Source organism: Humulus lupulus, chromosome 2 (assembly GCF_963169125.1).
Source record: "Humulus lupulus chromosome 2, drHumLupu1.1, whole genome shotgun sequence".
Taxonomy (NCBI): domain Eukaryota; kingdom Viridiplantae; phylum Streptophyta; class Magnoliopsida; order Rosales; family Cannabaceae; genus Humulus; species Humulus lupulus.
The window spans coordinates 274,522,512-274,594,600 of NC_084794.1; the positions used below are offsets into that span (position 1 = coordinate 274,522,512).

At 37.4% G+C, this 72,089-nt stretch overlaps 2 protein-coding genes and 2 long non-coding RNA genes across 4 annotated transcripts; 2 read left to right on the forward strand and 2 right to left on the reverse strand.

The window, feature by feature from the left end:
- Positions 1-21,013: 21,013 nt before the first annotated feature.
- LOC133819456 (uncharacterized) lies at positions 21,014-22,659 on the reverse strand. The gene is made up of 3 exons (XM_062252720.1): positions 22,428-22,659; positions 22,053-22,312; positions 21,014-21,592 (listed from the first exon to the last, which is right to left on the reverse strand). The coding sequence occupies exons 1-3, from the start codon at positions 22,584-22,586 to the stop codon at positions 21,199-21,201; spliced, it is 813 nt and encodes a 270-aa protein (XP_062108704.1). The 5' UTR covers positions 22,587-22,659; the 3' UTR covers positions 21,014-21,198.
- A 5,068-nt stretch (positions 22,660-27,727) lies between these two features.
- On the forward strand, positions 27,728-28,511 carry LOC133819457 (uncharacterized). Its single transcript, XR_009886342.1, has 2 exons — positions 27,728-28,243; positions 28,325-28,511. It is a non-coding gene; the product is annotated as an uncharacterized LOC133819457 (long non-coding RNA).
- A 538-nt stretch (positions 28,512-29,049) lies between these two features.
- LOC133819458 (protein FAR1-RELATED SEQUENCE 11-like) lies at positions 29,050-32,640 on the reverse strand. Its single transcript, XM_062252721.1, has 3 exons — positions 31,005-32,640; positions 30,307-30,750; positions 29,050-30,210 (listed from the first exon to the last, which is right to left on the reverse strand). The coding sequence occupies exons 1-3, from the start codon at positions 31,974-31,976 to the stop codon at positions 29,359-29,361; spliced, it is 2,268 nt and encodes a 755-aa protein (XP_062108705.1). The 5' UTR covers positions 31,977-32,640; the 3' UTR covers positions 29,050-29,358.
- Positions 32,641-36,176: 3,536 nt separating this feature from the next.
- LOC133816695 (uncharacterized) lies at positions 36,177-38,384 on the forward strand. The gene is made up of 3 exons (XR_009885417.1): positions 36,177-36,785; positions 37,371-37,440; positions 38,044-38,384. It is a non-coding gene; the product is annotated as an uncharacterized LOC133816695 (long non-coding RNA).
- The last annotated feature ends 33,705 nt before the right edge of the window (positions 38,385-72,089 follow it).

The window sequence follows — 72,089 nt, forward strand, 5'->3', positions numbered from 1 at the left end:
ATGGGAGGTTGCGACATATGAGTCTTTAAGGTCTGGAATGCTTGCTCGCAGTCTTCCGTCCATTCAAACTTCTTATTTCCCCTGAGTAGATTGAAGAATGGAACGCACTTGTCAATTGATTTTGAGATGAATCTACTCAGGGCAGCGATCCTTCCGGTTAGGCTTTGTACATCCTTGATTTTCTTCGGCGACTTCATGTCGATCAGGGCTTTTATCTTGTCGGGGTTGGCCTCGATTCCTCTTGAATTTACTATAAACCCCAAAAACTTCCCTGATCCGACTCCAAAGGAACATTTGAGGGGGTTTAATTTCATCTGATACTTGTTCAGCACGTCAAAGCATTTCTGCAAATCCCTCACATGTCCTTCTGCTCTTTTGGACTTTACGAGCATGTCATCCACATATACCTCCATGCTTATCCCAATTAGCTCTTTGAACATGTGGTTGACCAGTCGTTGGTAAGTCGCACCTGCGTTTTTCAGTCCGAAGGGCATTACTCTGTAACAATACAAGCCCGTATCGGTCCGAAAGCTGGTGTGATCCTCGTCAGGGGGGTGCATGCTGATTTGGTTGTAACCCGAATACGCATCCATGAACGAGAGGATCTCATGTCCTGCAGTTGCATCGACTAGCTGGTCGATCCTCGGGAGTGGGAAGCAGTCTTTTGGGCAGGCTTTATTGAGGTTTGTAAAATCCACACAGGTCCGCCACTTGCCGTTTGGCTTGGGGACCAGCACCGGATTTGAGACCCACGACGGATAAAACGCTACCCTGATGAACCCATTTTCTTTAAGTCTTTCGACTTCTTCTTTTAAGGCCTTTGATCTATCTTTATCGAGCAGCCTTATTTTCTGTTGCACCGGTGGAAAGGCTTTGTTTATGTTCAGGACATGGCTGATTACTGCAGGGTCTATCCCAACCATGTCTTTATGCGACCAGGCGAAAACTTCTTGGTTCTCTTGCAAGAATCTTACCAGTGCCTGCTTTGTGGTAGGTTCTAAATTCTTCCCAACCCTTACGACTCTGGTTGGGTCTTTTTCATCGAGTTGGACCTCTTCCAGGTCCTCGATGGGTCCTATATTTTCTTCAAAATCCCCAAAGCGAGGATCCAAATCTATATCCTCACTTTGGGCAACACCCTACTTGGTGACTTTACCACCTGATTGGGTTTGACTGTCTTCTGTCATCTGCAATCGTTCTGGGGTAGCGCTCCTCGACGCTCCACTTTTTGCCTTTGTGATTGAGGCGTTGTAGCACTCCCTGGCTTCCCTTTGGTTTCCCAAAACGCATCCTACCCCTGCGTCTGTTGGGAACTTCATGGCTAGATGCCACATGGAGATGATGGCCCTCAGCTCAACCAGTATGGGTCTTCCAATAACGGCGTTATACGCTGAAGGACAATCGACCACTACAAAAGTGGCGAGTAGTGTCCTTGAGGCAGGCGTTTTACCCGTTGTTACTGGGAGTTTGATCATTCCGGCTGGTGCGAGTCCTTCTCCAGAGAAGTCGTATATGGTTTGATTGCAGGGCTCCAAGTCCTTTACGGACAATTTCATGCGTTCCAGCGTTGATTTATACAAGATGTTCACTGAACTTCCTATATCGACCAGTACTCTTTTTACCATCATATTGGCCATCTGGATATCCATGACCAGCGGATCGGAATGTGGGAACCGGGCGTGTTGGGCATCGTCTTCAGAGAAGGTTATCCCGAACTCCTCTGAGCGAGCCTTTTTCGGCGCGCGGTCCTCCACAGTCATCATCTCGATGTCCTGGTCGTGGCGTAGAGTTCGAGCATATCGTTCTCTGGCCTTTCCGCTATTTCCCGCGAGGTGCGGGCCTCCACAGATGGTTAAGAGCGTTTCGGCTACGGGAGCAGGCTGTAATGGTGGCGAGCGCTGGCGTGTAGACGTCTGCTCGTTGCCACCTGGAGCTTCTCGTTGGGAAGTTCCCGAGGCCCGTACGTACCTTCTCAAGTGTCCTTGTCTTATAAGGAACTCGATTTCGTCTTTTAACTGGTTGCATTCATTAGTGTCATGTCCGTAGTCGTTATGGTAACGACAGAACTTGGTGGTGTCTCTTTTCGAAATGTCTTTTCGAATGGGCCCAGGTTTCTTGTAAGGCACACTAGAGCTCGTGGCCTGGTAAACCTCTCCTCGAGACTCGATGAGGGCAGTGTAGTTAGTGAACCTAGGTTCATAACGATTACCCTTGGCACGTTTATTGTCGGAGGTGGAGGGCTCGTTATATGGCCGTTTCCCACCATTTTTGCCATTACCGTTGCCGTTTTTATGGCCTTTGTCGTTGCCATTAGGTTTGGACCCATTGGCGGCTTTGGAAGGTTCGGCGGCCTTTTTACCCTTGTTCGAGGGTTTCCCATCGTCCGCAATGGCTTCCTCGAGCTTTATGTAACGATCGGCTCGATCCAAGAACTCTTGGGTCGTTTTAACTCCTTCCTTTCGGAGACTCTTCCAGAGGGGAGAGCAACGCTTTACCCCTGCGGTAATGGCCATCATCTTGCCTTCGTCCCCTACTGTTTTTGCTCCAGCCGCCGCCCTCATAAATCGTTGGACGTAGTCCTTCACTGACTCTCCGTCCTGCTGGCGGATCTCGACCAGTTGGTTTGCTTCGGTTGGGTGGACACGACCCGCGTAGAACTGTCCGTAGAACTCCCTTACGAACATTTCCCAGGAAACTATGCTTGTAGGCGGGAACTTAAAAAACCACTCCTGCGCGGCTTCAGAAAGTGTTGCAGGAAAGATCCTGCACCGAGCGTCTTCGGACACTTTCTGAATGTCCATCTGGATTTCAAACTTATTCACATGCGAGACGGGATCCCCATATCCATCAAAGTTCGGGAGCGTAGGCATCTTGAACTTGTTGGGAGTCTCTGCGTTGGCTATCCTTTGGACAAAAGGAGTGCCCTTTCTTCTATCGTGGTCGATGTAAGAGGTTCTTCCCCCGACCAGCTGTTGTACAGCCTGATTCAGTGCGTCTATCTGAGCTTGTAATGCAGTAGGAATAGCTGTGGTCTCTGCTGCTGGGGGGATGTTCTCACCATGCTTCTCTCGACGATCATTGAGTATGTCTCTTAGGTCTTCCTCTCTTCTTCGCTGCTCGCTACCTCCGAGTCGGTTGAAGACATTATTTTGCCTGGGTTGCCCCCCAGCATCTTGCCTATTTGGTTGGTCACCTTGAGGTATTTGGCTCCTGCTTTTACCTCTATTTCCGTTCCTCCCATCAGCATTGCCCTTGCCTGAGTCAGCCTCATTGTATCCGTGGCCATCTTTGAACCTTGATTGGCTGTGGTAAGATTGGCTGTTCCCTCTATTCCCATCTCTGGCAGAAACGCCCCGAGCGTTAGAGGGTGGCCTGCGCTGGTCGCGATGTCCCCGTGCATTATCATGCCGTGGGGGTCCACGGACCGCAGAGCCTAACTCTGAGTCCCTCCTGTTACCAGGAGGGTAGTGACCTCTGTTCGCTTGGTGTGGCCCATCATTCTCACGACGTCTAGGACTACGAGGCTGTCGCTCGGCCCTATTCTGCCTTTGCTGCGGGGGATTACCTCGAGCAGCTTGGGATGGTGGATTTGCCTCGGGGTCCAGTGGGACGTCGTCATGGGGCATCTGAGGCTGCTCGGGCCTTTGCGGACTTGAAGGATGGATTGGTGGGCTAGGATTGGGACCCTCCCGAGGTGGCCCATTCTCAGGTTGGTTAGGCTGCGAGGTAGGTGCGGCCCGATTTCTTGCCAATAGCAAGGCTGCTTCGAGGGCTGCCATGGCCTCAGTCTGGCGGTGATCCACCTCTGCTTGTCTCTCGCTCAACTCCGCCCGCTGACGATCAAGTTCCTGCTGCTGCCTTGCCATGGCTTCTGCGGCAGTCTCTTGATTGGCCCTCAGACTAGCCAATTCTTCTTGCAATGCGCCCAGGGTGCTCTTCAGCGTTGCATCGTCCATTTCCTCCTCTTCAAAATCTAGTTGCGGCTCATCTTCCGCCATGCTTGCGGGTGGAGGAGGAGGTGGTGGATTTGACGGTGCAGCGGCGACAGTTTGGCCAGCTTTCCTTCCTGCTTTCGCCATCAGTTTTCTTAACGGCAATGAATTGTCCTCTCAATGAAAGCACCAGAATGTTGACCCACGATTTGGCCAACTGACACAGAGTCAAAATATGAATGATATGGACAAATGTAAAGAAAATAATATAATGACGAAAGTAAAGAAAACACAGCAATTTATAGTGGTTCGGCCCCAGGATCTGGTAATGACCTACGTCCACTTAGAATTATATTGATATGAAATCAGAAGTGTGATCAGAGAACTTGGGTTCAATGAGTTTCAGCACTTCACTTAAAGCAATACAAGTGTTTTGGGAGACATTCTATCTCTCTCTATCGTTTTTTTTCAGTTCAAAAGAAAAGTCCCCTTCCCTTGAGCTATATCTTGCTATTTATAGGCTCAAAGAGGGTTACAGATTATTGTTGCAGATATTATACCCTGAATGGTTGGATATTCAAAAGATTGCATGAGATAAATTCGGGATTCACAAAGATCTTCCCACAAATGTTGTTCTGCTAGCGGAACCACCGACCAGACTGGTCGCGGCAAAGATAGGCCTCTCCTGCTTCAGGTGTGCCCCCTGGTCGATACTCTAGCAGATGCTTCCAGGTGTCAGCCACGTATCAAGAAATTATTTGCCACGTCACAAATGCTAATTTACCTGATAACAAACTATATCTTGTTCCTAGAGTACCATTGACTTTACTAGTGAAGGTTGTGTCACAACAAGTTTGCGACGTGAGCGCTCATAACCTTTTCAGTTCCAAAAGTCAACCCAATAGGGAACTGTTATTCAATCTATAAGAAGGTATAGATTCCATGTTTGTTATGTAGGATCTTGGAAATTAAATCTAGATGCATGCTTCCTATTATTTTTCCAAACACATAATAGAAACATAGAATAACATGACATACATATGAATATTAGATTCGTAAATTAACATAAACACAATGATGTAGAAACTTACGAATATGCAGTGGAACTGGAACAACTCCATCCTTCAATCTCTCTTACCCTTGATTCCTTTATGTAGCAGAGTATTATCAAGAGATTGAACAAGATCAGCAACACAGTCTTCCTCACCAAGCCTTTGATCAACCTAAAACTAGTGTGGGTTGGTTCTCAACACATGAGATAGAGATCTTGAAGAGAAGAAGAAGATAGTGTGGCTAAGAAAGGATTAGAGTGTCTAGGTTTTCACTTACCCAAATCAACTGAGTCTGACTTGCTTCCTAATGAAAACCCTAGATATCATATTCCTTATATAGGCAACTTAATGGGATTTATTTAAATTTAAATTAATTAAAAATAATAAACAAAAATAAAAGCCTTGGGCTGCCATAAATGGACTTGGGCCCAATCTCTTTGTTTTGAATTTAAATCCCAACTGGGCCTAAATTCAAAACATTTTATGTATTTATTTATTTTTAATTAATTAATTAAATCCTTATTCAAATTAATTAATTATAATTTGAAACTTGATTTAATATTATTTATTTATATTGATACCAATTTATCAATATTAATAAATTTACCCAAAGATTCTCTTTTATTCTCTAAATCTCATATCTCTATAAATTTTCCAAAATTGACCTAGTCAACTTTAAAAAATCCTAATTGATAATTAAATCAATTAATTGAGACATTCTAGATGATTTACTCAAAGGTGATGCGGGGACCATGGATCCATGAAATCAAGCTCCAATAAGTTACCGTGAATTTATTTACGAATAATTTCACTACCTTATTAATTCCTCGTGACTCCACTATAGACTCGGAATTGAACTCTTGAATTCATAGAACGTATTTTCAAAACCACAAATACGTTATCCATTGCTATAACCATTACAATCAGTCAATCTTTTATCGATGACTTACTAACGAGCTGGGTGCAAATTACCGTTTTACCCCTCATCAGTATTTTATCCTTAACTCCCACTATGTTCCTTATAAATGATATTTCTGTGAACTTAATCACAGAAATGACATCTCAATCATTTAACCTTTTGAACAAAGCAATTAAGGAAATCATCTTTTCACTTCTCATACAGAAGTTATAGATTCGTATCTATGAATAATACTCCCACTCAATTACACTAATAAATCTCCAAGATGCAAGTATGGGCTAGACCGTAGGGTAAGCTGGTAACGAACAAGTCAAAAGATTTAAATAATATAATTAGCAGAATATTATCACTCAGAATTAAGATCGACTTAATATATGGTCAACGTTGTGACATTGATTAGATTTGATAAAAACGATACTTATTTATCAATCAATAATCAATATCGATCCTAGTCCAATGTAACTAAATACATCCGATCTTATCTACTTGGTCGATGCCTTGGACAAGACATCACACCCTGAATGTGTAAGTAGATCATATCGTAGATTGCCTAATCAGTGAAAATCCAATGCACTGATCTAATCTTAGGACTCCTTCTTTTGAACATATAATTACAACTATAATCCACTGTGACCTAGTCACTATAATTGTAACTATCCATATGTTCGGGATTTTATAAATGTTTGTATTATTTCAATAATCATGTAATAAAACAAGCAAGCAACACAGTTGTCAAACTAAATGATTTCTACTACTTTTATTGATAATATGAAATCGTGCTACATGTCCGACATGGTTTTATAAGGGCATAAAACCCAACATGTTAAACTATGTCCCCAACCCTACATATCATTGAGTCCCCAAAATAATTGTTCTTAGCTTGATGATTCAGACAAACCTTAACGCATGAATCAAATGATCAGATGACATATATAGGAGTTCATAGTAACCTCAGGATTAAGATCATCGTATATATGATCATTGTTTTATGTGTTTAATTAATACTATAAAACGGTGTTTAAACAAGTATTAACAAATCACACCTGGTCCAGTTCTATACATCACTATATATAAAATACCTTCACTAAAGTGTCATACTACACTAGTGACCCGGATCTAGGTCACTTGTATTCATAACACTAGCGAACTGTACTAGCAGTAATTAATTTAAATATTCCATAACATTATTTTACTGCGAATTGTTTTAAGTTTATTATCTTAATCTCGATCCTCTCATACCAATATGAGATTAAGACCACATAGATAAACTTTAAAATTTTATAATATTTACTTAATATTATCAACATAATATCAGACATAGTCTATATATATAATAATTCAATTATTTATTTCATTGAAAACATTTGTCAACTACAATTGCTTTAAGGGCACTATTCCCAACATATGGTTATTACTGCTAGGCATCCTAATTATGATTATGTGATCTAATGATTTACTCCTTATGAGCATGATTATGTTTTCTTGCTAAGCCTTGGCTCATGGGTGCTAAATGGTGCAGGTAAAGGAAAAGAAAATCTAGACCAACTATGAGTTGGAGAGCTTCAGGGGCAAGGTGTACATATGGGGCCTGCTCGACCGCCACGACCAAGGGTATCAGTTGGAACTAGGGTTGGACCCTGATTTTGCCGCTTAGGTCGAATTTTGTATTCATTTTGAGTTTGTAACAGTTTTACACTCTATTGGGATCCCATGTATTGCACTCAAACTCTTTTACTGAAATTGTTGACTTTTGACCGAAATTTTTAGTACCTAAACCAGTGGTTAGTTTCAATTACACGTTTTAAGTCCAAATGACTCGTTTAGCGAGTTAATCACTATTCTATTACACAGTATAACGGTCCTGGATTAGGAGGATGTTACAAGTTTGACCCATATGTTTTGTTCGAATACTCGATCAACCTCTGTATTTTGTTAAATGATATTTCATACCCTGTGTTTTGCAAAACAAATGAAAATGATATCATGACCCTGATTTTGATCAAATAAATTTTAATATGACCAAAATACCCCTAGATTTTATTTAATGTTGAATTTTAAATTATTTTTTAATAAAATTTAAATATTAAAAATAAAATAAAATAATGTAAATTTAAATATAAAAATATATTAATTAATTAAAACTTAAATATAATTTAAACAAAATTAAAGAAAAAAAATCAAAATTAAAGATTAAGTCTATAAAACCAAGATTTATTCCAAATCAAAACATCTTAGATCCAACTTAAATAAACAAAAAATTGAGTTTGTGTTATTTAGTTCATCCTTGTTGAACCTATATTTGAAAAAAAAATCATCAATATCACAAATCAACATCCAAAACCCAATGATGGAAGCATTTTATTTCTTCCATACCAAATTTCATATACAAATCTGCACATCAACAAAATTCCAACAAAATATAAACAATGCCATGAACAAACAAAACAAAAACATGAACGAAAAAAATCAAGAACAAATTGACCATCAAACAGTTAGGAATAGTGTCCTTAAAGCAATTGTAATTGACAAATGTTTTAAATGAAATAAATAATTGAATTAAATTATTATATATATGGACTATGTCAGATATTATGTTGATAATATTAAGTAAATATCAGAAAATTCCAAAGTTTATCTATGTGGTCTTAATCTCATATTGGTATGAGAGGATCGAGATTAAGATAATAAACTTAAAACAATTCGTAGTAAAATAAAGCTATGAAATCTTTAGATTAATTACTGCTCGCACAGTTCGCTAGTATTATGAATACAAGTGACCTAGATCCGGGTCACTAGTGTAGTATGACACTTTAGTGATGGTACTTTATATATAGTGATGTATAGAACTGGACCAGATGTGATTTGTTAATACTTGTTTAAACACTGTTTCATAGTATTAATCAAACACATCAAACGATGATCATATATACGATGATCTTAATCCTGAGCTTACTATGAAGTCCTATATATGTCATATGATCATTTGGATCATGCATTAAGGTTTGTCAAAATGATCAGGCTAAGAAAAATTGTTTTGGGGACTCAATGATATATATGGCTGGAGACATAGTTTAACAGACATGGAATCTATATCTTCTTATAGATTGAATAATGGTTCCCTATTAAGTTGACTTTTGGAACTGAAAATGTTATGAGCGCTCACGTCGCAAACTTGTTGTGACACAACCTTCACTAGTAAAATCAATGGTACTCTAGAAACAAAATATAGTTAAAAGGGTAAAACGTTAATTTTATTCCCTTTTAATTATGAACCATTAATAGATGATTAACATTGTGTGTAATTATTATATCAATGGACACTTTATTCTTTAATAAAGTACTCTGTAAATATATGTCTATAATTATCAAGAGTTCAATCTCATATATATAGTGGAGTAATCATGAGATTAATAAATATGATTATTTAATCAAAGAGATTTGATTAGTAATCTAATATTTATTGGAGCTTGATATTATAAGTCCATAGGTTCCCAGGGTGACTCTATCAACACCATATCAATGTAAGAGTTGATACAAGGGTAAAACTGTAATTTGGAAATTTGAGAATTTTTTTATTCTTCGGGTCAAGTATAAAATTATATGATAATTGAGATTGAATAATTAATTTGGAATTAGTTATTAAAATATGTTTATTAATTAAATATATAATTTCAATATATATAAATAAATAAATAAAATTTGAAATTAATTATTTTATTTGAGTGGGAGAAAATAAAATTGGTAAGTCAAAAATAGATATTTGATTTATTGAATTTTAAAAAATGATGATAATGATGATCATCAATTTGAATTTTGAATTTAAAATTTAAATTTTGAAATATGGTTGTGATCTTTTTTCTTAAAAAGATAATACCATATTTTGTGGAAGGATTGATTTTAGTTAAATAAATAAATAAAAGAAAAATGCAATATCCTTGAAAAGGGAATACTGCTATTCACGCATGACACAATCCAGGGACGTGTAGCAGTGTACAGATAATGTATCTGTGTTGTTTTTATTTTATTTATTTTAATTAATTAATAATTTGATATATACGAAAAGACTCAATGACACTTGATAGGCTTCAAGTGGTAAATATTTTTGTTCTTGAATATTTGTGTATATGTGTATATGATATATATATAAATATGTGTATATTTATATATATGTTGCATGATTAATAATATTGTTTATTAATGTTTCTGTCTGGATGTTTTTCTTGAACATATAATTAGTTTATATGAGAAATGGAAAATTTTATGTTATACACACTGGGTCCACCATGCCCATTTCGCCGCGCACTCTAATTGTTTTTCCAACACAAAATTGCATTCCAAACCCAACAAAATCGATAATACCCAGCCATTGAGCCCCTAACCACCAAACACGCTTAACGACCCTTTAGATTGCCCCAGTCACACTAGATCCTTCCTCCCGTAGTCAAGCGCTACCTCGACCCCTAAGCTCTAAATAAGTGTCAATTTCCTCCACTAAGCTGTCGCTCACCCAAGTCCAACCACTTAGAAGGAAGAAGAAGAAGATGATGAAGAGAAGGATATTTATGTGTGCCCTATGTCGCTGCCTCTACGAGTCCTTCCCCAACGAGTAAGACCCGGAATCCATCCATCTTCTGCGACGAGACCTAGCTCTAAACAACCCTAACTTATCTTCATTCTCGACCTAGATCTGGAAACCCGTTCTTGTGCTAGATATGGCTGCCCATCCTTGGCTCTCGGAGCTACGACAACCTACAAACTCAGAGTGACAAAGAGAGAGGAAGAAGATAAGACGAAAGGATGGGGTGTTAGGTTTGAATTAATGTTAATTAGTTTTATTTATTTTTAATTAAATTTGATCATGTGTTTAAATTCTGCATTTAATTTAGTTTTATATGATTTAATTTAATTTTATATCTTGATTTTATTTTTAAAATTAAAATAGTTATTTTAATTAAGTAATATATTTTTTATTTTATAATAAATTTAAATATTTTCATTTTAAAATCTATTTTTTTGTTATTTAATTAATCATTAATTAAAAAATATGAGGGCATTTTGGTTATATTGAAAAATAATTTGACCAAAATCGGGTTTAGGGTCTGTATTGATCTGTTTTGCGAAACACAGGGTTTGAAATGACATTTAACAAAACACAGGGTTTGAAATGATATTTAACAAAACACAGGAGTTGATAAAGTATTTGGGCAAAACATAGGGGCCAAACTAGTATTTTTCCTTAAGTATTTATTATGGGTCTTTATTATAAAAGTTTACTATTGTGCCTTTTAAATAAATTAATATATTGCAATTAAAGTAGTATAACATTTAATGTAATATAATATAATGGGAAAATCTTTGGTACAATAAATGTTTTGTGCTGTACCTACACCCTAACAGTTGTTATCCGAGCATGTATAGTTAGAATTTCAATTTTTTTAATGACAATGTATATTGTAGTTATTTGCAATATCCTGCAACATTTTGAGAAATTTTGAATAATGTACAATGTCGAAAATAAAAATTTTAAATGAAGTATTTTTTATTCCGGATTTTAGTAGAAATTTAATTTCAGTTTCCATGATGTAATTAGAAAAATTTGTTATGACTATCACAAGTTCTAATATATCTATTTCATTCAATGGATCACAATTGTGTATTGCATGTTTGGAAAACGGGCTTTATATTCTGCGACCTAACGAACTCCTCACTCTTAACAATGATTTATTCAAAGTAGCTAAACCTAGGATCAATAAACGTCAAAAGACCGATAACAATAATATGATGTATTTATGGCACTTGAGACTAGGTCATATTGGCTATGATAGGATTCAAATACTTACAAAGGACAGACCTTTGAGGGAACTCACCTTAGGTGAATTACCTGTCTGTGAATCTTGTCTAGAAGGCAAACTGACCAAGCGTCCATTCTCTGCAAAGGGTGATAGGGCCAAAGAACCACTTGGACTTGTGCATTCAGATGTTTGTGGACCTTTGAATGTACAAGCCAGGGTGGTTTTGAGTATTTTGTCACTTTCATTGACGATTACTCTAGATACTCATGTCTTTACCTAATGCATAAGAAATTAGAAACATTTTCAAAGTTTAAGAAATTCCTAGCAATGGCTCAGAACCAATTAGGTAAAATGTTAAAGATCTTGCGATCTGATAAGGGTGGAGAATATTTGGATGTGCAGTTCCAAGATCATTTAACTAAACTTGGGATTTTATCACAATTTACTGCCTCGGGTACTCCACAACAAAATGGTGTAGCGGAACACCGAAACAAAACTTTATTGGAAATGGTTAGATGCATGCTTAGTTACTCAACTCTACCAACTTCGTTCTAGGGACATGCAACTGAAACCATGAACGACATTCTCAATGTCGTGTCATCCAAATCAATCCCCAAAATATCTTTAGAACACTGGAATGGTCGTGAACCTAGTTTATGCCACTATAGAATCTGGGGGTGTCCCGCCCACGTCCTGAGGAAAAAGGAAGGAAAGCTAGAACCGCAAACTGAAGTTTGCATGTTTGTTGACTATCCTAAAGGTACTTAGGGTGGACTTTTCTATAGTCATTCAGAAAAGAAAGTGTTTACTTCTAGGAATGCTACTTTTCTGGAAAATGACTATGTCCAAAACTTCAAACCACGCAACAAAGTAGTTTTAAAGGAGATGGTTAAAGAATTGACTCCAAACAATGTTCAATCATCATCAACACGAGTTGATGATGAAATTCCCACTCTTCGTGTCCAACTGACGCAAGTCAATTTAAATGAAGAAAGTACTACTGTTCCTGAACAAATAGTCACAGAGCCTTGTCATACTGGGAGGTTTTCTAGGAACCCAGTTCTCTAGGGTTTGGATAGTGAAACCAATATGGTTGTTGGTGACACTAGTGATGATGATCCCTTGTCTTTCAAACAGACAATGGAAAACCCTGAAAAGGAACTATGGCTAGAAGCCATGAAACAGGAATGGCGTCCATGTACTCAAATTTCGTTTGGGATCTTGTGCAAGCACCTAGTGACTTTAGGGCCATTGGGTGCAAGTGGATCTATAAAAAGAAACGAGGTGTTGATGGAAATATTGAGACTGATAAAGCTTGATTAGTGGAAAAGGGTTATACCCAAAGAGAATGCGTGGACTATGAGGAAACTTTTAGTCCGGTAGCCATGTTCAAGTCCATTTGCATCATCCTATCCATTGCAGCATCTCTCGACTATGAGATCTGGCAAATGGACGTCAAGATAATTTTTCTTAATGGAAAACTTGACGAAGCCATTTATATGGACCAGCCAGAAAGATTTAAAGTAGTTGAACAAGAAAGAAAAGTTTGCAAGTTGAATAGGTCCATTTATGGATTTAAGCAAGCTTCTCGTTCCTAGAATCTTAGGTTTGATGAAATAATCAAAACCTATGGCTTTGAACAAAATATTGACGAGCCTTGTGTTTACCAACTGAAGGCAAATCAAATAGTGACATTCCTGGTTCTTTATGTAGATGATATCTTACTCATTGGAAACAATGTTAAGAAATTTTTAAATGTGAAGAATTAGTTGAGCACTGAATTACAGATGAAGGATTTGGGTGAAGCAAGTTATGTTCTAGGTATCCTAATCATTAGGGATAGAAAGAATAGAATCTTAGCTCTATCTCAAGCAACTTACATTGATAAAGTGCTTGAACGTTTCTCAATGATAAATTCCAAGAAAGGACGTTTACCGTCCCGCCATGGAATTCATCTTTCAAAGAAGCAGTCTCCCCAGACTCATGAAGAGGAAGATGCAATGAGAAAAGTTCCTTAATCATCTGTAGTTGGAAGTCTAATGTATGCTATGTTGTGTACTAGACCAAATATCTGCTATGTAGTGGGAGTAGTGAGCAGGTATCAGTCAAAACCAGGACCGAAACATTGGATAACAGTTAAGCATATCCTGAAGTATTTAAGGCGGACTAGGGATTATATGTTAGTCTACAAGGGTGGTGTTATGAACTCTGTAGGCTACACCGATTCAGATTTTTCAGGCTGATGTCGATGACATGAAGTCTACTTATGGAATGGTGTTTATTCTTGGGGTGGAGCTATGATATGGAGAAGCATAAAGAAGTCTGCAATCTCAGATTCCACCATGGAGGCTGAGTACATAGCTGCGTCAGAAGCACCTAAGGAAATAGTCTGGCTAAAGAAGTTCTATTCGGATCTTGGTGTTATTCCAAAAATGGATCAACCACTTGTGTTACTTTGTGACAATATAGGAGCGATAGCCAATTCGAAAGAACCTCGTAGTCACAAGAGGAGTAAGCATATAGAAAGGAAGTATCACATTATCTGAGAATATGTGGCCAGGGGAGATGTGAAGGCTATGAAAATTGCATCTGAAGACAATCTTGTAGATCCGTTTACAAAGACGCTACCATAAGCTACATTTGATAAGCATGTCAAGGAAATAGGATTAGTAGAATTAAGGCATTAGTTTCAATTAGTGCAAGTGGGAGTTTGTTGGGGTTTTATGCCCTAATTAAAACTCAATTTCTTTGTAATCTCATTTATTATCAATAAAAGAATAGAAATCATTTTTTTGATTTGGTCAATCACTTTGCTCATGTGTTTTATTTTCATGATTATTTGTTTAATATAAACTTCTATTAAATTCAGAGCATATAGCTAATTGTATTTACAGTAACGTAATCCCAGTGGAATATAAATATGATTATATGTTCAAATATAAGTTAGTCATAAGATTAGTCAGTGCATAGGATTTACACTGACATGCCAATCTATGATATGATTTGCTTACACATCGTAGTGTTATGTTCTTTCCAGAACATTAGCAAAGTAGATTAAATCGAATGTATTTGTTACATCGGACTAGACCGATATTGACAGTTGATAGGATAAGTAAACATACTGTTATTATCTATTCTAGTCATATCATATAGTTGACCATAGGTCAATTCAATCTCAATTCTAAGTGGTTAATATTCTAACTGATTGTATTATTTGAGTTCTTTGACTTGTTCATTACCAGCTTACCCTACGGACTAGCCCATACTTACATCTTGGGAACTCGGTAGTATAATTGAGCGGGAGTGTTAATCATAGATATGAACATCTATAGCTTCTGATGAAGAAGTGAAATAGTGGTTTCCTTTTAGTTTGGTTCTAGGTGCTAAATGACAGGGAACTCATTTCAGTAATTAATATTAGTTTATTGAAATATCATTTAGAAGGAACTAAGTGTTTTAAGGATAAAATATAATGATGGGTAAAAAGATATTTTAGTCTCATCTCATTGTAGACTGTCTATAGATGATTGAGTAACAATTATGGTTGTAACAATGGATAATTAATAACGTATCTATATTGCTTATAGAGTGTTCTATGAATTCAAGAGTGCAATTCCAAGTCTTTAGTGGAGTCACGAGGAATTAATAAGTTAGTAAATTTATTTGTTAGATTTATGATAACTTATTGGAGCTTGATTTCATAGGTCCATGGTCCCCACTGTACCTTGAATAAAATTATCTAGATAGTCTCAACTAATTGATTTAATTATCAATTAGAATTATCAAAGTTGACCATGTCAATTTTGGATAATTTCACAGGGTTATATAATTTAGAGAAGAAACGAGAAATTAGGGAAGATTTATTAATTAAGATAAATTGGTATCTAAATTAATAAATAAGTTTAAATCAAGGTTCACATTATAAATAATTAATTTGATAAAGAATTTAAATAATTATTTAATTAATTAAATCAATAGAAATAACATAGGCCTTGATTTTAAGTCCAACTGGCTTATAATCAAATGAGAAATTTCACGGGCCTAAAGCCCGTGATAATTTCAACCTAGGGCTGTTAATTGACTATTATTTTATTGATTTTATAATTAAATAAATGACCTAATTGAATCTATAAAAGGAATGCCAAGAGAGAGTTGAAAACACAAGTTCAGATTTCTGAAACACAAGTTTCTGATAGGTTTTAGATTCTCTCTAAACATAAGTCATTTTTTAAGCCTTATTGTTCTTTTCTCTTCTTCTCTTTGTATCTATCTCATGTGTTGAGAATTGCTCACTCTAGTCTAGATGATTCTAAGGATACTTTGGAAGGTTGTGAAGAAAATTGAAGATCAGTTCAGTTTCTTGGTAATACTCTACGACAGAATGGATACAAGGGTTAGAGAAACTGAAGAAGGGACTCTATTATTCCGCTGCGTATAATGTAAGTATTCTTATCATTATTTCTCTTTGAATTCAATTTTAGAAACATGTTCTAGGTTTTCTCATATGAACTTGTTTAATATTATATCTACATGAAAATAAATAAAGATCCTATATAAGTTTTTCTAACACTTACTTCTTCTTCTTCTTCACAAAGAGGCGAGTGGGTTTCAGATCTATAGGTTTCGGGATTGCTGAGCATTGGGGTTGCTCGGAGACAAGGCGTAGGTTTGGGTGGGGTTGCAGAGTTCCAGCGAGATTCTGGGTTTGGTTTGTTGGCATTGTTGGGTATGGGGTTGATTTTGATTTTTAAGGGAAATTTAATTTAGGTTTGTTTTTATTTCTAATTTAGGGTAATATGATTTTGTTCTTAATTTTTGTAAGTTGTGAAATTATTAGTTGATTATGATTTAAATCTATGAAATTGGGGTTTTGTTCTTGATGATAATGGTGGTTTTGTTTTTGATGACGGTGGTACCATAATTTATGAATTTATTTGTGCTTCTGATTTGGAGTGAGATTTGTGTTAGTGAGATGAGTAAGATTTGTGTTATATTTGTTTGAGTTTAGTAGAATAAATTTGGTTCAGTATGTGTTTTACTGGGTTTTTTTAATAGAGTTTTAGAGCTTGAATAGTGAGGAAGAAGAAAGAACAAATATTAGGGAAGGAGAAGGAAAAAAATAATTTATTTAGATTTTGTAATTTTTATTATTTAAATTTTATTTTTTTATTATTTTTAAAATACGATAATAAGATTTTTTTTAAATTACGAGGTGGACGAATGATAGCGTTACACGTGTCATCCTGTAAACCACATCAGCAGTTAATGGGTCTGGTGGTGACAGATGCAAGAAAAACATAATATTGGGTGGTTTTACCATTTTTTTTTTGGGTATTTAAGTGTATAAACTCGACAGCATTAGATATTTATGCTGTAAATATCCCTTTTCATTTCTCAAGTTTGGCCACTATTCTCCCTGAGTAATTCATAGTATTTGCATTTGATCCCCCAACCTAACAATGAATTGCCAATAAACCTTTACTTTATTCTCATTCTTTCAAAATGCAAGGTATTCAAGATATTTTTTGAATGCATTTTTCTATAACTTATCAATTTTATTATATTTTTAAGCGGTTTTAATGTTTTATTGTCTAAATTTTTAGGTTATCTCTTTTTTATGTTAATCACATTTTTTTAGTGGCTCATGATTGACTTAACACTCTCTTGGATGGAATATATCTCTTCATCTCTTTCTTTATAATGATATAGTCACACCTACAAAATAATATATATTTAATTAAAATAAGTTATTTAAAAATAATTTAGTGCAAGGAAAAATTAATTTAAAAATAATAATTAAAAGATGTAAGGATTGAAAAAAAATGTGGTAATAGTCATGTTCTAGGTCTTTTTCAGATACACTTCCACGTCAGCTATTCCTAACACGTGGCCACATATATGGCGCATCTCCCGAGGAGTCCTCAAAAATGTATTGCCATGTCGGCTGCGTCCGAGGAGTCATCTGAATTTGAGTAACTATTTACTCAAGAAAGGAGCTCGGAGCCCTCTGTGAGTCCTCGTGGTATAACTCCTCGAGAAACCACCGAGGCCAAGCTCGAGTCTCGCTAACGGTACTGTAGATTTTCCAGAGACTTGGGGACCACAGAAGATATGCCCCGCACTGACTTCATTTTTGGATTGGTCCCAGACACCTTTCCATTAGGATTTTGGGGACCACCTCCTTTTCCAGCTTTGAAGGCCGCCCAATCAATCCTATCACCCAATGACACGTGCTGGGCATTTATTATGTAACAGATTATTCCCACTTATGGGCAAATCAATGTAAACATTTTTTTTATAGTAATTATTCATTACCTAATTCCCTCATGCTGCCTATAAATAGGGCATGAAGAGGTCATTTGAAAAGATTTGAAACCTTACTTTTTGGACTCCCATTTACCTTGGAGCAAGACAATCCTCTGCCCAAGCTGTAAGACGCTAAAAAACTTGTGATTCCGACAAGCTTTCCTCATTACAAGTGACTCGTGGACTAGGTCTCGTTAATGGCTAAACCACGTAAAAAATCGTTTGCTTTCTCTTAATTTTTTTCTACAAGCTATCTTCTATTTTTTATAGTTCACAAAATTTGGGTCAACAAGTCACAATATAACTTTGTAAATGGACATAAATATCTATATAGTCTATTAAATAATGTACTCTTATCTCAAACATATTTGACAAAACAATAATGTACGTTTAGCTCCAAATTTAGAAAGAAAATGTATTCGAATTTTAAGTGATTTTTTTTAAAAAAAATTAAGAATTACAAATATTTTGAGAGTAATATGAAATGTATGTTTGTTTAATTTTATTTAAAAAATGATTAATTATTTTTATTAAGTTTTTATGCTTGTCATACTTTTTGTACACACAACACCTGTATATAATGTATTTATATTGTTTGTTGTTATTTAATATGAATATATTTATATAAGTTTGATTAAGTTATAAAAAAAACATGTTTTGTTTTTAAATATAAATGATGATTTTTTCAATAAAAATTAAGATTATGTATTATATTTTATTATAATAATGATATTGTATAACATTTGGATTTATACTAATATAATTATTAAATATCATTATAATAATAATATTTCATAGTATTTTATTTTATATTAATATAATTACTAAATAGTTATTATACAAAAATATTATAAAAATTAGGATTATATATTATTATTATAATATTAATATTTTATAACATTTGAATTTTTATAAATATAATTAATAAATATCTAGTATTATATTATATATTATTTTAATAATGATATTTTATAACATTTAAATTTATATTAATAAAATTATTAAATATCTTTATTAACTATTATTAAAATAATGATATTTTATAGTATTTGAATTTTTATTAATATAATTAATGAATATATTTTTTTAATTGGTTTTAAATGAATATTACGTTAAATATTTGTAATATTTTGTTATAGTAAACAAAAGAACTGTTAAAACCAAGAAAACTGTTAAATACAGAATATATATTTTTCTAAATATTTTAGAATTTTGGTGTAATAAATAATAATAAAAAAATTAATCATAAGGTACACCTTTTTATTTTATTGGTAGGGCACGACACTGTTGTAGGCACGTAAAAATATTATGACCCCAAATTTTTGTTAATTTTTATGATATTGTTCATTGTATTCATAGTATGTCTCATGTAAATATTTGAATATTTTACAGTGCCGAAATCAGGATTCAAATAGTTTGTTGCACGCACGCGCGCACACATTTTTTTTTTCTTTCTATATATCAATGTAAACCAAATTGTTTAAACCCTGATTTTGACACCGTAAATTATCTTAAATTTCCCAAAAATTTGTATAAGGCCTGCAATAACTACAACTAACAATGTCTTAAAAAAATTGGTGTCATAATTTACATGCCTAAAATAGGGTTGTGCCCTACCAATTGTTAAGATTGGTTAAAATACAAAGTTAAAGTGGTATTACACAACTTAGGTGTAAATCTATTGGTTAGATTTAATGACGGTGCCTATATTATAAAAGGAGTCTTTCAGAGTTTTGAAATGATTGGTCACACCTTCAACTCTATCTCTAACATTTATTTAGCCTCCAAGATCACAAGTTTTCTCTAAGAAATTCACAAAAAAAGTGTTTGTCTTTGTGAATTTCAAGACTTGTTTAATCTCAATTATTCTCTTTCCTAGTAGAGAAATCCATAAGCATCCATGAAGGGCTAGAAAATAAAATTTGGACAATGATACATCTCATGTATAAATCTTGGTTTTGATTCTCCATCTTCAAAATGATTCAAGCGGTTCTCCATCTAGGGTTTGAAGCTTTCAAGAGTCTCAATGAGTTTGTTCTACAACTAGGATTTGCATCTCTTTAATCTTTTATTGGATTTTGTAAGTAGAATTGTGTATAGATTATTATTATATTGGTGTAATTTTACTTCCTCCCAATAAAGATTTGGAGGGAGAAATTAAAAGTAATATGAGTTTTTAAACCCGTATTAAGTTCAAATTATTAAAATGACCCTAATATTTTTGTCAAAGTGCAAAAAGTTTAAAACAAATTAATTAGTATATAATTTTCAAAACTAGAGAAAGACTAAAATGGGCCAAAAAGAACGTTATTTAAATTGTGTTGATTTTAAAATTTAGTGAATTGTTTGCTGAGTAGTTCTTTTATTTACTTTTTGTTAAATCAATTATCCTTATTTTTACTTTATTTTAACACTAATTTACACAAGCTAAATCGAACAAATATGCTATAAAATTACAATGTATGACATCTCTCTCTCTCTCTCTCTCTCTCTCTCTCTCTCTCTCTCTCTCTCTCTTTCATTTTTGTGGCTTGAAAAGTCATGGCATGTTTGATTGATCCTGAAAGCTCCCCTAACTTGTACTATCTCCTTCAATTTGAGCCTTTCAATTTTGTTTAATATTATCACCTATAGGTCCACATAGTACTCCCACCACAACGAAATCAATTATCTTAGTATATTTATTGACACTGTTTTCTTTTACACGCCCTATTTATTTATATATTGCTAAGTACATATTTCTCATCAGCACACATTTTCATTGATCATTAGTGTTTATTTCTTGTCTCACTCTTTAAAAAAAAACTAAATATTGGTTCTTTTAAAAGGTGTAAGTCGTAGACTTTAAACACTTCCCTCTTTTATGTTTATGCAATTATGGTTGTCATATAACCATCCATTGAAATGGACCCCAAGGTGGAACCAAAAATGGTTTAATTTGTCCCTTCACAAAGTAGTTTCATACATCAATCCATATCAAATGTGAAAGAATCAAATTTTGTAGAAAAGGAATTGTGTGAATCAACAGTTTGGTTATTTACCTTTCTTTATTAAAGAAAATAAACTTGGGGGGGTTTGAAAAAGTCACAGTTAAAACCAAATACTTGTGAACAGAATTCAAACAAGAACAAGAGCCTGTTGGAGTGACATAAAAATTATGTACAGAAATATGTACTTCTGATTCTCTTGTGATTTTTTTACACTAAATTTGGATCCTTACTATAAGACAATGGAAAAACAAAAGCACTAGTGTGCTCAATGGGGTCATCTCTGAATATGGGATTCTCTCTGTCAATGGCAGTCATAGGATGAATAGTTGGTGACCTTGGTGGGGATGCATAGAGTGCAGAGGTCTCAAGAATCCGTAATCTCATATTTTCATTTTCTTGGGCTATCTTTTGTGCCTTCAAAGCCGTCAAGTACAATCCAGCAGCAAGGAAAACTGATGTCAAGGCAAGAACTCCAGCTGCAGAGAATAATCCTTCTCTGATCACAAGGCAACTGGCTCTTGGTTTTGACCAATTCTTCAAATGCCCAGATTCAATGCTCAATCCAATCAGCAACAGGATTTCCCCCACAGCAAAACAAATCCTGAAAATGGGTTTTTGTTTTTACCATCTGGGTAAGTTTTTGTGGTCATAATGAAATTATGTTCCAAAACTGTTTGATGTAATGACTGGTAGAAAATTGAATACTTTTCTAGGTGTAATTACTTTAGAGGAAGAAAAAAAAACTTTACTTATTAAGTTGTGACAAAGAAGACTCTCCTATTCTGTTCTGGGGCTTTAAAGTTTGATAATCATGGATTGAGTGTCACAACTGTTTGATTGAAAAAAGAAGAGGGCTTTCAAGTTATGACAATGAAAAATCCTATTCTGGGTAGGTTAAATAATCATGAATTATTTGATATAATTAAGTTTCACATTTATTTGATATTATTATTATTCATACAAGGAGTTGGCTTATTGGTAAATTTAAAGGTCATGATACACTAATAAGATTCAAAACTGTTTTGACTTTATGACTGAAAGAGAAAGGAAGTGGCTTTTACCATGTTGTGACAAAGAAGAACCCGGCTTGGCATGTCAAATTCTTTGCAGTGCCAAAATCTGGGTCGAATGTGGCCACAGCAGAAGGTGGAAGCTTACTGACTGCAATCAACATGAATATGTGCTCAATCGTCATGGCAAGAGCTAATCCCACAAAAGCAACGGCAGCGCAAAGCAGAGGCGTTCTCCCACTTCCACTATATACACATTCATAGTTATTGCCTTCTGAACCTTTGTCTCTACCAGTGTCTATCCATGTCATCTGCAAAAGAACATAACAAAGATTCAGAATTTTCATTATCTTTTCCATAAAGAAAAGAAGAAGAAGAAGAAGGATTTTATGTGTTTTCTCCAAAAGAATAGTACTAGTACTACACCTCTGAACGAGTGGCCTCTGAAATTAGACAGAGAATGAAGCATAGTAAACCACATAGAATGGTCAAAATTATGAGGACGACACCAACTTTGCTCCCCAAATAGGTGCTTCCATGGCTTGGAGCAAGATCTGCATGTGTTACGGCCTTTGTTTTTGGCATTGTTGTGTTCAAATAGGCTCATGCAGACTAAGAGGAAGAAACTATACATATACATATAATATAAATATTTTCATACATATTTAACTGAAAGAGAGAAAGAGGGAAGTATAGAATCGCTTGGAGCAAAGGTTGCTTAATAGAAAAGGATTCTTCGTTTATAGCATAAGATGTTTTGTTTAAGTTGTTCACATAAGGATAAATGGTTGGTTCACAAAACTTTGATAGAAAGGTATTCTGCTACAAAAAGATAAAGTCACATTTACTCTTATTTTCATTTTTATGTTATTCTAAAGTTATATAGTTAAATAATACACACACACATATATATAGATTGTATATGTTTATTGAAGATGTGTACACATTAGACTTTTCCTTTGTCTTCCTTTTATATAAGCAAATATACTTTGGCTTTATATTGAATTCTTTTTAAGCACATGACTTAAAACTTGTGATTTTGTAGTGTTCTAAATATTTCTGATAAACCATATCCAAGAGTCATTGGTGTTTTTGGTTGTTAGTTACATAAATTTTTAGTTATTTTTTATTTTTGTAAAGATTTAGCAGGGGTTTGAAATTAGAATTTTGATTTTTATCAAACTAATTAACTAAATAAAGAGTTTGGTTTGTTTGCTTTGGTTGTTTTGTTTTTTTTTTTATTTTAAAAAATATTTCGAAAATTCTAAATTAATATAATTTTAATTTGGAATGAATGGTATTAGTTTTGAATTTATGTTAACTTTCTTTAATTTCATTTGGAGAATTTCCAAAATATTATTAGATATCATGTTGTATCACTATTTCAGATTGTGACTGGACAAAAAAAATTATATTCTAATACTACCTAGAAATTAAATATATATATTTATATAATGAAGGATAATTCCAGACCGACACTAATTATTCCTAAAAAGCTTTAATTATTATTTTTTGAAAAAATAAAAATAATAGGAGCCTCCAAATGTTGAAAAATAATTTAAAGACATTCCTAAAATCTCCAAAGTTTGAAAAGCTCATTTTAATTTTATGGTTTGGAGGTAGAAAATGTAGAGAGCAAAGGCTTACAGTGAAACCAGTAAAGAACAAAAGAGACCATTTGAAGAATAACGAATATGGGATGTCGGTTTGTTAAGTTGCTACTTAAAGATTTTATTTTTTATTTTTTTATGTCAACCTTTTGTAAATATATATTATTATAATTTTAAGTTCTTATATAGATGATAATTTAATGATAATAGAAATCAGCCAGGTTATAGGCAGCAGGGTCTCAATTTTTATTCTTCTTTTCACAATTTTCTTATAATTTAGTCCTCTGAATATATTTTTTAAAAAATCTCTCTAGATTCAAAAGCATATTGTCCTGCTATGCTTTTGTCCATGACATTCTTTTATTATTAATGAGATATAATACTCATTTTCAAGATAGTTTGTATCATGAGTTACATAAGTCCAAAAATTTGACTGAGTTTTTATTTCTGTTTTTAGCTTTTCAGGAAACTCTTATTGAGAAAGTTGCTAAAGTTGACTTCTGTTAAAAGAGTTTTTTAAAAATAAAAGCTGAAACTCAGTGGATACCCAACCAGCAACCAAAGTGCTTTTGGAGCTTCAGAAGTCCAAAAACAACTTTTAAACGTCCAGCCATTCAGGACCATAGTTTGTAATAGTCTTTCAAGTAAGTTATCCAATTTAGTTTATTTTTAAAATTATAATGGCTATAATTTTTATTATTTTATGAATTTGTTTGGTTAGACTTCTATTTTGACTTTTGACTAGAAGAAAAAGAGAAGTAACAAATTAATAACTTTTAGGAAAAACTTTTAAGTGTGTTTGGCTGAACTCTTAAAAAAATTCACCTTAATATATTATGACAATTATACCTTTAATATAAATAAATTAGATAAATATTTGTGAAGTTTTGATTATTTTTATAAAATTTTATTGTCTTTCACTTATAAAATATTTTTAATTTGCATCTAAAATAATAAAAAAACATAAATCTTTGTAGTTTTATAAAAATGTAACTCTTAATTCTTTAGGAAAATTATTAATTTTGAAATCTTTATATATGTGTGTTTTTTTATGTGTATAATAATAATAATAAAAGATTATTTCTTGTGGATTTTTGAAAAGAGGGAAAAGAAATAAAAAGTAGAAAAAGCGATAAAATTTGAGTTTCAAGGTACATAGAAGGTTAAAAATATAATAAACTTTTCTTTTATTGAACATTGAACTAGCTCTATTGTCTTTTACCAAAAGCTATTTAAAAAAACGCTTATACATCCAAACAACTTTTGAATGTTGAAAATCACAAAAAATGCTTTTTAAGCGGTACCAACCAACGCCTACTTTTGTTAATGTAAATAGTCTTGTCTATGTACTAACACTTTAAGTGCCCATCTTAATTTTGTTTTTTATAATTTTATTTATATTTTAGTGGTTTATTTTGAATTTTATGTTAATATATTCTCTTTTTATATCTCCCAACACATAATGTTGTACAACCTAATCTCTAAATATCAAAGAAAATGAGATATGTTTTCTAACTAAATAAGTTGTATTTCTATTAGAAAAATATGCGCAGCTAACTACGAAACAACAAATTATGTATTAGAGACATTTTTGAAAATCTGGATAACAAACTTGTTATAATCTCTAACAAAGATCCAGAGTTATTGTAAAATGTAGTTCTCTTAGCAAAAGTAGACACAATTACTAAACAAAATGTATCTACAACATCCATTGGAAGAAATAGCACTAGATTCTAATCCAGCGCTACATATTGTGCTTGTATAACGGAGAAGCAACCTACAGAAAAAATTAACATACAAACACAAACAACATTAGTTAATGAAATTGAATGAATAATAAAATTTAATGGATAGAATACTAAATACTACAAAAAATATAAAATTATCAACTATATCAGATAAATGAAGAAAAAACTTATATGTGAAGTACAACTATTGTCAATAACAACTTTAAAGTCACACATTCTACTTGGATAACAAAACAATACATAATTAAACGTGTTAAATAATAATAATTCAAAATTAAATATTTCACACTATAATTATTATAAAAATTAAAACTTATCTTTAATTATCGCTTCATACATCAACATATGTAATAGTCTTAAAAAAACATTGAAAACTCAATATAACAAGACCTAACCTAACAAAACACAAAGCCAAATAACTAATAACATTAAATAACACAATAGCATCATTTTAAACACACAGAAATTAGAATAACAGAATACTTTAATAGAACATAATATAGTAAATGAGGAAAAATAATGTCGAAACAATACAACTACTATCGTGATTACATATTTTATTAAATAATATCAAGCTGTAAAATTATAATCATAATAATAATACAGGTAATTTCCCGGACAACTCATATTATACTCATACTAACAAGCAAATAATCTCACTATTATAATAATAAGGGATATTTATGGCAAAAAAACTTAAAATTATTGTATTTGTAGTACTTAAGTACTAAAATTATTTTTTTTGGCGGCGAAAGTACCTTTCGTCCATATTTTGGTACAGTTTAGTATATCTGTTTGTTTCACCGTTAAGCCCGTCATTATGGCGTGAAATTTTCTTATAACTTGGATACTTTAGCCGCAAATATATCTTAAATTAAGTACTTTCGCCACAAATTTCCTTTTAATTGAGTGCTTTTGCCGCATAAATCTATTTAATTTGGTACTTTCGCTTATGTTTCACAATCGAACTTAACAGTGAGAATTGACGATTGTACTAAACTGCATCAAAACATGGACGGAAAATACTTTCCACGCTAAAAAAATAACTTGGGTACTTAAGTGCTACAAAAATCATAAATTAAGTACTTTCATTGCAAATATCTCTAATAATAATATATTAATTACAATTTATAAATGTGAATATATCATTATTAAAAAAATATATATAATACAATACAAATTTAATATAATTATTTTAAAATAACTACCTTAAAATTTTTTAGAAACGTTTTTAATCATAACTAATTACATAAACTGTTTGGAAATAACGGGCTTGGTATGGACACATTCTAAATTGATTATTCAAGAACACTCACGAACACATTAAATTCTAGAAACAATCTGAGAACGTGCAACACAAGTCAATTGAAACTGTTGCTGAACTTAAAAAAAAAAAAAGAGAGATTGCCGGAAATACTATTATCGGAAAAAGGTGAGAATATATGATTTAACACATTTGCTATTGGATAAACAGAGAAACGTAGAGACTACACTTATACAATTCTAAAATAAAAGATTAGAAAAATAAAGATATCCCAATAGCCCAAGTATCATGAATCCAGTTTCGGTTATGGTCTCATGAAGGAGATCAGAGAAACACTATTTTTGTGAGATGTTGATGTGGATCCATGTCCATGCCATATTTTTCTTACTTTTGTTGTACTCTTCATCCTCTTCTGCTTTTGATATCCTATCACTTTCCCTCATTCAGCAGTTACTTTCAATTTTTGTCCATGACTGTCCTTTCATCATTATCCTTGAATTTTAGAATTTGTCATTATTTTTCTGTTCTGTAATGTTTTGTTTGATACAATTAAGGAAATTTGGTAAGTTTGAGGGATTAATGCATTATTTCCGTTCCAAAGAAAGAAAAGAAAAGCTTGCTGTCCAATCTATGTATTTTATTCTCTATACTATACATTTGTATTTCATGAAAAGTTTAATCTCTAACTAAAATGTAAGAACAGTGACTACACACCAAAAATCATAAAAATTGACCGATAAAGAAATTATTTACAACAGCTGAGTTGACTACTTATATATCTGGGTCTGTGGTTCACAAAATATATAAGTTTATTTCATAATATTCTGAAGGTGATATTCCCACCTAAAATTTATCCACGTATAATATGCAAACACTCCAAATTGATTTACAATAATGTTCCTTTTCATTGTCCTTCCCTTGACAATAAAGACCCTTTTCTCATTAGTCATGTCACATATTAAAAAACATTAGTCATGTCACAAAGAAAAAAAAAACTATTGATTAATTTAAACCCCATAAAATTATATGATATCTTGGTGAGAAGCTTTTATACTATAATAGTATAAAAAAATACAAGAAAACAAATAAATATGGGACAAATTGATTAGCTTTGATCAGTTCCTTACAACAGAAGATATAAAATTAAAAAAAAATTAAAAACATATTCCATGAGTAAGAATTTTACACATATAGATTCTTTTTGAAGTTGAACCCCACCAATATGGCTCCTCCATATAACCCACTTGTTTTTCAACATATTCCTTTGATAATTTCTTACTTCATTTGTGCTACAAACAAACCATATAAACTAGACAACTTTACCATATTTCTTAGAAGAAACATAACACAAAATGGCTTCTAGCAAGGTCAATGCTGCTGGGGGTGTTGAAGCTTGCACTAGCTCTAGCAGCAGCCAAGTGAGTATGCAGGAGAAAAAGCCTAACACCAAAGGCTCAACCTCATCAAGTTCCAACATGGAGAAAGCGCTCGTAAAAAGAGCGCTTTTTGGCTTGCGCCATCGCCATGCTGGAGGTAGAAGGAATTCGAACAGCAGTGTTAGATCATTACCAAGCAGGTTAAGCAAGGTTTCTCTGGCTGATGAGCCAGCGGACTAGTAAGGTAAGGTATAAGACATATATAAGTAAGCAGTGATCCTGTTCTGTTGTTCTTTAACAAGTAATGGCAATTTACATGTTGCAGAAGGAGGTGGAGAACCATATTCACAGTTGGAGAATCATAGAATTCGTAAGAGTATTGGAAGGTGTTTGACCATTGAGTTTGTTAGTGAAAAGTACATAGAAAATAATTGTGTGATGTTTGATTTTGAGCATTGATTAATGATGTAACATGTAAATTAAAGCAATGTATGAAAAACCAATTCAACCCAGTAGAAGTTGGTCAGTGTAAAGGCCTAAATATCCAGCTTCTGTCTAGCTGTTATGGCATTTTGGCAAATATCCAGCTTGACCCTATTAATTTTGTCTGGTTTAATATTTTATTTTCCATTTCTAAAGGGTCACTAATTGAATTAATGCAAAAGTCTTCAATGAAGATATTATCCTTAGACAAATAAGTACAAATCTCCATTAATTTGAAGACAGTAGTACTTGATTCCGGTTGGAATATCAGCATAACTATATAGATTTCTCTGGATGCCGCCGACATATTTGATCAATTAACTTTAGCTTCAATTATTGGAATTTCATTCAGAAAAATTAGGCTAAAATGACCTTTTTTTCAATGATTATGATTCATGTTGATTTTTTTAGTACCAGCAAGAAAAATGTCACTCTCTTATGACTAGTAATCATAAACTAAAACAATCATGTTGAAAAATAGTCACGCAAACATCATTTTGGCACCCAAGAAAGAACTCTTAAATATGATCATTTTCCTCAAAGAATTGGGGTATACCTATCCATCACTTAGAAGTAAATAAAAGTTGGTTTGCAATTAGAAAGAATTCACTTCCAAAGTTCCAAATTCCAATTTTACACTTGGTGTGGCTTCTTAGATTAAAAATAAATAAATAGAAAATCACCACATTTCTGTCAATAAAACTAAGCTGCAGATCTGAGTAGAATTCTATTTCAGATCTTCACTCTTGGGGGAGTAACTAAAGCAATATAGAATTTGGAATAGAAAAAACTTGAACCAGGTAAGGCTATGGTTATGACACTAGAACTCCTGCTATTAATTTGTACATTCTATACTACCATCTCCAGTGTTGTATCCTACAAGTATCCCAGTGCATCTCCATTCAGATGATCACCTCCCATTAGTTGACACTCTGATGCATCATGTCCAAACTGTTCACAACAAGAACCCGCCCTTCGCTTTCTAGCAATATCGAGTCCGTCTCTTGGTCTTCTCTCTTTAAGCTTTCCTGTCGAAATGGAATCATGAGGATTTCCAACCGTGAAACTAACAATTCCATCTGCATCTTCTACTTCCTGTAGAATCAATGCATCGGAAGGACAACTGTAATCGTCATTCGTGTCATGCATTGGCCGAGGAAGGCCTTTAATTCGTGATAGTACCATTGCAATTTGCTCACATGCACTATCAAGGCGCTCATCTGTTTCAACTGATTCTGCAACAAGAGCAGAAGCCATAGACTCTAGCAATTGAACCTTTCCAGAATGCTCTCTCATACTTGTATTCTGAAAGGTGTAAGTGGAAGATGAACTAACATCACGCCAACGGCTTGGCAGATACTCATCTGGGATTTGAAAACAATTATTAGTTGAGAGGACGCGGAGAACATGCTTACAAAGGATCCCTGAAAACTCAAACTGATGGCAGCTACAGCTGATGTGCTCTTGACAAGGAAGCCAAATCACTTTGCACCCTCCATCCATTTGTGTATGGTGCCTGACCTGGAAACAACCATCATCTATAGGAACAGATGCATACTGAGGAGCAAGAACTAGCTCTTCTTGGAACTTATTAAAGGCATAAGGAGTTAGAACAGAGGCGGCGTGTGCTTCAATTGGTGAGCCTGTTTTGAGGCAGACTTTTTGCATCTTCTGTTGCATTTTTTGCTTTGCTCCAGCTCGATCTTTAAACTCAACGACATCAGCCAACTGCAAAAAGGATGTTAAAATGGATAGACTTAGAATACACGCAAATATATAAACATATACATAACCAAAAACCAGACATGAGTTGGTTAAAGTTACATGATGTACAAAACGGTCCATTTGAGATTGTGTACTCAAAAATCGTTGAATAAAAGCATTTATTAACTCGGCCTGAAATGTGTTCATCATTCCTGCAAAGAAAAAGTGCCTCAAGAAGGCTAAAGCCCAAAACGTACGCAATGCATATAAGCTGATGATATGCCTATTCGTTTGGAGTCCATATTTACTGACCATGTCTCTCCATCCTTCTTCAAAATCATCCGCCACGTCTATATTATAAAGATGATGAAATTCAGTTTTCCATTCATCATAACGTGATCCAAGCAGCACAGAAAACCAATTTGAGAATTTTGATATAATATGCCATATGCAAAAGGCATGTTTTGTTTGAGGCATTTCATTAACAATTGACTCTTTGAGCCATGTGTTGTGGTCCGTTAAAAGTGTTTGTGGAGCCTTTCCTTTCATGAAGAACAAAAATGTCTGTTGAAAACAACAAAGATATATTAGGAACAAACAACTAAGAACTCAATGGTATACAAAACCTAGAAAGAAAAGGATTCGCATGCATGGCAGACTGAATTTTTTTAGGGCCCCTGTAGGAGTGATCTTTGTTTTGTGCCCCATCTAAGCCACGGTGAACTAAGATAATTAAATAAATTCATATGCAATATACTGCTAATTGTTCATAAGAAGATAATGCTAGGCTGCCTCAGTAATGTTCTTTGGCATCTTACCTTCAGCGCCCATGAAAAAGATTGCATATTCTCATCCCGAAGGAGCACACAACCAAAGAAACAAGTCATTCCATAATTGTCAACTCCAAGCCAAATTCCTAACAGCATATCATAGGCATCCAAGCGATGCGTTGTGTCGAAAATTACTGCATCTCCAAAAGCTTCATATGATTGAACAGATGAAGCATAAGACCACGCTATGTGATCCAGCCTGTTATGGCCATCTATCTGAAAGTCGTATTTAAAGTTGGGATTCTCATCTTTCAGTTTCTTGCACATAGAAATAAGATCAATAGCATCATTATCTCTATCAATGTTTCTAAAAGACTGAAGCAGGTTTCTCACATCTATTTCAGTAAAAGGTAAGCAACCCAGTTTAACACCTTTCTCTAATTCCATCAATCTCAACATTTGCCTCACAGACATCCCAGCCTTTGCAAACAAGCAAATCCTACTCTTGTCATCGGGAGATATGATACAGTAGGTCGGAAGCATACAAACTTCATTTGATTTCAGAAGCTCGTGATTATGGTTGTTGCTAAAGCCTGTAACACGCCATTCAGGCACATGATCAAACTCTGCTCGCTTAACAATTCGCATATAAGCTTGACAGCCGCACCTTGACGATTTTCGGTTCCTTTGCAATTTTCCATCTTCAGATGGCTTCATCTGTGGATATCCAGCACGATGGCAAGTGAAATCCCTTCTTGTAATTCCACGACCAACCCCATCCTTGCCACGAGTACGATGACGTCGGATTGAAAAGCCACATTGCTTTCCAAAGCTGCAATAAAATTCATATGCTGCTTCTTGAGATACGAATCTTTGGCCAATAAAAGGAACAAGGTTTACAGAAGTCTGTCGTGACAAAATTGTGTCATCAGATGTTTCTCCTGTCGTGCCAACATCATCTTGGGATAAATCTGTCCCGTTCTCAGAAGATTCAATTACTAGACTGGTTCCTTCAGACATACTTCCTTTAAACTCCGAGCAAAAGTGTCCCCATAAACACTGCAAAAAAAAAATCAGCTCAAAAGAGATAAGAAGCAGGGGAAAGGGAGGAGGGCGGTGGAGATCTCGCCGGTGGTGAAGGCAATGAGGAAAAGAGGCCCAACATCTTCTGATCAGGTGATGACGAAATCTGTTGATGAGGTTTTGGGGGTGAATGCCCTTGAAATGTCGGCTGATGGAAGTGCAGATCTGGATGACAATGAAGAGCTCTCTGCGACGGAGGAGGAGCCTCTTCCCTTGCCGACGGAGGAGCAGGAGGTCCGGCTGGAGTTGGAGAGTTATCTTGCAGCCACAAAGCGATGTGAATCGAAAGTGAAATCAGGTATACGAGTTTCTCCCCCAATTTTACTATCTGGCAGTGTTATTCAAAATTTGGGGGTTCGGGTTCTAAAGGTGTGAATGATTCGATTGGGGTTAAGATTGATATGGTTGATATTGAAGATGAAATATTGTATTGATATGGTTAAGATTGCGGTTGATTCTATAGTGTGTTCTGTGCTAGAGTATTTTTGAAGGTTTTGTTAGGCGAATTTGGAAGGAAAAGGGCATTGATAAGGCGGGGGTTTTGTCTCATATGGGTGTTTGTAGTTAGATTTCATGCTATTAATATTAGAGATGAAATTTTGAATGATGGATATAAGTTTTTTTTTTATTTTTATAAAAAGTCAGTTGTGATGAAGGCGTGGGATTCATATACAGCTTTTTCGAAAGAAAATGTGACTTCCGTTCCCATTAGGATACAGCTCCATGGTTTGGATCTGAAATATTGGGGGGAACGAGCTTTATTCAAAATCGTTGGGTAGCTATGGACTCTTTTGAGGACGGATGATGTTACAAAGAATAAGGCTAGGCTGAATTTTCCTAGGGTGATGGTGGAAGTACAATTGCTTCAAGAATTTCATGATAACATTTCTTTTATCAATGAACTAAATCAAGAAATTATTATTCTTGTGAAGTACGAATGGCTTCCGGTAGTGTGTGGTTCCTATAATGGGATGGGTCATACAACAGAAGTGCGTAGGAAGAAAGCAGAATAAAAAAAAGATTTGGGTGGAGAAGGAAAAAGATAATGGGAAACCCATTAAGGAGGTGCAAGTTGAAAAAGGTGAGCGGAGGATGATGGCTTTAAGCAAGTTCAGAATGGTAGGAAAGTTGTTAGAACGGAACCAGTTCCCACTGTTACAATTAATAATTTCCAAATCTTAGACAGGGACGGTGACTGTTCAAAAGTACAGGAAGAAGGGAGTACTCGAGGAGGGGGAGTCTCCTAATTTAAATAGATAGAATTGTTAGCTGGAATATTAGGGGATCAATAATCCAAAAAAACAATTAGAGGTTAAGCAATTAATTTCTAAACTTGGAGTGGGGTTGGTTGGCCTTCTTGAAACAAAAATAAAGGCTCCTTGTTTGGGGGTTGTGTATAATAATTTGCTTTCGGGGTGGTGCTTCTCTACGAATAATGCTTAGCATTCAGGAGGTGGTGTTTATTGTTGAAGGAAGTTTTGATCATAGTCCTGCGGTTTTGACTGTTTAGCAGGATTTGAATTTGGGGAAAAAACCGTTTAAATTTTTCAGGAAGTGGCAACAGAATCCAGGTTTTAAAGAGTTATTAGATCAAAATTGGAAGGATAATATGGTGGGATATCCAATGTACAAGGTTATGAGCAAGCTAAAGAAGTTGAAGGTGGCTTTGAAAGAGTTTAACAAGCACTCTGTAGGGGATATTCAAGCAAAGGATTTGCAAGCTCATCAGAAGATGATACATCTGCAGGAGGCAATCCAACATCAACCTTTTTGTGAACAGTTGATCTATGATGAAAAAGAAGTCAGGCATGAGTACAATGTGGTGCATACGGCTTACTTATCTTTCTTGCATCAAAAGGTTAAGCTGAATTAGGTTAAAGAAGGTGATGTTAATACTTCCATTTTCCATGCAAGTCTTCGGGCTAGAAGGGCTAGAAATCGAATTTATTCAATAAAGGATATGGAAGGGACATGGGTGGAGAAACAAGATCAAGTAAGTGATGCCTTTTTGAATTTTTATAAAGACCTTCTAGGTTCTAAAATGGCTGAGAGGAAGTCGGTTTAATTAGGCTACTTTCCAACGGAACAATTCTGAATGAGCAACAACAAAGATTAATGGTCCAGTTTTTTACCAAGGAGGAGGTCAAAGAGGCAGTATTTAGTATTCCTGGTCATAAAGCTCCTGGTCCAGATGGGTTTAGTAGCTATTTTTACTGCGATAATTGGGATTTAGTGGGCAATGATGTGTGTGAAGTTGTGCTTTCCTTTTTGCACTCGGGGAAGTTACTGAAAGAAATTAATTCCACCACTCTTACTCTTATTCTTAAGAGTAAGTGTTAGGAAAATATATATTTGCCTCAATGGAAATGGTAAGAAAATTACAACTCTATCCAATATATTACAAATAATAATGATTGATTTAAAAAGAGTTACAACTCTATAACTGAAATTTACAAATAAAAGGATAAGGAGATATAAGATGATAGAAATAGAAATAGAAAATACAACTCTATTATAAAAGATACAAATAAACTATAAGTATTTGAACAAAAGGAAATAAAAGGATTACAACTCTTAAACAAAAGTACAAGTAAATAGAACAAGAAGAAATAGTAGAAAAACAAATAGAAGAAAATAAGAACAAGAACAAGAACAAGAACAAAAACAATAAACTTTCACTCACACAACCAAAGTGAAGAGTGTTGGGGATCACCAAATTGAACAAGGTTTGAAACCTTTGTCCAAAAGCTTATTTCCCCCTAACTCAAGCACTAAGGGATCTCTCACACATTATAGGAAATGCTTTCTGGAATTATCAAGCCTCAATGTGTTTCTAGCCAAGTGCTCTAATGGATAGAAATTTGTGTCATACAAGTGAGCTATAGGCTCTTATTTATAGAGTTTAGAGACACCCTTTGAATTTCAAATTCCACCAACCCCCATGGCTGTTACCAATGTTTAATTGGATTAATATGGAATTAAAAATGAGATTTGGGAGTTATTTGGGTTTTTTGAGCCGTTCAACAAAGATTGAAAAAACTAAAAAAATGGTCAGCTTTTGGCCTGTGGCTGCGGCCAGAGACATTAGTGGCCGCGGCCACTAGCCTCTGTCCCACAGGCCGCGGCCACCAACCATTTTCAACACTAAAAAATGTGTTGTTTTTCCAAACGGTTCCAAACCCTCCCAAATGATTTTGTAACTCCCAAAACACATTATTGGGGTTAAAATCATATCTCTAACAGCCATATCACATATGGCTTTATGAAATTCATCTCAATATTGTGTAACAACAAATTTACACAATAAAGGGTAATATTTGGAAGTTACAAATTTGTAACACCAAATATGTAACATTATTTGGATATATCTCATATATCTAAATATTGTAACTCTTTATTATATGTTACAATATGTGACACACTTTGTCACATTTATTTAATCTAAAACATTATATTATAATATAATATTACATTATATTATAAAATAATATAACAGTAAGTGTCCTGAATCAGTAAGTGACTTTCGCCCCATAGCGTGTTGCAATGTTCTTTATAAAGTTGCTACTAAAATGATTTGTGCAAGATTGAGAACAGTGTTACCAGTTCTAGTAGCTCAGAATCAGAGTGGTTTTGTGAAGGGAAGATTCATTGCCTATAACATCATGGTCTGTCAGGATTTGGTTAGGCACTATGGAAGGAAGAATGCTAAGGCCAATTGCATGATTAAACTGGACCTGAGGAAGGCTTATGATACAATTGAATGGGGGTTCATTGAAGAAATGTTGTGTAACGACCCAAATTTCCTAGTAAGGTTTAGGACCTTGGTTAGGAGGCCGGGAGGGCCATAATTGATTTACGGTGCTATTATATGATTATATGCATGATTATGTGGGTCATATTATTATATGATGATAAAGGCATGCATGGGGCTATATACTCTGCTGTGAGGGTATTTTGGTAATTTGTCTCATTGAGAGCGTAATTGTGTACTTGTGTGTATATTGGTAGGCTAATGTTGAGACCACATTATTATGTGGATATATCTGTGATCTGTGACTTGAGACGATCCTAGTGAGCAGATTAGCGAAAAAGTCATGGTGGGGATTTATACCTGGCTCGGGGTAAGCCTAGGGGTATAAATGGGACTTTGGAGAATGTATTGGAGATGATTTGGTATTGAGAAATATAATTGGTGACTAATTAGATGACGGGAATTAAGTGGTAAATATTTAAGACACTTGAGGAATTAGTGGGAATTGGGAGCAATGACTAAAATGCCCTTAGAATGTTTAAGGTTTAGTTATTATTGGGAGGGCAAGGTGGTCATTTGGCTTATTTAAGGTTAGGCTATATTCTGCTTTATGATGTTAGTGGAGGTTGTAGATAAACTTAGAAACTTAAGGAAAAGAAAAGAAGAAGGAAAGAAAGAAAAACAGAACACTTAGAGTTATCTCACTCTCTCTCATTCGGCTGGGTCATCTCTTCACCATTCCTTGTGGGTTTTGGAGCTGGAATTCTAGAGCAAGCTCAGGATGGAGCTTAGGGCTAGGGACTTTGGTGAAGCTTAAAGAACTAGCAGAGTTAAGCCAGTCAATTGAGGTAAGTTTTAAGGTTTTCTGATGTGAATTTCTGAGTTTTAATGAGATAGTTTTTAAGTTTGAGTTTTGGATGGAATAAAGGGATATGAACCTGAGGAGTTGAAGGGCTTGAGGCTGGTTGGATGCTAGAAACGATTCTACAGCTGAGGTAAGGATTAATTTGAAGTTTGATGGTTGAATTTGAGAGTTTACATGGCTGGTTTTGAGTTCTGTGGGTTTGAAATTTCAGAAATTGGAAGTGGGATATTGGTGAGTCTTAGGCTGGATTTTTGGTTGGGTTATGCTGTTTAAATCATTCTAATGTTGTTGTTATTAATTGGTTTTGAGTTGGGGACTTTAGGATGGCTTTAGGTGAGGTTTAGAGATTGAAAATGGTGGTTTTTTCTGGGTTCGAAGGGTCGGGCCGCGGCATGGTTCTTGGTGAGCCGCGGCCCTTCGAGGTTGTCGCATGCTGAGGAAGGAGGGCGGGCCGCGGCATGGTCCAAGCAATGCCGCGGCCCTTACCTGTTTTTGTGCCCATGGAGGGTTCTGTCAGGGGCCATGCCGCGGCATGGATGGCCCATGCCGCGGCGCTTAAGGGATTTTGAGATTTTAGGCTTGAGAATTTAACCTAGGGTGCTCGGGGTTGAGTCTTTTACCATATTTGGTGAAGTTCAATGTTCCGAGGACCAGAACTTGGTTTAGAAGCTCATTTAAGATTGTTAATGGTATCCTTTATCTTGGTTGTGACTAGGTGCTAAGCTAGGGCTCAGGGATCGCGCTCAAGGAGCATCGCTTGTAGCTAGCTCGTTTGAAAGCCAAAGGTAAGAAAGCTGCACCTGATTATGTGGCTAGGTTGGGACTAAGTGTTCCCTATGTTTGTATGCATTGTTATGTGAATGTGTTTAACCATGTGGACACGACGGGACTAAGAGCTCCCTACACTTGTATATCATGTCATGAGATGGCATTATTATGCCATGGGACATGCGGTAACCGGCCTAAGAGTGTCGGAATCAATATTTGCGCACAGGGCGCGGCTCGGCCACTGGTAGCTGAGGCAGCTTATTTATCACTGATCTCGGTTAAGCTGGCCAGAGTCAGTGAGTATTACACTGGGGGCGGCTCAAGTGAGCCGAAGACAGTGTGTTAATAGAGGGTGCGACTAAGGGCGCCAACCCTGAATGTTATTTGATTGATATGATAATGTATTGGCTATGAACGTGAATATTGTGTTATGAATATAGTTGGTTGACTGTCTGGATGACAAACCGTTAATTTGCTGAGTGTTATCACTGATTGGATAAATATCATGAATTGCTGAATTCCTGGTTATGCATTGTGGAATATTTAATTATTGATGTTGATCTTGCCATGATATTATGCTTTCTTGCTGGGCCTCGGCTCACGGGTGCTACGTGGTGCAGGTAAAGGCAAGGGTAGGCTGAGTCAACCATGAGTTGGAGAGCTATGGGGGCGGGGTGTACATTGTCAGCTGCTCGGCCGCCACGGTCGAGGAATTGTACAGGAACGGAAACCTAAAATGTATATTTTGCCATTAGAGTGGCTTAAATTGTTTGTAACTCTTGGAGTTTGCTGTAACTAAGTCGTTTAAACCCTGTTTTGAGTTTTCATGTATTAAACTGTCATTTTAAATGAAAATAGCCTGTTTATGACCAAAATCTTTTATTCCTAACTTGTTGATGACATTGAATTCACATTTCGTTTAAATGACTTGATTAGCAAGTCCCGCACTATTTTAAACACACAGTGTAACGGTCTTGGTTATCCAGGGCGTTACATGTTGCAAGCTCTTGCCTTTCATAAAGAGTTTATTTAGCTGGTAATGCTTTTACATTAGAACGCCCCAGTTTAGCCTTATGTTCAATGGTACCATGCATGGTTTCTTTGAAGCCAAGAGGGGGTTACGCCAAGGAGATCTAATGTCGCCTTTGCTTTTTGTTCTTGACATGGAATATTTGTCAAGGATAATGAGTAAAGTGGGTCAAAAAAATGAGTTTAAGTATCATGAAAAGTGTGCTGAAATTAAACTAAATCATCTTTGCTTTGCGGACGATGTGTTATTATTTAGTCATGGTGACTATAAATCAGTGTATCTTATGCTACAAGGGCTCAAACTTTTTTCTTAGACCTCGGGTTTATTTCCAAGTGCAGCTAAGTCGGCCATTTATTGTTGTGGCATGAAGGAAGAAGAGGTTCAAAGATTGGTGGATTCATCAGGTTACATACGAAGTGCCTTACCATTTAGGTACTTAGGAATTCCCATCAGTTCCAAGCGGTTATCAGCTGCTGAAAGTGAGATTATATTAGAGAAGATGGTGCAAAGAATCAAGGTGTGGAGTACTCGCCATCTTTCCTGTAATGCCCCAAAATTCCTAATAAGGTTTAGGACATTGATTAGGAGGTCGGGAGGGCCATAATTGATTTATTATACTATTTGATGATAATATGCATGTGTTAGGTGTATTAAATATGCATGTGAACCAATTTTTGATTAATTGGGTGATTTTCATATTTTGGCCATTTCAGGCATATTTGGCATATATGTGATATGTGTGTGGTGCTTCATTATTATTTGGTTATGCTAGGGTTACCCAGCACGAGACGATCCTAGGAGGTAAGCTTGTGGGAAAGTCACAATGAAATTTTAAGCTTGACTCAGAGTGAGTCAAGGGGTATTTAGAGCATTACTGGGTTATTGGGTAATGAGAATCAATATTTGATGATAAATTGGGAGTTAATATGATTAGGGGGAAATTCTGGAGGTTTTGACTATTTGTCCCCGGGGACGTTTTCGGGACCCCGAGCATTAGGATTTGTTTGAGGCTACTTAAGCTTGAAGTAACCTTTTAAGAAATAAAAAAGAACGTTCAGTAAGTTCTTTCTCCCTCAAAGTTCCATTTTTGTCTCCCGATCGCATTTTCGAAGGAAACTTGAGTTCTAGAACTCGGATTCAAGCGAGGATTGAGGCATAGCGATCCTAGGAAAGATTAGAAGCTTATTAGCCGGAAGATTTAGTTGGGAAACAACTCAATCGAAAGTTATCACTAGAGGCTTGGAATCAGGATCGTGCTTGTGACTCGTTTATTGGTAACCTGTCCTTGGACCAAAGGTAAGAAAATTTCACCCTATATATATGACATGCGTGGTTATTGTTGAGGCATGTCGAATGTTTAAATGTGATGCATGAGAAACATGTGGTAAGGGCATGCCATGAATGTTAATTGTGAGATTGATCAGAGCTTGAGTCTCTGTGTTTGTGCATGATCCTAATTATGCTAGCAATTGTTAAGTAAGCATGCTAAATGTCCTGTATTCAGATATTTGATATATGATATATGCTTGGTAGCATTGCTTACTTGTGCGTGTTACTAACCTAAGAGTCAGAAGCGGCATAAGCGTCATGAATGCAGAGCCGATAAAAGATTAGGTCTAATCGACATTGGCATTGAATGACTCATATGGAGCATTAATGCTGGACTGACCCTAAGGTCGATGAAAATTATAAGCGCTTGTCTAATCAACATTGTTGACGCCGTTTTTCCTCAACAGTAAATATAGAGCACGTAAACAATAAATAGTTATAGCCAGAAAAATACAATAAAACAATGAGGATTTTTACGTGGTTCAGTAGTTAACTTTGCCTAGTCCACGAGTCTGTGTTATTAGAACTTAGGAAATTTCTGGAAATTCTTCAGAGATGAATTCTCCAAAGTTTCTCTCAAGATCACAAAAATTCTGTCATCTGCAAAGGTACAGGACTTCTCTATTTATAGAGGAAGTCTCAGGATACTATCCCACACGTCTCTAGGAAGTTATCCTTTACATTAATAAATTAAATGGCTTTAAAAGCCTGTAACTCCTATATACAAGGAAACGTCCCCTGAAGACCAGGGGGCGTATAACTGACTAATAGATATCCCTTTATTATAGGGAAGTTACAACAATAAATGTAGACTGCGTCTCTCCAAGTGACTCACTAAGATGTTCGAAGTCGGCAATCAACATCGTCAGCATCGTACCAGCCCAGGTCTCTGAGTGACTTTCGAGTATTATTTTCTCCAAGACCACATAGTTTCGAGCTCATACTTATGTCAGGCTCGGAACTTTTGATCCGAGGCCACCCGAGAATAGACGTATTCCGATGTCTGCCTTTCAAGCTTGCAAGGACTTCGAGGCTACCCATCTTCGAGGTTGCCACCTACTTTGTAGGTTCAACGCCTAGGTTGTGAACACGTATTCTAGATATTGCGAGCTCACACTTGACGAATCCAGCTTTCGAGATCACAATTCTCAAGGCTCGAAATCTGGGTGTAACATTTTTCCCCCTCAAAAGTATTTGTTCGAATCCTATGAGAAGGAAACTTTTGAACTACTTTCCTCGGGAATTGCACCGTCACACATGTCCGAGTATGGACACGTGCCAGTTGGGTATTGCTCACTCAAGGTACTCGAGTACCTTGGAAACCTAACCACGATTGTTCGCCTGCCACCTTTTCGGCGCCATCTTGTCATTTTTCCCTGACTGTCAGATTTGATAAGAATCCTAACCAATGGCTCGGATTAATCCCTTTTTTCCACCTCTGATTGTCTATATATAAGGCCTTAGCCATCTTCCTCATTTTACTTTTATGTTCATCAGAGGAGAAATGAAAAGAGAAAGGAAAAACCAGAGGCTATCCCAGAAAGCTTCTTGCTTTTGCATGTTTTCCCAGCCAAAGTAGCAAAAGACCGCCAGCTTGCTCGAGACCGTGGGATTATACTTGTAGCCTCTTCTTTAATCATCGATTTCTCTGCAATCGTCATCTTCATTGCGTAAGTATCTGATATATATATATATATTTTCTTTATCAGTTTCTGGCTTTGCTGTTTTTTAGTTTCTGGGAATGCACTGGTTCATTTTGTAGTTTGATATACTAGGACACTTTGATCAATAGGTTTTTAGGTTTAGGTTTTCCCATTATTGGTTCTAAATCCAGTTTAGATGTAGAACAAACCCAAACATGGTCTCTTTTTTCTGGGTTTTCAAAATTTAAAAGATGTATCTTGCACACCAAGATATTGGGTACAAAATCTTGGTTTTAAAGAATGCACGACACCCAAGAATACCATTTTTGAACAACCGCCACCTTTTTCCCTGATATTTCAGGATTCTAAAAAATTAGACCCACTTCCCTCCTCTTTTTTCGTGGAATAAACGTCGCGACCCTTAATCGGGTTTCCAGGATCGAGCTTGTCTCGTACCCAAGCACTTCCGAGCTTGTTTCACCAAGCTCGCTCTTCTTGATTTCTTGCATGCCCGGCCCTCACCATTTTTTCTTTCTCGTTAGATGTCACATAATCTAGAAAGACGGTGGGGGTCGCTGCTTGCCATCTCGTATTTGCCAAAAACTCCGAGCTCGGAATCGTTGTTTGCCCAGAACCAACGCCTGATTCGTGAACACGAGCTAGCTTGCGAGCAAGAAGAAACCCGAGCTCACTATTGCCATCAAATCTTCGAGGTCATAGAAAAGAAGAGAAGAATCCTTCGAGAGGCTCTTTATCCAGAATATGATTCAGGGCCCAGATCGATCCCCCTTGATCCTAGGTTAAAAGTGACAATCGTGTAAAACCCGGGAGATCTCCAATTCTCACTGATGGGGGAGCCCTCTACTTCGCAGCCGAGGAGGGAATTTTTCGAGGCCGAGCATTATTGGAGCTCGGTTACCTCGCTAGGTCAGATAAACGACATCTTGGCCTTTCACGGTATAAGATTGTCAGGCTCGTTAAGGTGTCGAGCCCTTACTTCCCACGAGCGAAGCTGCCACGCTCCTGGAGATGGAAATCCTGACAACAAGCTGAGGTATGCATCTTGGAGCCAGGAGCATATGAAGGTAGGAGCGATACTGCCTTTGAAGTCTTTCTTCAAGGACTTCACGGACTTCGTTGGGCTGGCTCTATTCCAGCTCAACACTAATTCATATAGGGTTCTTTCTGCCCTGAAGTCGATATACCACGAGCTGAAGTGGGAAGGACCGACGCTAGAGGAGATCCTGTATCTTTTCTGTTTGAAGAGCAATCCCTCCCGAGCTCGGGGAGGAGACGGTTTCTATTACCTTTCAAGCTACCCGAAGGAGAAAAAGATGTTTGAGGACCTTCCCAACCATCCTCCTGATTTTAAAAAGGCTTTCTTCTGGACAGATGGCCTATCTCCGTCTCGATTTTATTCATTCAGACGGATTCGTAAGTACCCCAACCTCCTTTTTCTCTGTGCTCGAACTTTTGTCTATAGGCTTGTACTTAGTTGAAATGTATCTTATTTTCCAGCCAATTATTATCGTCCCACTCCTTCTGATGAGATGAAGGAGCGTAGGGAGACCCTGCTCCAACTCCCTTATGGCAGGAGATCGCTCTCGTACCTTTTGCATGAAGGTAAACTTCGAGCTTGCGGGCTCTTGGGAAATGGCCAGTCCACCTCAGACCGGTCCAACAAAATATACGACCGCTGGGAGCTCGTGCCCCTGCCCCTGCCAACAGGCATCCTCCCCCCGAGGAGAGAGGTGAGGCCCCCGCCTCCAGTTCGCCGAAGGAGCCCGCAATCAGGAAACAAGGCCAACGATGAAGCCTCGAGCTCGGGCTCGGATGATCAAGGTACAGTCATCCTAAGCTCGAAAATGTGGTCCCCCACCTAGTTAAAGCACAAACCTGATAGGCTAGTTCTGTGCGAAGACGATAGAAACCACTTTTATGTGTGGACTTGGGTAGATGAACAAGTTCATAGGTTTGATAGCTGGCTTGGGAAATATGATGCTATGCATAGCCTGAACGAGGTGTGGAACGAAATAGCCGTTCAATACGGGACCAATGACTATAGGGACCTTTCGAGGTTGACGTCCACATATAGGGAAGGTACTCCCCCCGCCTCTTCTGAAGATGGGGGAATTTCATGGTCTCCGAGCTCAAGCTCGACGGAGAGTTCCAGTTAGGTTTTTCTCCACTCGCCTTTTCATCACTTTGCATACTGGTGTGATGTTCAGTTACTTTATATATATTTCTTTCTTTTTTGTTAACTCATACTGCGGTGTGACTATGTAGATGAGATGGACTCCGATCTTGACAATATTCTCGAGAGTGGTGATGCCAAGAGGAGCAAGCACCCAAGGGAATCACGAAAGATTGACCGGCCTACCAAGGTCCTTAAGAGGATCGAAAAGACACCTCCTCCACCAGCTCCGCCTGTCACGAGCTCCACTGTGGTGCCGAATTCACAGGTCGGTGCCTCCACTATGGTCGAGCCTCAACCTCCTGTCTTGGTTCACTCGACGCTCAGTCCACCTCCTAAAAAACCTTCTGCTTCTCTAACCCACAAGTTGTCGGTTTCTACTCACGTCGAGGAGTATGTAATTGACAATGCTGCTGGGTCCCATGGGGCTACGCTGGGCTCGGACGTCTTGTCCCGAGTGGGCCAGAGCTTTAGCAGTTTTGATGCTCCTCAATGGCAACTTTTTAACAACGCCCGAGACTGCAACACACTCTACGAGAAGAGTGTCGAGCTTGCCACCGCGGTAAATTTTCTTTTTTCGCCATTAGCTATATTTATAGACAGTCCGAATGCTAATGTTGATGATTTTTTTTTGTGTGTGCCAGACTCTTGCTGTTTCTGCTCAGCTCAACTATAAGTTGAATAACGAGATCCACTCGAGCAAATCCTATGCTCAGGAGGCAAAGGATCTTCAACTCAAACTGAGTGATGAACTAAGGGAAGCAAATGCAAAGCTTGAGGCAGGAGCCGAGGAGCTTAAGGCCAAGGCATCCGAGCTTGAGAAGCAGAATGTTAGGCTCACGGAGTTTGAGAAGGAGAACGCTAAGCTCGTGGAGCTTGAGAAGGAGAACACTCGGCTCCAGGAGGCTAATAAAAAGCTCGAAGAAGACAAGGCCGCCACTTTTGATATAATTGAGGGTGAAAAGGCTCGCCTCCTTGCCGAGTACAAAGAGAAGAAGGACCAGGCGGTTGATCTGGCTATGTACAGAATATGGGCCAATAATGACGACCTCAATACCAGCTTCCTAGGCCCTCTCGAGGCAAAGCTCCTAGATAAGTGGAATGCTCGGCTTGAGGCGGAGGAGGCTACTCGGGAGGCCGCTAAGGAAGCTGCTCAGAAGGATAGTCATGCTATTTGTCCTGAGGAGTCTAGTGCTGCATGTGCTGAGAAGGCCAAGGAAACTGCCCCTTCTTGAATCTCACCTCGAGGCTGCGTCCCTTTATTTTTGTAACTACTTTAATTTATGTCTGTAGGGCTGATACAATTTTTCTTTTCTTTTCTTTTAATATATATGCTTTACATTTCTTGACTTTGAAATATTTTGCACATTTTATATTAAAGAATAGTGTATGTTTGTTTATTCGCACAAACACAATTTGGATTTAGGCTCGAGGCTCAATGCCTTCATGCACAGTTTGCTCGAATAATCCGCTTCCGATCTCGTTATTCATCAAGGTCGGATATTACTTTAACCATGAACCCAAAAGTACTTGTATGGTGCGTAATACAAACGATTTATTTATATCTTATTTTTTAGTTACTTTTTCTCGTCCTCGGTTATCTCTCCGAGGTTGCGAGTTCGAAACTATTGTTTTATAAGATACTCCAGCCTCGATCTCGACTTAACTCAAAGTGGGTTTATGTTCCAACTTATCGTCGATTAGTTTTAGCTGGTTTGCTCCAAACCTGTTAAGGTCGTGATTGGTTTGTAATCCATACACATATGTTTTTTATAATTCGGTTTTTTCCAAATTACCTTAGCTCGCGCATTTGGTTACATCCAAACACTTATATGTTTTTGATAATTCAGTTTCATCCAAATTACCTTAGCTCGTGCATTTGGTTACATCCAAACACTTATCTTTTGATAATTTGGTTATGTCCAAACTATCCAAGCTCGCGCATTTGGTTACATCCAAATACTTGCATGTATTTCGTATATGTAACTTTATTTTTCAAGCTGGTGGTATTTATATATACCAATGATGCCCCCTTAATATCCTATGAATGTGACCATAGGTTATTAGATTAAGAGAGATTGCAAAAATAAATCATATCAAACGAAATAACTCTTTATTTGATAAAATCCAAGAGTAGGCAAAACAGTACAAATAGTCAAGCATGGTTACAGGCAACATCCTGCCTACACTATTGATAGTAAGGTCTTAGGTGTTCACCATTCCATGCTCGCGGTATTAGGCTCCCATCCAATCTCGCTAGCTTGTAGACACTGGATCAGATGACTGACTCTATTTGGTAGGGTCCTTCTCAATTCGGCCCGAGCACGCCAGCTGCTGGATCTCACGTTGCCAAAAATATACGCCTTAGCACCAAATATCCCACACCGAATTTTTGATCTCGAACCCTCTTGTTGAAGTACCTAGTGGCTTGCTGTTGGTAGGCGTGTTTCTTAGCTGAGTTTCGTTTCTTCTTTCTTTGATCAGGTCTAAGGTTTCTTCGAGCTGAGTGTGGTTCGAGCTTTGGTCATAAGCGTGGGTTCGAATTGTAGGAATCTCGACCTCAATAGGCAACATAGCCTCACAAACATATGCCAGAGAGAATGGGGTATGTCCCGTTGATGTTCGAGCTGTAGTCCTATATCCCCATAGGACTTGGGACAATTCTTCAGGCCATCATCCTTTTGCTTCCTCCAACTTTTTCTTTAACGAACTCTTGAGAGTTTTGTTTACAGCTTCGACCTGGGCATTCGCCTGGGGATGAGCTACTGACGAAAAACTCTTTATTATTCCATTTTTCTCGCAAAAGTTGGTGAACAAGTCGCTATCGAACTGGGTTCCGTTGTCGGATACAATTTTCCTTGGCATCACATATCGGCATACAATGTTCTTTACCACGAAGTCAAGGACTTTCTTGGAAGTTATTGTTGCTAACGGTTCATCCTCTGTCCACTTTGTGAAGTAATCTACGGCAACTATAGCATACTTCACACCGCCCTTGCCAGTTGGGAGAGAGCCTATAAGGTCGATTCCCCATAACGCAAATGGCCATGGGGAAGTCATCATGGTTAGCTCGGATGGTGGAGCTCGAGGAATCGTGGCGAACCGCTGGCACTTATCACACTTCTTTACATATTTGAAAGAATCTGATTTGATGGTAGGCCAGAAATAACCTTGGCGTATGATTTTCTTGGACAGCCTATGCCCCCTAGTATGGTCTCCACAAAACCCTTCATGAATTTCTTCAATGATCTTCTTGGCTTCGGGTGGAGTCACACACCAAAGTAACAGCATGGAATATCCCCTTCTATACAACCTTCTATCCAAAATGATGTAACGGGGGATTTGATACATTTACTTTCGAGCCTGGTTCCGATCTTTCAGAAGGATGCCGGTCTTGAGATATTCGATTATCGAGGTCATCCAGGCAGGCTCGGAATCAATCATACATACGTCTTCCTACTCCGGCTTGTTAATACTTGGTGCCGAGAGATGTTCAATTGGCACAACGTTCAGCTCATCATTCTCGGTGGAAGTAGCGAGCCGAGCTAAGGCATCTGCATTTGAGTTTTGCTCTCGGGGAGCCTGTTCGATCGCATAAAACTTGAAATGTTCCAATGCAGACTTTGCCTTTTCTAAGTAAGCTGCCATTTTCATGCCACGAGCCTGGTATTCTCCCAAAATTTGGTTAACCACAAGCTGGGAGTCGCTGTAGCAATGTATTGCTTTAGCTTTGAGCTCTTTGGCTATACGGAGTCCCGCCAGTAAAGCCTCCTATTCAGCCTCGTTATTCGATGCGCTGAAGTCGAATCTTAAGGCAGAATGAAATCTTCTTCTTGCGGGAGCAATCAAAATGACCCCTGCCCCCGATCCATTTTCATTAGATGACCCATCAACGTACAGTTTCCACAGCTCGTGGGCTGGGGTTATAACTTCATCGTTGGTCATGCCAGTACATTCCAATATAAAGTCTATCAGGGCCTGTGCCCTAATGGTCGTCCTCGGATGGTAGGTGATCTCGAATTGCCCGAGTTCAACCGCCAAAATAAGAAGTCGACCTGAGGCTTCTGGCTTAGACAAGACTTGCCTTAGTGGTTGATCAGTTAATACATGGATGGGGTGCGCCTGAAAGTAGGGTCGAAGTTTGTGAGATGAATGAATTAAGCTGAGAGCTAGCTTTTCCATCAAGGGGTATCTCGACTTTGCCCCCAGTAATCTTTTACTGATGTAATATACGGGTCTCTGTACCTTTTCTTCTTCTCGCACGAGAACTGCACTTATTGCGTGTTCGGTAGTGGCAAGATATAAGTATAGTACTTCTTCCATAATAGGTTTTTGATAAGATGGGGGGTTCTTCGAGGTGCTTTTTAAGCTCCTGGAAGGCTAGCTCACACTCTTCCGTCCATTCAAATTTCTTGCCTCCCCTCAATAGGTTGAAAAATGGAAGACAACGGTCTGTAGATTTCGAGATAAACCTACTTAGTGCCGCCATTCTGCCGGTCAAACTTTGGACATCTTTGTGTCTTCGAGGTGCGGGCATGTTGATTAGGGCCTGGATCTTGTCTAGGTTAGCTTCTATCCCACGAGCGTTTACAATGAAGCCCAGGAATTTTCCGGATGATACCCCAAAGGAGCATTTCTGAGGGTTAAGCTTCATGTTATACTTCCGGAGCACGACAAAACACTCTTCGAGGTCATCAACATGGTTATCGTTAAGTTATGACTTGACTAACATGTCATCAACATAAACTTCCATGTTGTTCCCTATTTGCTCCGAAAACATCATGTTCACGAGCCACTGGTATGTGGCCCCAGGATTTTTGAGCCCGAACGGCATGACGTTGTAACAATACAGTCCTTTGTCTGTTATAAAACTCGTATGTTCCTGGTCAGGGGCATGCATGAGAATCTGGTTATATTCAGAATAGGCATCCATGAACGACATCAGTCCACGCCCTGCTGTGGCATCCACGAGCTGGTCAATCCTTGGTAAGGAAAAACAGTCCTTCGGACAAGCCTTGTTGAGGTCCGAATAGTCAATGCAGGTTCGCCATGTCCCATTTGGCTTCGGGACCAACACCGGATTGGCTACCCAGTCAGGGTAAAAAGCATCCCTAATGATTCAGTTTGTTTTTAACCTGTCGACCTCCTCCTTCAGTGCCTTTTTCCTGTCGTCATTCCGTTGTCTTCGCTTTTGTTGCTTCGATGGGAAGCTTTTATCGATATTTAGTGCGTGGCTCGCTATGTTCGGACTTATTCCTACCATGTCCGAATGTGACCACGCGAAGACATCCTAGTTTTTCTTCAATAAGCAAATTAATTGCTATTTAGTTTCTTCCTGGAGATGTTTCCCGACTTTTACTGTTTTGGAAGGATCTGACTCTTCAAGCTCTTCTAATGGTTCGAGGTCAGCTTTCTCCTCCACCCTTGGGTCGATCTCCTCATCTATCTCCAAGCTCGTCCCATCTTTGTTTTGAATAATTACGAGTGCCTGTGCACTCGTCTGTTTCTTTCCTCTTAGGGAGATGCTATAGCATTCCCTTCCAGCCAACTGGTCTCCCTTCAACGTTCCGATGCCACTAGGAGTAGGGAACTTAATGACTAGATGCCTCAGAGACGAGACTGCCCCCAGCCCTACTAGGGCAGGTCTTCCGAGCACCACGTTGTAGGCCGAAGGCAGGTCTACTACCACGAACTCCATCATCTTGGTTGTTGAGGCTGGGTAGTCTCCCAAGGTTACGGGGAGTTCAATGGATCCCATGCAAGCGGTCCCTTCTCCTGAAAAACCGTACAGTGTTGTCGCACATACTTTCAGGTCGCGAAGAGTGAGTCCCATTTTCTCTAGGGTGGCCTTATAGAGAATGTTAACTAAGCTCCCATTGTCTATGAGAACCTGGTGAACTCTCTTATTTGCCAGTTGGAGAGTGATGACCAATGGATCATGGTGAGGAAACTGAACATGGGACGCGTCGTCCTCAGTAAAGGTTATTGGCTGAGACTCAATCTTTTGACTTTTAGGAGCTCTAGGTTCGGGTTCATAAGGAGACCCGTCCCCAGTTTTTAGCTCGTTTACATATCTTTTTTGGGCATTTCTGCCCATTCCCGCGAGATGAGGCCCTCCTGAGATGGTTATCATGTCTTCTCCATCAATTGGAGGGGGCCTATCTTCTTCCATGGCTCGGGAATTGTTGTTTTGTGCAGGTTGTGGCGCTGCTGCCCTCTGGCATGTAGACGCCTGATTAGTATTCTGGTTTTTGACATATTTCCTAAAGTATCCTTTCGAGATCAATCCTTCGATCTCGTCCTTCAACTGTTGGCAATCATCATTAGTGTGCCCGGTGTCTCTGTGAAATCGACAATATTTGCTGAAGTCCCTTTTAGACTTCTGATTTCTCATTGGGTCTGGACGTCTAAAGGGGACCTGGATTTCATTAGCTAGGTATATGTTCTCCCGAGACTCGTTGAGCTCAGTGTACACTCTATACACGGAGAAATATCTTTCCCCCTTATTTTTCTTTCCTCCTTCGGCCTCGGGGTTACTCCATTCGTTCTTCTTTCTCTTGGAAGGGTTTTCCGCAATAGGCTTTGAGGCTGGTGGGTCCGCCGAGGTTGAGGCAGAGTTTATGTTTATCATTGTAGTTACGGCTGGGAGGTCATATTAAGTGTCGACCTCGCCTCCTCTACATTGACAAACCTCTGCGCTCGTTTGTTAAACTCGGTTAGGGACCTCACCGGTTTTCTCTGCATGTCGTCCCAGAAAGCACTTCCCGGCATTACTCCGGCCTGGACAGCCATTAGATGTCTGCTATCATCCACATTTCGAGCTTGGGCAACTTCCAAGTTAAACCTCGTAAAGTAACTTTTTAATGTCTCACCTGGCTGCTGCCGAACATTAGCCAGAGTTGATGCCTCAGGTCTGACCCCATCATGGTTCTAAACTGCTTCTTGAAGTCCTTAGATAGCTGATCCCAAGAAGTGATTGAGTGTCTTCTATATTTCTTGAACCAGCTCTTGGCTTGTCCCGTTAGCGATGCTGGAAATAACATACATCTGAGATTGTAACCCACGTTACTTGCTCTCATTATGGTATTGAATGTACTCAGATGGCTGTACGGGTCGGACTTTCCCTCAAATGTTGGGACGTGAGGGATCCGAAATCCTTGAGGAAATGGGGTATTGGAAATATGGGGAGTGAACGATTCGAGCTCCTCGTCAGAATCCTCATGGCGACCTCGGCCTTGCTCATTTTGTAAAAGTCTGAAGGCCTTCTCCAACTGATCAATTCTTTCCTGGACTGGGTCCGTGAGGGGTCTTGCCTGAAATTGGCTGTCATTGATCACAATTTTGGGCTCGTGCCTTCACAGGGGATCTTTACGCCTATTTAGACGATCTCTCAAGTCCTGGTTTATCGGGTTAACATTACCCCGATTCTGATTCAAGTGTTCCCGCAGGTCGGAGTGATTCCTGCGGCTCCCAGTATTCTTTCGACCTCGATCATACATACTGACCGATCTAGTATCTCCTGAGTTGTCACTGGTAAGACTCGTCGCATGATTATTTCGAGATGGGTCTTTTTCATGCTGCCTCGTCTCTGTAGTGCGAGACTGGGACATTTGACTTATTGTATGCTGGGCGCCTCTCCGCTCCCTGAAGGCTTCTCTGTTCCCTTGCCTTCTTCCTGCACGTCTTTCCTCACCATCTCGAACTGGCTAAGTATTCTTACAAGGTAGTGAAGGGTACCTTATAGGTGATGGCGGGAAGCGTATGGATGAAGGTGGCTGCCACCCATTTCGAGGCCTAGACGGTCTGGAGTTTGCCCAAGACGGGTCGGTTGCATTCTGCGTGTTACTAGGGATTTGAGTCCGAGCCTCTGCAGGGGCTCGGTTATTCCCAGTTCCCGCTGGTACCTCCGTAGTTGAGTTAACCGGAGCCCTAGCTCGGGTACTTCTCTGGGGTCTCGAGGGAGCAGATGGCTTTGCTGGTGCCGGAGGTTGCTCTGGCCTTCTTGCGGCAACATTTTTTCGTGGACGCCCACGAGGCCTGCGGGGAAGAACATGCACGTCCCTCGGAGGAGGGGCTTGGTTTTCACACGGAGGTAGGGGCTAAGTCACCTGAGCCTCTGCGGCTAACCTAACCAACTCCTCATTCCGCTTGTTGGCTTCAACCAATTGCTATTTCAGCTGTCGGTTTTCAAGTTCCACAATGGGAACGTACCGCTCAGGATTGTAGTACATATCCTCATCCCTTGGAGGTGTTGGTGGTCCCCGAGAATCGGAGGACTCGCTTCTCTCTTCAGTATCTGGGTTTACCATTGGCTGCTTCCCAGGGCGTCTCAGATAGTTTTCTTCAGGAATGTTTTGATCATTTGTGGCCATAACTCGTTCAGGGACTGAATGCTAAGGCTCTCAACGAAAGCACCAAACTGTTGACGCTGTTTTTCGTCAACAGTAAATATAGAGCACGTAAACATAAATAGTTATGGCTAGAAAAATACAATAAAACAAGGAGGATTTTTACGTGGTTCAGCAGTTAACTCTGCCTAGTCCACGAGTCTATGTTATTAGAACTTAGGAAATTTCTGGAAATTCTTCAGAGATGAATTCTCCAGAGTTTCTCTCAAGATCACAAAAATTCCGTCCTCTACAAAGGTATAGGACTTCTCTATTTATAGAGGAAGTCTCAGGATACTATCCCACACGTCTCTGGGAAGTTATCCTTTACATTAATAAATTAAATGGCTTTAAAAGCCTGTAACTCCTATATACAAGGAAACGTCCCCTGAAGACCATGGGGCATATAACTGACTAATAAATATCCCTTTATTATAGGGAAGTTACAACAATAAATGTAGACTGCGTCTCTCCAAGTGACTCACTAAGATGTTCGAAGTCGGCAATCAACATCGTTAGCATCGTACCAGCCCAGGTCTCTGAGTGACTTTCGAGTATTATTTTCTCCAAGACCACATAGTTTCGAGCTCATACTTATGTCAGGCTCGGAACTTTTGATTCGAGGCCACCCGAGAATAGACGTATTCCGATGTCTGCCTTTCAAGCTTGTAAGGACTTCGAGGCTACCCATCTTCGAGGTTGCCACCTACTTTGTAGGTTCGACGCCTAGGTTGCGAACACGTATTCTAGATATTGCGAGCTTAGCTTTCGAGATCACAATTCTCTAGGCTCGAAATCTGGGTGTAACAAACATCGGCATTGAATAAATCATATGGAGCATTAATGCCGGACCGACCCTAAGTTCGATGAATATTGGCATTGAAGGACTCATATGGAGCATTAATGTCGCACTGACCCTAAGTTTGATGAATATTGGCATTGAATGACTCATATGGAGCATTAATGCCGGACCGACCCTAAGTTCGATGAATATTGGCATTGAATGACTCATATGGAACATTAATGCCAAACCGACCCTAAGTTCGATGAATATTGGCATTGAATGACTCATATGGAGCATTAATGCTGGACCGACCCTAAGTTCGATGAACATCGACATTGAATGACTCATATGGAGCATTAATGCTGGACCGAACCTAAGGTCGACGAAAATTATAAGCGCTTGACTAGTCTAGGACTAGTTACTCAGAGCCAGGGCCAAAGGCCTAGGTGACTGTTTTGTCACATGGCTAAAGGAACAGAATCCCACGTTAGTGACTCTATGGTCACTCGGTAGGTTTATGTTGGTGACTATTCATCAAATACTTATCTTGTTTAAGCTAGTGAAATCACTTATTTGTAAAGCCCAGTTGACCGTATCGTCACGGGGTTAGTGGGAACGGAACCCACCTTAGTGACTTTTACAACCGTCACTCTTTTATTTAGGGCTATAAGCCCAGCATGGTTATCAGAATCACCAGTGTTAAATCACTCATCTGATTAGGATTGACTTGATAGTCATCCATTCAGGAGGGCAGGATTCCTTATCCTGGATACCCATCATTATTTGAACTTATTTGCATGTGTGATTAAGGCTATTATGGCTAGAAATGCACTTTATGATTTGATGACATGATATTACTGTTCATGAGCATATTGAGTTTTCTTGTTAGGCTTCGACTCATGGGTGCTATGTGGTGTAGGTAAAGGCAAAAGAAAGCTGGACCATCCTTGAGTTGGAGAGCTTAGGTGACGATGTGTACATATGCGGCTGCTCGACTGCCACGGCCGAGGGTTGAAAGAGGAACTAGGGTTAAACCATGTTTTGCCGCTTAGATCGGCTGGTTGTAAAAATTTTATTGTAATAGACCTTTAAATTATATTTTTGGGATCCCAATGTGTACAGCAAACGTTCTAATGAAACGTTATATCTTAACCAAAAATTTTAATCCCTAAACTGCTAATCATACTTAGTTACACGATTATGCCCAAATGACTCGGTTAGCGAGTTTAACACTGTTTAAAATGTGCACCGTAACGGTCCCTGGAGTTTAGGGCGTTACATTTCCTATGCTGGGAGAGTGACATTAATCAACTCAGTTCTAATCACCATTGTTAGGCTAATTTTAGCCTACTTTTTACGTGTCTTTATCATTGTCTTTTTAATGGTTTATGTGTTTTTGGAGCGGATTTATGCTTGTTTTGCTTGATTTCAGATTTAAGCATATGTTTTGGGCATTTGGAGTGGAGTGTGGAGAAAATATGCTAAACTGAAGGGTTATTCAAGTTTTGCTGAAATTGTAATAGGGTCGTGACGCTAATGTGTTTTACAGCTGCGGTGAGGAACGATCACAGATTGGGGGCAGATGTCCCAAACTGAATTAGGGCCGCGGCGCAGCTTCTAGCGCCGCGGTGCTAGGGTGTATTTGAGTCGCAGCGAGCCCATTTTCCAGAAAGCCGAGACATCGCAATTTCAGAGTGGCGCCGTGGCGCAAAATCTTGTTGCGAAAATTCCAACACGCAAGTATACGTATCGTTTCCCAAGTAATAACACGTGAGTGAGATCGTTCCCACAAGGATTGTAGCTAAGTACCAATTAATTGAATTTTTGTTTCTATTTGGTTATAAAAAAAATGGATTGTTTAAACTAAATAATCTAAGCAATAAATAAATAACAAAACAATAAACAAGTTTCAATCAAGAAATGAAATATAGGGAAATTAATTTCAATTGCTTCCACTTCCTATTTCAATAATGCAAAATAATTTTCCTTCTTCTTCTAATGTGATGGAAAATTATAGAATTACCAATATTCCTATTAAGACATAAAGGTACTAAATTGCAAGGTAAAATACTGCATTTATGAGATAAATTACACAAGCAATCAGCATTAAGCAATAATCTAGAGCCACACAAGCTACACAAATACTTTCGTTTTACATCAAAACTTTTGTTTATTCAATTAGAGCATTCCTAATACTCACTTTTCAGATTTCATATTAGAATCATAGATCATGTAAAAGGTGGCCAATCTAAAACATGTATTAAGCACAAATATGAATAAATCACATATCAATAGAAGAAAGAAAAATATCGAAACTGCATTAATCCATAGAAAGCTTCAGACAATCTCCATTAAAAACCCTAAATTGAAGTTTAGTTCATAATCTCCATTAACATGTTCTTAACTGATTCACAAACAAACATAATCAAAACAGAAAAATAAAGAGAGAAGAGAAGAAACTAGTTAGGATTGTCACGATCCTCCAACACTTGCTCCCATCTTCTTTTTCTCCTTTTTCTAGGTTTAGAGCAATCTGAATATCTCCAAAATCGCGACTCCCTCTCATTAAAACAAAGACCTAATTCTCTTTTTCTCCCAAAATGACGAAATTGCCCTTAAAATTCTGACATGTACGGACATCTATGTCGCGGCGCCACTCTAAAATTGCAACGTCTTGGCTTTCTGGAAAATAGGCTCGCCGCGGCTCAAGTACACCCTAGCGCCGTGGCCCTAATTCAGTCTGGGACATCTGCCCCCAATCTGTGATCGTTCCTTGCAGTGGCTGTAAAACACATTATCACTGCGACGCTAATTCTTGCGTCGCGGCCCTAATGCAATTTCAGCAAAACTTGAATAACCCTTCAGTTTTGCATATTTTCTCCACACTCCACTCCAAATGCCCAAAACATATGCTTAAACCTGAAATCAAGCAAAACAAGCATAAATCCGCTCCAAAAACACATAAACCATTAAAAATACAATGATAAAGACACTTATAAAGTAGGATAAACTTAGCCTAACAACCATCCATGCATATTGGGCTCAAATAATGGTACTGTCCAAGAAAGTGCATCACAAAGTGAATGCGGTGTGTCGTGCTTTTTTATGGAAAGGGGTGGCTGATTATGATGGCCTAGGTTATGTTTCTTGGGATGAGATTTGCAAACCAAAAAGTGAAGGAGGTTTGGATTTAGAAGAACAATTCAGTGGAATGTTGCTGCAATTAGGAAATATGTTTATTACATAGCTACCAAGCAAGATAATTTGTGGGTGAAATGGATTCATAGTGTGTACTTGGGTGACAAAGATTGGTGGAGTTATGAAGCTCCAACCAATAGTAGATGGTATTGGCAACAGATTGTGGCTGTGAAGAACAAATTTAGAAGCTCATCTCAATTTCATCATCTAATGACAGATACATATCAAATAGCTCAGGGATACAAAGCTTTACTCTCTTCCCATGACATATTGAGTTTGCAGGAGGTTATTTGGAATAGGTTGAATATTCCCAAACATAGTTTTATTGCTTATCTAGTTGTGTTGAACAGATTACATACAAAAGAAAGATTATATCGATATAACATTAGTCAAGACAAAGTTTGTTGCATTTGTGGGTCTGCTGAAGAGACAATCAATCATTTATTTTTTTATTGTTGCCTGAGTACCAACTGTCTTGAAGATTTGAAGCATTGGCTGGAGTGGATGGTGCAAGGTGCTGAGATGCCCCTACTTCTTAGAAAGATTGAAAAATCACGAATGAGCAAGTTTCGAAGACAAGTGTGGGCCGCAACAATGCTTGGTCTGGTTTATACACTTTGGAGGAATCGTAATGAAGCTTTTTGGAAAGAGTGGCTATGAAGAATTCAATTGTACATATAGTGAAAAGAGAAGTTAAATATAGAATTGGAAGTATTATGCCCAAGAAAGTTAGACTGGAGGATTTGATTTGGTTTGTAAAGTTGTAAAAATAATAAATTCTTTGTCAGGTTTTTTTTTTTAAAAGTGTTGGTAGGTTGTAAAGTTGGTTTTGATGAGCAATACACATATCTGATTTATTGAAAGAAAAAAAAGCCAACAAAAGGAAAATCCATAATGCCATGAAGCATTGTAATTGTTGTTTCAAGTGCTATCAGTCTTCTGTAACCTCCTTAACAAAAAAATAAACTTTCCACCATCTACTTTTAACTATTCATTATTCAATAAAAGGCAAACAAAAATTTATAAGAACCAAAGAAACTTACTAGGGGAAACTAAATTTCTAACTACAGTTATGATCACCATTCACCAACACATTTGATCCACTCAAACCCCATTAATTTCAAATGGGTCACTCCAATATAGATAAAACCATCAAAATATTTCCTCCCATAAACACAATCCTCACACTTTAGCCTCCCAAGAGAGCCAAAACATATATTTTTTTTAAAAAAAACCCCACATTCTAAATGCCCATAACATAACAAAAATCTAAATGAAAAGAGAAGCATTAAGTATTCCATAAAATAAAAAGAGAAACATTAAGTAAATATAAATAAGTGAAATATGAAAGTTATAATCGCAGAGCTTTTATGTGAAAAAGTACCTGAAACGTGTCTTGTGTTAGCCATCAATAACGAACTAAAAATTAAAGAGAAGATTAGAGAGTGGCGGGGAATTTAGGGAGGGAGGATAAAGCGCATACCATGGAGAATGATAACTCCTTACAGAGAAGAATGGCTATCGTGCGCCGTGTGGTTGCACAAGACTATCGAGCGCATCTGAGATTATAAGCCATCGGATCAAAATGGCATTTACATTGGGGTCCATGCGTCAATCGAGGGTTTGGTTATGGTGCTAGCTTTCGTGCGCAGGTGGCGTACGCAACCGAAATCAACGCATTGAAAAGGTGAAAAACCCTAGGAGTTATAAGTTTGGTCTATACTTGGTTCATGGGCTTTGATTTTGGATTTAGGCCCATTGGAAAGCCTTTTAGTCTTTTTTTTTGGTTCTATCTTGAAAAATTATAGTAAGGAAATTTTTCAAAAATATGACTTTTATGCCATCATTGTGCAAAAATATGAGAATTATACTTTTCTTAATTTATATGGGAAAATTTATTAGAGAAAAAAATTAAAGTATGAGAAACACAATTACTAGCTAACTAAAATATGACAGCTAAATTTAAAACCAAAGCACATCAACCAAATAGGGGTGCTATTGTAATTTAACATTCCACTATTCTCTATCTCAAACCCCAACCACACAAACCCTTTCTCTTTCCGAACCCAACCACACAGTTCTCTCTCTCCCATCTCTCTTCTCTTTCTTTTTGCCTTAGCCGCTACCTCCCTTGTCTTCCACTTGCCTGCCTCACCATCTCCACGATCATATCCGGCCTCCCAGCCTCACCACATGCGATTCACCTTAGGCGCGCACCTCCGTGAAACCCAACCCAACTCCAACCGTTCGAGACCCCAACCTTTCGGGACCCCAACCGTTTGAGAACCCAGCTCCGCCTGAGGCCCACACGTCCGAGACCTCAGCTTCGTTCAAGAGCCCCATTTGAGCGTGGGCCCAAGCGCGACACCACTATCTCCACGATGAACCACCTCTAGCTCCGGCCATAGTGTCGATGCGCACCCAAATCCAAAATGATGGGGCTCGCGTGTAGGGGATAAGGGGTTCTGGTGGTGGTCGGAGGCAAGGGAGGAAGGTGGTTCGTGGTCAGAGGTGATGCAGGGAGGTGGCCTAGACACAAACCCAGGCGGCGGAAATGCAGGCAGCGGCTAGGGTTCTTAGTGAGGGACGAGAAAAAGATGGGAGAGAGAGAAAAGGGGTGGATCTGATTTTTTTTTTCTATCTTCAAGTCTGTGGTAACTAGTTCCCTTCCCGTTCTTTGTGTGTATATTTCTAGGGGTAACTAGTTACCTTCCCGTTCTTTGTGTGTATATTTCTGCGGGCAACTAATTACCTTCACGTTATGATGTGTGTGTATATTTCTGGGTTCTTTATGGTAACTGGTTACCTATGTTACTAAAATATAATTATTCCTCCTTCCTTTTTTAATGAAGTGTTCTTCCTCTTTTTCTTTCAAATTTGATGTTTCTTTTCATATTTAATAGGGTTTATATATTTTTGGACCCTGTATTTTGTCCCATTACTTGTTTGGACCTTGTGTTTTCACAAATTCTTTTTCGGACCCTGTGTTTTGTAAAATAGTTCAAATAGACCCCTAAACTCAATTTTGATGAAGACAAAATTGAATATAACAACACAGATGTGTAGGAAAAATGATTTTTCTTTTTGTTTTAAATTGTTAGTTTGGTGAATTATTTGTAATTTTAGCTCATAAAACTTTGACCAAAATCGAGTGTAAGGTTCTATTTGAATCATTTTACAAAACACGGGGTCCAAAAAGTCATTTGTCTAAACACATGGTCCAAACAGGTAATTGGACAAAACATAGGGTCCAAAAAGTCATTTGTCTAAACACATGGTCCAAATAGGTAATTGGACAAAACACAAGGTCCAAAAAGGTATAAACTCTATTTAATATGAGTACCTCGTCATCCCTCTTATGGTAATTGGTTACCCCTCTTATGGCAGAAGATTACTCCTCTCAGGGTAACTGGTTACCCCTCCTGGTATATATTATTTAACCTAGCTCTAGGATTTTTTTTTTTACATAACTGTCAAAGATCAATCAAGTAATTGGTTACCTTACCCATGATTTGAAAAAAGAAACGTACAATCTAAAAAAAAGGAAAACAATGTTTATAATAAATAAAAAATAATAATAAACACAATTCATATTATAAAAAAATAATTTTTTTTTGCAAAACAACCAAAGAAAAATTTAATATAAAATTAGTTATATAAAAAACAAATAAGCTAAAAATAATAATAATCAAATTACAAACATACCCTTACAAATTAATAAAACTTGATCAAGAGTAAAACTATGACATAAACTAACTTTTATACAAAAATATGAGAAAATAAACCCATAAAAGTGAAAATTCTTAAAAAAAAGTCATAGATTATTTTTTGTTGTTGAAAAAAGCCATATTTTTGCAAACTCTATTAAAAATCTCATATAAAGTATAATTTCCTCTTATAGTAAATGACTCAAAATAATGACATCAATAAACTAATGTCTTTATTTTAAAAATTGTAGAAAAATGACAATTTTACATTGTTGATTATCTAAATTGTCATTGCTAAGTCTCTTATATGCATCCCATTAAAGTGATACTCATAACAAATGACCTCTTTTTTTTTAGGATGATAATCAATAGATGTCCATTATTTTCAAGTTATTGAAAAATAATATTTGTTTCAAAATTTTAATTTTATTATATATTTATTTTTCTAATTTTCTTTTTTCTATAATTTTTATTTATTTAGAAGCGCATGACTTTAATATAGTGATATATGTATATTAGTTTTGTTCAAATATTTTTTATTTTAAAGTTATATTGATTTTTTTTCGTTTTTTATGGATTGTTGGTATATTATTTTCTAACTAGTGTATATATCTTTTGTGGCATGGTATATCATTTATTCTCGATAATATTTAGTTGTTATCTTGTTATACATAATGGTAGTATAGAATTTTGTTAGCATAGTATATACTTTTTTTTAGTAATAATTTTGTAAGTTTTGTTGGTATATTATTTTTCAACTTAGTATATGTATTTTGTGGTATGATATATCGTTGTTTTTTAGATATTTAATGTTCTATCTTGTTATATGTAATAGTGGTATATAATTTTGTTAGCATGGTATAGATATTTTTTTTTAGTAATAATTTTTAATTGTTGTTAGTATATTATTTTCCAACTCAGTATATATATTTTTTGTGGTATGGTATATTATTTTTTTGTAGATGATATTTAATTTTTTTTATATATATAATGGTAGTATATAATTTTGTTAGCATTATGTATACAATTTAATAGTAATATATAATTTTCTTAGCATTATATATACATTTTAATGTTTGGTACATAATTTTGTTAGCATGTTATATATATTTTGAGTAATATTTTTATTTTTTAAGTGTTGGTATATTGTTTTCCAACTCAGTATATATGTTTTTTTTTGTGGTATGCTATATTATTTTTTTTAGATATTTAATTTATATCTTGTTATACACAATGGTGATTTATAATTTTATTAGTATAATATATTCATTTTAATGGTGGTATATAGTTTTGTTAGCGCGATCAGTGATACAAATTTTATTACCGCAAGCGTACGATGTTATTATAGTATAGTTTTAATTGAAAAGGATGCCGACCCCACATAGATTGATTTATTAATTATGCTAATTAATAAACTCCCAAGTCTTTAATTTTAATTAGAGAAATCAAACATAAGAATGTTTAACAAAAGAAATAAAATAATATAATAAGAACGATAAACAAATTGGAAATCAGAGAATGTAAGCCTAGAATATTTATTTCCCTATTTCAAATTACGAATCTCAGTTTATCAATTATCCAAATCTATTCCCCTAATTTGTAATTTCAAGAACACTAATTTAAATCATATACCTTCCTCAAGCGTAAGTGAATTATTATTAATTAATCAACAAGATATCTCTATTCAATATAAATTAAACAAGAATTCATTAAGCAATATGGATCTTTTAATGAAACTCATAGAAATCATGGAATCTCTCAATCTCATACTTTCCCGATGTCATACAATTCTAGGTCCAATTTATGATTACCTCTCTCAAGTGTAAAATTGTAATGCCCCAAATTTCCTAATAAGGTTTAGGACGTTGATTAGGAGGCCGGGAGGGCCATAATTGATTTATTATGCCATTAAATAATTATATGCATGTTTATGTGAATTATATTATAATATGATGATAAATGCATGCATATGGGTCCATTTTTAATTATAAGGGCATTTTGGTAATTTGGCATGTTGATGGCGTAATTGCGTATTTTCATGCATGTGGGTGAATTATGAATAATACCACATTATATGTGGATTTTTTCGAGCCATTCGACATGAGACAATCATGGAATGCAAGTTTTCGATCTGGTCATAACGGGGTTAATCTCGGGGCTCGGGGTGATTTGAGGATTAGAACATTGCCGGGAATTAAAGGGTAATAGAATATGATTTATTAGCATTTGAGAATATTGGAAGTATCAGGAATTGGAGGATGTTAATTATAATTAACGAGATAGGAAGGAAATTACGGTTTTGCCCTTGGGGGCAGTTAAGAAAATAAATATGACCTAGGGGCATTTTGGTATTTTGACCTTAAGATATATATCAGGCAGAGGAAGCTGTAAGAAGCTTAAGCAAAAATAGAGCAGCTGGTTTCTTCTCCCATTCATCTTCTCCTTCACCTTCCCTTTGAATTTTTGAAGTTCCATTTGAGGATTCAAGCTAGGGAATCAAGCCTTGAGGGTTTAGGATTGTGTTCAGCCATTGAAGAGGGTTTAATCTTGAGCTTGAGGTAAGATTCGGCCATGAAATTTCTGGTTTTTACTCTGTTTTGAAGTTAGTTTTGAGTTAGAACTTTTGATTATAGAATTGAGTAATTGGTGTGGTTATCGGTGGTTCAAAGCTTGGGTTTCGTTGTGGGAATGTTGATTGTGATGTGGGAATGCTTGGTTTGGATTTGGAGATGTTTGAGTAAGTTTTGGAAGGATTAAAAGAGGGAAAAAAATGAGGTTTTGATGGGAGAAAACAAGGGTTTTTGGCTGATGGCTAGGCAATGCCGCGACACTTGGGATGCAACGCCGCAGCATAGGGTGCAGGAGCTTGAGGCTGGCGCCTCTGTTTGGGAGGTGGGCTGCGACATGGTGAATGTAGGGTCGCGACCCTTAAGAGCATTTTTGGCCAGAAATGTGTTTTTGTCATGGGAACTCGAACCTTGGGCCTCGGGATCGTTCCTACTACCCAGTTTAGTGGGATTTGATGTCCCAGAGGCTAGGTCTTGGTCCAGGAACCTTTTATTAATTTATTTTACTGATGGAATCCCATATTTGGTTATGACTAGGTTACCGCTAAGGGATTAAAGGATCGATTGTTCTCAAGGGTTGTTCATTTGTTATTTCTCGCTCGAACCAAAGGTAAGAAAACTACACCCAGTATGTGATGCATGTGATGCACGATAAACATGTGGTTAGGGCATGTCATGAATGTTGAATATGAGATTGATCAGAGCTTGAGTCTCTATGTCTGTGCATGATGTTAATTATGCTAGAAATTGTTAAGTAAGCATGTTGAATGCCCTACATTTGGATATTTGACATATGATATATGCCCGGTAGCATTGCTTATTTGTGTGTGGCACTGACTTACTAGTCAGAATCGGCAATGGTGTCAGAACTGACTGTGAAGCTGTGACTTACTAGTCAAGTTCAATAGTAGTACTGAGCATTGGTCGTGTGTTATTAACCTAAGAGTCATGAGTGGCATAAACGTCATGAACGTAGAGCCGATAAAAGATTAGATCTAATGCCAGACCGATCTCAAGTTCGATGAAAACTAAAAGCGCTTGTCTAGTCTAAAGGCTAGTTACTTAGAGCCAAAGTTGGAAAGACTAAGGTGACCTACACGTCACATGGCTAGGAGGGAATGGGACCTCAGAGATTGACTTACTAGTCATCTGACAGAGATTGACTTACTAGTCATCTGAGCGGGATTGACTTACTAGTCATCTGATCGGGATTGAGTTACTAGTCATATGACCGAGATTGACTTACTAGTCATCTAACCGAGATAGACTTACTAGTCATCTACCTCAGAGTGAGAGACTTACTAGTCATCTACTCAGAGCGCAAGACTCCACAAACATTTATTTGTACCTGCTTGCATGCGTGATTAAGGCTATTATTGCTAGGCATGCACATTATGATTTGATGACATGTTATTACTATTCATGAGCATATTGAGTTTTCTTGCTAGGCTTCGGCTCACGGGTGCTATGTGGTGCAGGTAAAGGCAAAAGAAAGTTGGACCATCCTTGAGTTGGAGAGCTTAGGTGACGATGTGTACATATGCGACTGCTCGACCACCACGGTCGAGGGCTTAAAGAGGAATTAGGGTTAAACCCTATGTATATGGTAAATCTTTTGTTGTAATTAACCTTTAAATTATATTTTTGGGATCCTAATGTATATGGTAAACGTTTTAATGAAACGTTATATCTTAACCAAAATTTTTAAACCCTAAACCGCTAATCATACTTAGTTACATGATTATGCCCAAATGACTTGATTAGCAAGTTTAGCACTGTTTAAAATGCACACCGTAACGGTCCCTGGAGTTTAGGGCGTTACAACTTGGTATCAGAGCGAGCTAGGGTTAAGGGTTCCTGAAGACAAGCTAGGCATGTACACTCGTCACTGAAGATAGCTTCACTCAGGGAATGGTAACTATTTCTATAGTTATGTGTTTAACTGTTTAAATAGAATGTAAATGCTTTACCTGCACATTGTATTAGGGAGCATGAGATTCTGATAGAGCCTGTCACTTGACTATTAATGTGATTATATTATTAATTGCTCCGTGATTATATAATTTCATGTTGGAGTTGGAGGCATGGTAAGTATGTTGGAAGAGCAGGGATTATGATTGATGAATAAATGCCACGAGCATGTTTTTAGCACGATAGTGGTTTGTGAATGTAGTATGGTAAGATTGTTCCCATGGGGGAAAGATTTTGATAAGCTCCTCATGTTTAATGGATCAAGTTATTGACTGCAGATTTAATCAGCAGGTATGTATCCAAGGTAGATACTGAGTGTAATGACCTAACTACTCTAGACTTTGGACCATTAATAATTTCTATACTAATCTTACGAAAACATACATTTGAAATAACATATCTTTATTTAAAAAATTATAAGGTAAGGTTTAAAACTATATAAAATTCATAAGTAGGATATGGGATCCCATTGTTCAAAACAAAACATAACTTTGACATAATGAAAACTTAATTAAAACTCATTACAACAAATTGCGGAAAAATACATAGAAAACCATAATTTAAAGAGACTTCATCCTCGAATCGAACTCTCGATCCATTGACTCCATCCCGCCTCAATACACATCCCCAAGCTTCCAAGAACCTTTCTCGCCACCAAAGCTATTTTCCTTCACATATACAGAAAAAGGAATGAGCCTAATGCCCAGCAAGGAAAATCTAACACATAAATCATATACATAATATTCATATCAACATATACTAAAACGTATCATAACATATGTCACATATACTATAATGGCCATTATTACTTGGGGTCCCGTAAACTAAACAAGTCATATGCCCATTAGATTTGTGGGGCTTGCTACTAAGCAAGTCATATGCCCATAAATTTATTGGGGCTTGTTAGTTACACAGGTCATATGCCCAAGTCTACAACATAACATAACACATAAATCATAAGCTAACATAACACATAAATCATAAGGTAACACATAACATATAATATCCTATCCTATTTTCTTTACCAAAAGTACCGGGATATGAGAATAGGTTTGAGACTTTGGAACACTCCTAAAAACCATCAATGAAAGGGTGAGTATACTAAAGAAAAAGGAATGAAAAGAATGAACGAACTATACCATCAAGAATATACTTACCAAAAACCTTATGTTCAAGATCTTAGATTTCCTATCCAAAAAATAAAGAATAAAGTTAGGGTGCTGAGTAGAAACTATAAGAACTTAAGGAAAACAATACCAAAATAAACTAGAGTTTGGAATACCTTAAATGCTTCTATGACCTCAAACCGAAATGTGCTATAAACCTTACTTCCCAAGTGTTTGGTAAGCTTATAATTCCCAACCCAAGTGTTCACACTCTCAAAAATAACGTAGCAGCTTGCAGCCTCTGAACTTAGCTTGAGGAATGAAAATATGGCTGGGTACTAGGTCCTATTTATAAAGTTCAAGAATGAAAATATCTTCATTTAACTTGAATAAAATAATGGCTTTTTAAGTGAAAAATATTTGAATTATCGTTCAGCAGAGGCTGAAGACTCGGTCAGAAATATGCTGGACTTATCAAGAGGTTAAAGATTTAATTGAGAATGTTTTAAAAAACATTAAAAAATATACCAAAGGAGCGATATATCGCCCCTAGTAGGCGATATATCGCCTGGGCCAGCATGCCCGAGGCTCGTCGAGGTGATCGTGCGAAGTTACGTGTTTTTCTTATCCCCGTATTGCGATATATCGCCCCCTATAGCTACGATATATCGGCATACGCTGAATATTTAAATACGAAATTGCACATTTTCAGCTTAATTTGAATTGAGTAAACAGCCTTGACTAAGTCCTCTAACGTTTTCAAAGCTACTGACAAACCCTAGGATATTCAAATATTACTCTTAATAATTTTATTCCTAAAAAATACTTAATTATCATTAAACCTACACATGACAAGTGTTACTATCTTATTGGGTCTATCTAAACCTTATAATATAATAAATATCACCATCAATATCAGTCATATTAATCAAACCTTAGGTTAAAATTAATATTATTAAACTATAGGTCAAACTTAGAAAGTCTACAAGTGTTACTACGAGTGTCCAATTAAATCTCGGTCTGAACCAAAATCCACAGTCATAAAAATACTACAACTATTACTATTATTACTACTATCTAACTAGCTAAGTAAAGTTCTTGGACTCTACACTGAGGCCTGATGGTGGTTATACAGAGGCTGGGAGTTTCAGCCAGGGGTTGAGTTCTTCATTTGCCCCTCATAATTTCTAGCAAGTGCTTACAGATATGCAATTAAGATTGCAAAGGTAGGAGGAAGAGATTAGGTGTTTGAAGCAACAGCGGAACCTGTCAGGAAACACCTCTTCCTTTGCTATGCTAGGAGTGGCACCAGTTTTGGCTCAACCTAGGGTTGAGAGCAGATGGGAATTTCTCTATGGAAGATACCAGGAGTATTACCCTCCAGTCTTTGAGGGAGGCCTAGATCCATTCAGAGCTGAGCAATGGATGGGCATGATCAGTTCCATTCTTGACAGTATGGGGCTGTTAAGTCACGATAAGGTGATCTGTGCGACATATGTATTGCGGGATGATGCCCAGACATGGTGGGAGGTAGTACCCCAGACATGAGACAGAACTGTGATGGACTGATGAGAAATATTACTGTGATGTGACCCAAACTGCTAAGATAAATGAGTTTATGAACCTGGTTCAGGGAAATGCAACAGTAACCGAGTATGTAACATATTTGATGGGTTGGCCAAGTTTGATTTTGATATGGTCCCCATAGATGTAGCTCGGAAGAAAAAGTTTATTAAGGGATTGAATCCTGGAATAGCTCAGGGCATTAGAGTTGCCCCAGTGCATGAAATCTCTACCTACGCTCAGGTGGTAGGGAATGCTCTTGCTGTTGAGAGCGCAGGAAATCAGATTGGGCAGAAGAATGCTGGAGAGAATGGAGCTCAAGCAGTGATGCCTCCATTTATTGGACCAAGCAAGAAGAAGGAGTGGAGGACCCATCCAGTATGTGCTCGGTGCACGAGGCATCATTTGGGAGAATGTCAAGCAAAGGCATGTTTCTTATGTGACATGGTTGGGCATTTCAAGAAGGATTGCCCAAGGCTAAGAAATGATGAGCAAAAGGGGATGGACAGCTCGACTCCGGCTCGAGTGTTCGTTCTGATGCAGTCAGAGACTGAGACTGAGGCTAGTTCCTCGGGGATGGCAGGTCAGCTTTCTAGTTCTGATTTGGTATTGTGCTGACTGGTTTTGGTTCCATGTTGTTTCTTTGTTTGTTGCATATAGAGAAGCATAAAGATGATATGCAGATCACATGGTTATGTTATTATGGGAATGCGATACTGTATTGGTGATTTAAGAGATGAGTTGGGTTATGATGAAAAGGACTCATCAGGGATTTTGATAAAGCTGGTTATGACTGGCTTCGATATGATTCAGGATATGGATTGGTTAAGAAAGTATGGGGCAATGTTAGATTGCAAGGAAATGATAGTAACTCTGGAGCTTGAGAGTGGGGAGGTCTTGTAGTAGTTGGCACTATGCATGGACTTCGTATGCTTATGACATTGTATTTAGAGCTAGAGATTTATTGCAGGGGGATGCATTGAACTCTTAGCTAGTGTGGTGGATACCACTTAGATTGTGCCAGTGGGATCAGGACAGACTGGATTAGTCTGTGAGTTTCTGGATGTACTTCCAGGGGATTTGCCAGGGTTACCTTTATACGAAGAGATAGAATGGTGACTGGATTGGTGCCAGGAATGGAATCAGATCTAGGGCACTGCATTGAATGACTTCAGCAAAGTTGTAAGAACTAAGGGACTTAGTTATTGGGTAAGATGATATTCTCCAAGGTGGATCTTTGATCTGGTTAGTACCAACTGAAGATCAGGGAGAATGATTTGCAGAAGACTGTTTTTATATTAGATAAGAGCATTGGGAGTGCTGAACGATGTTCTGAGAATTTGGTTAATGCCAAGTGTTTATGAATCACATGTATTCAAGGATTATTTGAATTGGATTTGTGAACTTCTTGATTGACAGTATTATAGTATTTTATCTGTGGAGATTTGCCAAGGTTAAGGAAGGCCTTAGAGGCAGGAGTTTCCTTGGACAGGCAGAATATTATATGTGTTTTGGGAAAGAATTCTGAGTCTTTTTACAGATCAGAATCAGTTTATAGGTTGTTATGACACCTCAGTGATAGGGAAAAGTGATTGCCTATGCATCACGTTGGTTAAGGGATCTGATTAGAACTAGAGTAGAGTTTCTGGTGGGCCAGGAGGCCATCTGTACCTTTGAGATTATTATTTTGGAAAGGATCAAAGGAAAGATATTTAAGTGAACCGCCGATAGAAGAGGTGAAGGGCAATGTCTTAGCTGGAGTAGCTAAGGAAATACAGTGTCAGGTATGGGTTTATTGTGGTATAGAGATTGGATTTGGAATCCGATGGACACTCGAATTAAATGGGAGATTCTGGATGAATCTCATATTATCCTCTTATTCTCTTCATCCAGGCATCATGACAGTGTACCAGAGTTTGAAAGTTTTATATTGATGTCCTGGGATGGAGTGGGACGTAACAAAATACGTGGCAAAGTTCTTAACCTGTTAGCAGGTCAAGACAGAGTATTAGAAACCAGTAAAGCTATTTCAACCTCTGAGTATTCCATAGTGGAAATACGGAAACGTCGTGATGGGTTTCGTGGTGGGGCTGCCCAAGATGATGGGTCAGCGTGATTTGGATTGGGTCGTTAGGGACCAATATTTAAAGCGAGTTCACTTCTATCAGTAAGGATGAATAACACAGCTGATCAGTGAGAGAGATTGTACACCTTCATAGAATTCAAGGTCTATCTTATCAGATGAGGATTTTGTTTTTACTTCCAGGTTTTGGAAGGAGTAGGGAAGGCGATGAGTATATAGTTGGAATTTAACACAGTTTATTACTCTCAGACTGATGGTAAATTAGAGAGAGAGAGAGAGAGAGTTATCCAATTATTATTGGAAGGGAATCTTATAAGATGAATGATATATTATATCTGGATCCTGAGGTAGTTTAGGGGAGCATGAAGGTTTTGAAAAGGTTGAAGCTTGGATGCTCACTTCTCAGAGTAAATGGAAAAGTGTAACGCCCTGGTTACCCCAGAACCGTTACGGTGAACCGGAAATTTGACCCGCTACCCGAGTCCTTTGGTTAAAAAGGTGTTCTAAGTGTTATTAACAGGCTAAGGTGAAAATCAATAAAAAGGAAATGATATGTTTTATTTAATACATAAAACTGTTCATGGGCCCACAAGAACATTTACAAGTTATTTACAACTCAAAAGGGTCATTACTGTTCCAAAATTACAAACCCGCCGACCTAAGCGGCAAAAATAGGGTAACCCCCCTAGTTCCTCTGAGAACTCCTTGGCCGTGGTGGTCAAGCGACCGCATATGTACACATCACCACCTAAGCTCTCCACTCAAGGTTGGGTGAGCTTTTCTTTCCTTTTACCTACACCATATAGCACACATGAGCCAAAGCCTAGCAAGAAAACACAATATTATATGTAAACATTATCGAATGATTATCATTATAATCACACTGAGCTTATAGCTCTTAAACAGATGAGTGAATATCACTTTGAGGTTCTAGAAAACCATACTGAGTGACTGACAAGCAAGTCACTAATTCAAGCAGAAGAGTGGCTGCTAGGTAAGCCCCTAGCCTTAAACAGATGAGAGACTGATAGGTAAGTCTCTAACTTAACAGATGAGTGGCTGATGGGTAAGTCACACAAGCGCTTATAATATTCATCGAACTTGAGGTCGGTCCAGCATTAATGCTCTTTGATTCATCCAATGCAGATATCGAGTAGATCTAATCTTTATTGGCTTGCGTTGAACACGCTAAAGTCGTCCTGACTTATGAGTCAACACCGTGTGACCAGTGCCCAGTACTACTGCCGAACTTGACTAATGAGTCACAGCTTCACAGTTGATACTGACACCTTTGCCAATCTGACTAATGAGTCAGTACCATGCACAAGTGAGAAAGATTTGCTAAGCATTCAATAATCAATCCATGTCCACATTTACACAGTCAACATGCCTCAAGAATAACCATGCATGTCACATAAGGGGTTCAGTTTTCTTACCTCTGATTCGAGCTAGAATGAATAATAGAACGACCCTTGAGAACGGTCTAGCTTTTAGTCCTTTATCAGTTACCTAATCATAACACATTATAGAATACCATCAATAAAATGATAATCAAGGATTCTCAAACCAAGATCTAGCCTCCGAGACATCAATCCCCACTAATCCGAGTAGTAGGAGTGATCCCGAGGCCTAAAACCATGTTCCCGGGGCCAAAACACTCAAACGGGCTCAACCCTGCTCAAGGGCTGCGGCCCTGGCACCAAGGGCCGCAGCCCCCAGTCACCTCTGAAACAAGGGCCGCGGCACCCAGCAGGCACAACTTTCCCTACCTGCTTCTTCAAGCAAGGGCCGCAACTCTCCAAGAACAGGGCCGCGGCCCCCAATCCTGGGCCATTCCCAAACACGTTTTCAACTTCCCAAAGCCTCCAAAATCATACCTAAACATTCCCCAATCATCAAATCAAAGTTCCCAAGCTTCCCAATGCTCCAAAACCATCAAAACCCAAGGCTCAATCGAGCCAAAAACTTAACGATTCACAAAGTCCAATTCAAAGCTTAGAAACTCTAAAAACTCTAAAAACTCAAAACTTTAAAATTAGAGTACCTTCGATTGGGTTGTTTCTCGTCAAATCCTTCGGTCAAGAAGCTTCTAATCTTTCCTAGGATCGCTATGCCTCGATCCTCGCTTGATTCTGACTCCTAGAGCTCGAGATATCTTCGAAAAGGCTTCGAACGGTAAAAATGAACTACGCGAAAAGAACGAGAAGTTTTCTAACGTACGTTCTATCTGACAAGCTACTTCAAGCTTAAGTAACCTCAAATAAAACCTAGTGCTCGGGGTCCCAAAAACACCCCAGGGACATTATAGTCAAAACTTCCAGAATTTCATCCTGATCTCAAATACTCCCAATTTATCATCAAATAAACATTCTTATTACCCAATAATTGACCCCGTTATGACAAAACCGCTAATCCATCATATAGGACCGTCTCATGCCGAATAGCTTAAATATATCTCCATAATAGTGGAATCTCATTCACAAATCACATCATGCACCCAAATACACGAATTTACCCTCAATGGGCCAAATTATCAAAACATCATAATATTTCAAATGTGGACCCACATGCATGCATATAACATCATATTATAATATAATTCACATAAACATGCATATATTCATTTAATGGCATAATTAAACAGTTATGGCCCTTTCGGCCTACTAATCCAGCCACTAAACCGTATTAGGGATTCGGGGCATTAAAAAAAGTGTTATTGATTTGAAAAGCAGGAACATGGAGTTCTAGGTAGGAAATTGTGTCTTCCTTAAAGTATCACCATGGAAAGGGGTGAGGAGATATAGGTAAGTTGAGCCCTAGATTAATATGACTGTTTGAATCCTGGACAAGATTGGATGGGCCTTAGTTTTGGCACTGTCAGTTGTATACATTGTATTTTATATTTCCATGTTGAGGACATGGGTTAGAAGAGACTCATGTGTTGAGTTATAAGAATCTGGGGATTAAGGCTAAGTTATCCTATAAGGAGTAACCAGTTTAGATTTTAATAAAAAGAATAAGGTTATGAGGAACAAAGTTATGCCTTTGGGTTAAGGTATGTTTCAGAGACAGTGAGGTCGAAGGAACGACCTGGGAAACTGGAA

Bases quoted from the DNA above. Each gene is read 5' to 3' on its own strand.
- LOC133819456 (XM_062252720.1), bottom strand. From the start codon at position 22,586: ATGCCAAAAACAAAGGCCGTAACACATGCAGATCTTGCTCCAAGCCAT. The intron at 22,313-22,427 runs GTGTAGTACTAG...GTTCTTTTGCAG, and splicing joins CAGAGGCCACTCGTTCAGAG to ATGACATGGATAGACACTGG. The intron at 21,593-22,052 runs GTAAAAGCCACT...ACCCATTTTCAG, and splicing joins TTCTTCTTTGTCACAACATG to GATTTGTTTTGCTGTGGGGG.
- LOC133819458 (XM_062252721.1), bottom strand. From the start codon at position 31,976: ATGTCTGAAGGAACCAGTCTAGTAATTGAATCTTCTGAGAACGGGACA. The intron at 30,751-31,004 runs GTAAGATGCCAA...TGTTTTCAACAG, and splicing joins CTTTTTCATGGGCGCTGAAG to ACATTTTTGTTCTTCATGAA. The intron at 30,211-30,306 runs GTAACTTTAACC...TCCTTTTTGCAG, and splicing joins TGGACCGTTTTGTACATCAT to TTGGCTGATGTCGTTGAGTT.